General features: G+C 34.2%; 1 protein-coding gene across 1 annotated transcript; it reads left to right on the top strand.

The window, feature by feature from the left end:
* Positions 1-15,700: 15,700 nt before the first annotated feature.
* Positions 15,701-65,418, top strand: LOC141557588 (liver carboxylesterase 1-like). The gene is made up of 15 exons (XM_074293451.1): positions 15,701-15,836; positions 16,967-17,099; positions 33,469-33,673; positions 41,697-41,841; positions 43,124-43,257; positions 47,832-47,985; positions 51,108-51,212; positions 51,504-51,608; positions 52,940-52,978; positions 56,643-56,783; positions 57,924-58,004; positions 59,268-59,415; positions 60,641-60,772; positions 62,854-62,926; positions 64,941-65,418. The coding sequence occupies exons 2-15, from the start codon at positions 17,045-17,047 to the stop codon at positions 65,083-65,085; spliced, it is 1,662 nt and encodes a 553-aa protein (XP_074149552.1). The 5' UTR covers positions 15,701-15,836; positions 16,967-17,044; the 3' UTR covers positions 65,086-65,418.
* Positions 65,419-72,089: the final 6,671 nt, after the last annotated feature.

Raw genomic sequence — 72,089 nt, 5'->3', positions numbered from 1 at the left:
TCTCTTGGAGGCGGAGTTCATTCCAACTTCCACTTTTGTGCTGGAGGGAGACATTGGGAGGACAAGAGGCTGAAGCTAGCTGGAGAGATTTGGAGGGAACTCTTGGAACCAAGGAGAGAGATAGGCCTCAATTAAAGCTAATTGGACCCTGGAAAAATTCAGGACTTTGGAGGACACAATAAAGGATCTGGACTTTAACTCCTGGCTGCATTTGGGATTACTGAAATGAACTGAAACTAAGGTTGCCTCCAGAAGCTTCCCAAGAAACCTGCTCCAAGAGAACAATTATAATTTAGAGAAAAGAACAATACAGAAACAGGTGAATTCCATTTATTCCTAATGAAAAAAACAGAACTAAGCAAAAAATTTGACCTCCAAATATAGGACTCAAGAGCAGCATAAAAGATAAAAAAGAACTCTTTAGAACTGTATTTCTGTTATGAGCATGCATAAAGAACACGTGTATAATTTGATTTTCTGTTATAATATAAAAAAAGAAGTAGAAGTGAAAAGGGAATTGTGTCAGAAAAAGATAAAAATAGGGAAACTACATTCAACGAAGAGGCAAAGGAAGCCTATTTTATCTGAGGGAATTAAGGGAGGGGGAGGAACATTGTGTGAATCTTATTCTCATCAGATTTGGCTCAAAGAATAAATATTAGACATATTTGGTTTACAGAGAAACTTCTTTTACCTTATTAAAAAGTGTGAGAAGAAAAGAGAAAAGAAAAAAAGTAGGCTAAATAGAAAGGAATACAGAAAAAATAAGGGAAAGGTATAGGAAAGGGGAGGGATTCAAAATGAGTGGTAAGGATTCTAAAGAGGGAGAGCTGTGTGAGGCAAATCATGCCCATAAGTTTAATACTGGGGAGGGGAATAAGGAGGGAAAGAAAAAGAAAAGTATAATCTGAGCATAATAAGATGGCAAAAATAAAGAATTAGTAGTTTTAACCATAAATGTGAATGGGATGAACTCTCCCATAAAGTTGGAGGTGGACAGCAGATTGGATCAAAAGTCAGAATCCCACAATATCTTGTTTGCAGGAAACATATTTAAAGCAGGGTGATACATACAGAGCAAAGGTAAAAGGCTGAAGCAGGATCTATTATGGTGAAGTAAAAAAACAAAACAAAACAAAACAAAAAACCAGCAGGGATAGCCATTCTTATCTCAGATCAAGCAAAAACAAAAATTGATCTAATTAAAAGAGATAAGGAAAGAAACTATATCTTGCTAAAGGGTATCACAGACAATGAAGCAATATCAATACAAAACATATATACACCAAATGGTATAGTATCTAAATTCCTAAATGAGAAGTTAAGAGAGTTCTTAACTGAAATTAGAGCATTCTTATATATCAATAACAAAATCCAACAGTTAGAGATACAAAGAGAAATTTCATTTAAAATAACTGCAAATAATACAAAATATATGGGAATCTATCTGCCAAGGAAAAGTCAGGAACCATATGAGCAAAACTACAAAACACTCTCCACAGGAAAAAAGTCAAATATAACCAACTGAAAAAATATTAAATGCTCTTGGATAGGGTGAGCAAATATAACAAAGATGACACCAATACCTAAACTAATCTATTTATTTAGTGCTATAACAATCAGACTACCAAAAAACTATTTTAATGGCCTAGAAAAAATAACAACAAAATTGATCTGGAAGAACAAAAGGTCAAGACTTTCAACAGGACTAATGAAAAAAAAATTAAATGAAGATGGCCTGGCTGTACCAGATCTAAAACTGTATTATAAAGCAGCAGTCACTAAAACCATTTGGTATTGGCTAAGAAATAGACTAGTTGATCAGTGGAATAGGTTAATTTCACAGAAGAAAATAGTCAATAAATTTAATAATCTAGTGTTTGACAAACCCAAAGACACCAGCTTTTGGGATAGGAATTCACGGTTTGACAAAAACTGCTGGGAAAATTGGAAATTAGTATGGCAGAAACTAGGCATTGTTCAAAATGGGTTCATGATCTAGGAATACAAAATGAGATTATAAATAAATTAGAAGAACATAGGATAGTTTATTAATCAGACCTATGGAGGAGGAAGAAATTTGTGACCAAAGAAAAACTAGAGATCATTATTGATTCTAAAGAAGAAAATTTTGATTATATCAAATTAAAAAAAAGCTTTTGTACAAACAAAACTCATGCAGACAAGATTCGAAGGGAAGCAATAAACTTGGAAAACATTTTTTATAGTCAAAGTTCTGATAAAGGCTTCATTTCCAAAATATATGGAGATTTGATTCTAATTTATAAGAAATCAAGCCATTCTCCAATTGATAAACAGTCAAAGGATATAAACAGACAATTTTCCGATGAAGAAATTGAAATTATTTGTAGACATATGAAAAGATGACCAAATCATTATTAATCAGAGAAATGCAAATTCAGACAACTCTCAGATACCACTGCATACCTGTCAGATTGGCTAGGATAATGCTGACTGATGGAGGGATGTGGGAAAACTAGGACATGAATGTATTGTTGATGGAATTATGAATGCATCCAAACATTGTGCAGAGCAATTTGGGAGTATGCTCAGAAATTATCAAACTATACATGCCCTTTAAACCAGCAGTGTTACTATTGAGCTTATATCCCAAAGAGATCTTAAAGAAGGTAAAGATACCTGTATGAACAAAAATGTTTGTGATAGCCCTTTTTGTGGTGGCTAGAAACTGGAAATTGAATGGATGCCCATCAATTGGAGAATGGCTGAATATGTTGTGGTATATGAATGTTATGGAATATTATTTTTCTGTAAGAAATGAACAGCAGGATTATTTCAGAAAGGCCTGGAGTGACTTACATGAACTCATACTGAGTGAAACGAGGAGGAGCAAGAGATCATTATCTACGTCAACAACAATACTATATGATGATCAATTCTGATGGACATGGCTCTCTTCAATGAGATGAACCAAATCAGTTCCATTTGTTCAATAATGAATAGAACCAGCTACACTCAGCAAAAGAACTCTGGGAAATGAGTGTGAACCACTACATAGCATTCCTAATCCCTCTATTTTTGCCTGCCTGCATTTTTTATTTTCTTCACAGATTAATTGTACATTATTTCAAAGAATGATACTTATTGTGCAGCAAAATAACTGGATGGATCTTTATACATATATTGTATTTAACTTACACTGTAACATATTTAACATGTATTGGTCAACCTGCCATCGAGGGGAGAGGGTAGGGGCAAGAAGGGGAAAGTTGGAACAAAAGGTTTTGCAACTGTCAATTCTGAGATATAACCCATGCATATATCTTGTAAATTAAAAGGTATTTAAAAAAAAAGAAATGACCAACAGGATGATTTCAGAAAGGCTTGGAGAGACTTACATGAACTGATGCTGAGTGAAATGAGTGGACCAGGAGATCATTATATACTTCAACAACAATACTATATGATGATCAATACTGATGGACATGATCAATACTGAGAGACATCTTGTCTCTTCAACAAGATGAACCAAATGAGTTCCATTTAGTCAATAATGAAGAGAACCAGCTTCACTCAGCAAAAGAACTATGGGAAATAAGTATGAACCACAACATAGCATTTCCTCCCTCTGTTTTTGACTGCTTGCATTTTTGATTTCCTTCTCAGATTATTTTTACCTTATTTCTAAGTCTGATTTTTCTTGTACAGCAAAATACCTGTATGGATATGCATACATATATTATATTTAACATATTTAACATGTATTGATGTACCTGCCCTCTAGGGGAGAGAGTGGGGGGAAGGAGGGGAAAAGTTGGAACAGAAGGTTTTGCAAGGGTCAATGCTGAAAATTACCCATGAATATATCTTGTAAATAAAAAGGCATAATAAAAAATAGAAAAGGAAAGATCCAAGTGAAATATATTTTCAAAAAATCATTTGGCAAAATGGGAAAGCAACTTGAAAAATAGAATTGTTTAAATGGAAGAAGAGAACTACTCCCTAAAAAAGAAAAAATGGTGAAATGGAAAAAAAAATCTAATAAAGAAGACAACTAATTTAAAAGTTCAATTGACCAAATGCAAAATGAGATTAAAAAAAAAGTAATTGAAGAAAAGAATTCACCAAAAATGAGGAAGTGAATGACTCATTGAGATATCAAGAATCAGTGAAACAAAACCACAAAAGTGAATTAGAAAAAAAAAAGACTGTAAAATACCTCATCAGAAAAACAATTGACTTGGAAAATTGATCCAGGAGAGATAATTTAAGAATTATTGGACTACCTGAAAATCACAATGAAAAAAAGAGGCTAGATAATATCTTTCAAGCAATCTTCTAGGAAAACTGCACTGCTATCCTAAAACAAGAGGGTAAAATAGCCATTAAAAGAATCCACTGATCACTTCTTAAGAGAAACCACGAGGTGAAAACTCCAAACATTTATTAAGATTTACCACATTTCCTGGACACATATACCATTGAAAATATATAGTCCTTTTGTTAGGTAGCAAAGAACTAGAAGCAAATTGTAATATATAATGCAATAGAATATTAACATATTGTAAGAAATAACAAATATGATGAACACAAAGAATTACTTAAACTATTAGAGGATAAAATAAATAGAACCAAAAAAAAAAAAAACAATACATGGAAGGAATATAAATGGAAAAGCAAAAGAAGAAAGAAATACTTGTTCCTGGATTGGGTGTTTGTTTTCTTTTACCTTTAGGAATTCATTTATGTCTTTTTTCACTTTTCAATTACAAAAATATGTTTTCTCTCCTTCCTCCCTTTTCCTCCCCCTGCAAAAAACAAACAAAAAAAAAAATAGCAATACCAGCAACAAAAACACTACCATTACTTCCCCCAAAAAACAAAGCATAATGAAACTCTTAGAATAAATATCCAACTAGAAAACTTAAAAGGAATTTAATCTAAGGAGAATTCCAACCCTTGATGTTCTATTCAGCCTGGTCTTAGCAGAAAAGGACCCTCTTTTGTACAGATTTTCCTAGGCAAATGTAGTCTAGGTAAGAGATAGGTCTTTTTGTATAAGACTGGATGATCAGAGTTGCTTTCTCCAATCCCTCATCAGAATAAATCCACCTCTCATTATGATAATAATTCTTATATTATATCTTGTCAAATTAGGAAAGTAAACTTTTTCAAAAAAAAAAGGATAATAGTATTTTATCTTTCCAATTACATGTAAAGATAGTCTTCAAACATTCATTTTTGTAAGATTTTGATATTTAAATTTTCTCTCCTGTCAATCTTTACCTGCCCCCTCCCCAGAAAGCAATCTGACATAGGTTATACATATATAATCTTTTAAAATATATTTCCACATTAGTCATGCTATGAAAAAAAATCAAGACAAAAGAGAAAAACCACAGGAAAAAAAGCAATCTAACAACAACAACAAAAGTGAAAATAGAATACTTTGATTTACATTCAGTCTCCATAGTTCTGTCTCTGGATGTGAATGGCATTTTCCATCCCCAGTCTATTGGAATTGTTTTGGATTAATGTACTGCTGAGAGGAGCCAAGTCCACCACAGTTGATTGTCAAATAATCTTGCTGTTACTATGTATAATGTTTTCTTGGTTGTGTTTACTTCACTCAGCATCATTTCATGTATATCTTTTCAGGCTTTTCTGAAATCAGCTTGCTCATTATTTCTTATAGAACAATAATATTCTGTTACAATCATATACCTTAACTTCACCCATTCCCAATTGATTGGCATCCATTCAATTTTCAATTTTTTGCCACCACAAAGAGAGCTGCTACAAACATTTTTGCACATGTGAATTATTTTTTCTCTGAGAAAATACACTCTTTCAAGGATGTGTGAGTGTTGAGTGGAAACCATGATGGGTCTTTGGCACTCGAGTGTCGTCAAATCTTTTCATTATTTATTGCTGATATGATTAATTAAATGATTAATCATCTAGAAATTATCTCTCAAACGTTGTATTTATCATGGTATCAAAAGTGTTTCTTGTAAACAAGATATTGCTTTATTTTGCTTCCTAAATCATTCTTCTCTCTTGTTCTCTTATTCTTATTTATGGGTGAATTTGTCACATACACTTAAGATCACTAATTATTCATTTCCTTCAGTCCTATCCTCTTATAATTTTTTTCACCCCTTTGCTTCCTACCTTCTCTTTCCACAGAAGATGGTTTGCTTTAATATTAGGAAAACCCCATAAACATAATCAGTCATATTAATAATAATAAGACACAAATTACATGATTACAAAATATAGAAAAACCTTTGACAAAATGCAATATCCCTGTGTGTTAAAAATTAAAATGATAGAAAAATGAACCATTTTAATATGATAGATAACAGTCATAAAGTTTGAGACAAATTTGGCTTTAAAATTTTTTTTATTTATTAAACTAAAGATAAAAAAAACAATAAAAAAGAGAAAACAAAACAAGACAAAACAAAAGAAAACATTGTGATATGCCCAGCAGATCATCAGGGAATAATTAAAATATATAACAAAAAATTTCCATTTCAAGAAAGTATAGATAATACTAGAAGAAATTATATTCATAAATGTCCACTTTTTTTCCTTCCTTGTAGGTTATTTTTTTGTTCTTTGCTGAGTACCTTTTATTTTATTCTAATTTCTCTTTTTATCACCGGCACCTCCCTCAGGAAGGCTATAATTAAGCAGACACACACACACACAGATCACATATATACCCATATACATTCACAATCACCCACGGACTCACATATATGTATGTGTGTGTATGTGTGGTTGTCTATATACACACATAGATAAATTTACATACATAGGTACCCACAAATATTCAAACACATAAACTGGCATATGCATTTACTCATAAGTAAACATGCATCTAAAACAAAAATAATATGGCTGACATATAATGTAGATTCCTTTTGATTGATTTTTTTTCTTTTTTACTTTTTCTAAAGTCATTGATTACTAGCTCTACATTTCTTTTTCTGGTAAATTTTGCTCTTGATTCTTGTTGTAATGTTTCTATATAGCTCTTATTTCTTATTCCTGATAAACTCTTTTACTTTAGTTCTGCTTCTTAACTTCCTTTGCTATTATTCAACCTACTTCCATCTACAAATCCTTTCCTTATCTTCTCCCCAACCCTTTCCTTTCTTCTTTATCCCATTCTCACTAATTTACACGTTATCCCACTTCTGTCAATCTAAACACCCCATCTTATCTTATATAACCCTTCCTCCCTCTTTTTCCCTTTTCCATTACTCTATTCATTTTATCACACATAAATTTACATACCAAGAAAGAGAAAATAAGGTGATTGAGGCATGTAAGTTATTGTTTTTAAAGGAAAAAAAAAGATAAGAAAAGTCAGAAACAGATTTATGCACAATAATTTTTCTCTTTTCCTATGTATATGCATAGAGACAGTCTATTTGGTGTTGGTAAGTACAGAATAAAATTTGAAAAAAAAGAAATGTGTAAAAAAGGGAAATATGGTGGGCACTGAAGATAAACTTTGTCATTTTGCTCCTTGAATTATTTTAGACATTTTGGGTTAGATTTATTTATTAGCAAAGCTTTTTTTTTAATTTTCAAAACATATGCATAGAAAAGTTTCAAGTCATACTTGCAAAACCTTTTCTTCCCTTCCTCCACCCCCTTCCTAGATGGCATGTAATTCAATAAATGTTAAACATGTGCAATTCTACCATACATATTTCCACAATTATCATGCTTCACAAGAAAAATCAAATCAAAAAGAAAAAAAATAAGAAAGAAAACAGAAAGCAAGCAAACAACAATAAAAAGGTGAAAAGATTATGCTGTGATCCATACTCAGTCCCCATAGTCCTCTCTCTGGGTGCAGATGGCTCTCTTCATAACAAGACCATTTGAATTGGAATGATATGTCATTGTTGAAAAGAGACATGTCAGTCACAATTCATTATTATATAATCTTGCTGTTGGTGTGGACAAAGTTGTCCTGGTCCTAATCACTTAACTTAGCATCAGTTTATGAAATCTCTCCAGACCTCTGAAATCATCCTGCTAATCACTTATTATACAATAATGATAGTCCATGACATTCACATACTGTAATTTATTCAGTCATAATCCAGCTTATGGACATCCACTAAGTTTCCAGTTCCTTGCCATTACAAAAAGGACTGCTATAAACATTTTTGTACACATAGATACTTTTCCCATTTTTATGATCTCTTGGAATACAAGCCCAATAGAGATCAAAGGGTATATACAGTTTGATAGCTTTTTGGGGATAGGTCCATCCTGCTCTCCAGAATGGTTGGATCAGTTCACAATTTCATCAACAATGTATTAGTGTCCCTGTTTTCCCACATTTCTTCCAACATTGATCATTATCTTTTCCTTTCAGACATATTGTATAAAAAGTCACATTCCAATATCTATTATTTTCATTTTAAAGTAATATCCCAGCAAAAGATAAACAACTTAGCAGGATGATGATGAAATATTTGGTCAACTTTGTGCAGAATGGATGAGATTTGAAACAAGGAAGGGTAAACATTTCCAAATCCAGTTGCATCTGTATCTTCATGTCTAATGAGGGGCAACTCATTTATAAATTATTCTAATCAGTGACTTAATGTTTATTTCTTTTTTAAGAACCGTATTTATCTTTCTAGAAGATCCAGTGGAGAAGGGTTAAAAGAATGGTCAATCCCTGATTAGAATGAAGAGAACTTCAAAAGTAACAGTATCTTGAATGAGAACCTTAAGGCTACAGAAATGTGTTTGACTATATTGACGGTGAAGGATCCAGTAAGAGTGAACAGAAAGAACACTAACCATTAAGCTAAAGAATTCCACTTATACTCAAAGAAATTTCAGCATAACAATAGGAGGAGTTTGTTGAACTGGGATATATCTGGCTTTTTGGTGCTGATTCAGTTCAGTCATTTTTCATTTATGCCTGACTTTTTTGACACTATTTTGTGCTTTCTTTGTTTGCTATTTCCTTCTCTAGCACATTTTACAGATGAGGAAATAAAGGCAAACAGGATTAAGTGTCATATAGCGTCATAGTACAGATTCACAATAAGTGTCTAAGGCCAGATATAACTCAGAAAGATGTTTTCCTCACTCTAACCCTGAAACTGTATCCATTGAGCCAACTTGCTGCCTTTCGTGAGGGTAGAATTATTTAATTAAAAAATGGAAAGGACAACTTGTGAGCCAGGGAGAGATGGCACCATTCGTGTATTAGGGCCTGGGATCGAGACATTAAAGCTTCAACACAGTTGAAGGGGATTATTACTAGTCTGTAGGACTTCATTCTTCTCAGAATGCTGCAAAGAACCCCTATTCTGTGAATGAAGCTGGATCTTGGCTGTATTAGACAAAATTTGTTTTCTTTGTGATTCTTGCTATCTAAATTACAATTTCAGTTCTGAAGTGTTGTTTGTCCTTTTTTCCAAGATGCCCAGTGACATCAAGAGGTGATGTCTTGACTTAATTGGGAATGTTTTTTTTTAAATAAGGCAGAGTTGCAAAAAGTTGTAAGACTCACAGGGTCATCAATGTTCAGTGCAAGACAAAAAGTCAAGATGATTGGTGATGGCCCAAGATTCAGTGGATGACCTTGATGTCTCTGATGTCTGACCAAGCTCTAAGATCTCCATTTCACCTGCTTCAGCCCTCTTCATGGATGTTAGAACTAATTATTCTCATCTGCCCATTATGCTAGGGAAAGTCTTCACTTCTTGGAATAGACACTGCTAACTTGCCACTGGGTTTGAGTTACCTTCAACCTGGTTTATTTTGTTTGTGGAGATGATTTAATGTGATGGGACCACTGCACATGCTACAATCTCTTGGAGATACAGGTTACAGGTAAGTGCCAGATAGACATCAAAGGTGGATGAGCAGCCCTGAAAAGGGCTTATTTAGCAAGCCTTCATACCAGACGTGAATACCTTGTACACTAGGGCTAGACATGTAATTTCATTAGTATAGATAATTCTTGCAAGAAGTAACTTTCTTCTAATTCAGGCCAGCTTTTTTCTCCAAAATATAGTCTAGAGTGCTGAAGTCACACAATAAGTCCTGGTCAGAGGTAGTGTAAGAACTTCAACCAAGATTTTCCTCATTTCACTGGCAATTCTCCATCTACTAAGTTTCCTTTAGCGTCAATTATGGAGATAAAAATCTCAACCCAGACAGATGTAAGATTGTTAGCCTTCATATCATATCAGAATTCTAGTCATGGCCCCTATTACATTCCTTACAGATAAGAGTCACAGATGTAATATTTAGATTGTGACTTTCAAACCTGCATATAACACTTTTACTTTCCCAAAGCCCATCTTAATCTAGCAGATAACAGTGCTCTATACTCAATAGGTTTTAATACAAGCAGTTTTAAAAATTTAATATCTTTATTTTTTAAAGTCTTTATAATTATTAACTAATGCAGGTGACATAATAATCAGAGAAATGAGTGAATTAACTCTATGCTTATAACTCAGACCTTTCTAATATCCCCCTCCTCTGTTTTAAGAGGTCTCTCAGAGGAGTACAATAATGCTTTCAATCTCAGCTCCTTTGGGTGTTATTTTAGAGGTTTTTCTATGCTCAATATCTCTCTTTAGACATGCTCTATTCCTTCCTTTCCTTACATGTTAAGTTAATAAGATTTAGAGCTACAAATGACTTTGGAGATCTTACAATTTGCCTTTCCTCATTTGTTTGTGTGTGTATGTCTGTTTTGCATCACTTTTGTTCTGTGTTAAAAGTTAGCAAGCCTGTAAGAGATAAGAATTCAGCTTCTGTGTTACAGGCTTAAAAAATATCAGGCTGAATTGTGGCAACTGGAAATATTAATTCTTTCAGATTAATTTAGAATGTATGGTAATTTGGGAACTAGTTTTGGTCTTCTATAGAAAATCATTTTTTTTTCTTTCTCTCCCTCTGCCTCTGGCAGCAGCTTTACAGAAAGGGGGAGAGATGGAGAAAAAATGAAAACATGGATTGAAAGTTTGGAAAGTTTTGAGAAAATAGAAGAACAGTGGCTATCACTCCTGTAAACAAGGAGTTGTTATCAGAGCTCAGGTAGAGGAAAGGAAAAAAATGTTCAAGGTGATGAAAAAAATTGCTGCTTAACTCTTTCCTGGCTTACTAAAGAAAAGAAGTTTGAATGGAATATCTTGGTAGATTTTAGGAAATTTCACAAACTAAAGTAATGGTTGATTTAAAAATAGCTTTAAATTGGTATGTGTGTTAAGATTGCAATTTTAAGATTGAAAAATAAGAAATTGAAGATATTGGAAGGGAAGAATAAAAATAGAATAAGAGGTAAATAGCTGAACACAGGGGCTCTCTGATCTGTTGGATCTGTGGGAAAACTAGGCATGTTTCTAAAAATGTGCCAGGAGAAGAAAGAAAAATCATTATTAACAAGTTTACTTTCATGGAATTAGGGAACAGAAAGTTTAAGAAAGATAAACTGGGTAATTGTTTGTCTGTAACATTTGATTAAGGATTTTGGGAACTTACTCTATTATAAAGAGGTACTATAATTTTGAAATTGAAATAATTTTGAAATAATTTTACTGTTGCCTTGCACATTAGATTTATTAAGACGATAAAAATCCTAAGAATTGTTTGAATAATGTGGCCTTTACAAATGAAGAGAAAAACTTTTTTTATTATTTGGTTGGACTTCAAATTGAAATATAGGTTATTAAATAAAATGGTAGTAGCTTACCTTGGGGGAGGGTCGTGTTTGTATCTCCCTACTTAAATGGTATGTTGCTTTCTAGAAGTATAGGGTAATTTGTAAACTATATTATAAGTTTTATGAAATTTGGTTCAAAATTAATTGTGAATATTGAAGTTTAAAGTTTTTTTTAAACAGTGATTTAAAGAACAGGGAAAAGAGAGATGGATTTACAAAAGCAATTAACAGTTTAAATGCAGCAACTAGTCAGAAGGATTACAGAGAGATGGGACAGGAAAATGAAGGTGATTTAAGAAGGATTGATTAGTAGAACCAAATAATTTCAAGAAGAAATGGGGGGGGGAGAAGGAATTGGTTGGAAAGGGTAGTCACAGAGAGATGACTGTGAGATGGGATGTATTTCTGCAGGGGGAAGAGCAGCAGAGCAGCGGTGGAAAGGTGTAGCCCCTTTTGGCTGAAGAAAACAAACTGTGTTTAAAGGGACAGGCTGCTCTTACAAGATGTTAATTGATTGAATATTTGTTTCTTTAGATACATAATTATTACAAATATTAAAGAATATGATCAGAAATGTGATCTATAGTTTGAAAGGGTTATTTTAAAAGGTTTAGTTGGTTTTCAAGAACTTTTCAGATTCTTTTATGTGAAAATAAGGAGTTTTAATTAACTGAGTTGATGCTAATTATCTGAAACGGGACTCCATGAATAATAGGTTTTGCCTTTGTCCTTTTGAAAATGTTTTTGTTGTGAACAATATGTAGTTTGGGATTTTTCTGTGCATTTGATATTTTAAAAGCAAAAGCAAAATGATTTGGTATAATATTCAACTTATTCAAGTTTCAACATCTACTTGGGTATGTAAGAATTGTGTGAACTTTCTGGGATAAATTTCTCACTGTTACTGATATAAGGTCATGATAAATAAGTGTTTGGGATTTATCTGAAACTTTGGAGATAAAATTCTTTGGGCTTGTAATTAATGTTATTTAGGAGTTTTAAAGCTCCACTCTCTTATGTTCTGAAGGTTGAGTTTTAACTGCTTATGTTATGTTACTGTCATGCTCTTGAATTTTTTTTTCTTCCTGTGACTAATTTCTATGATCAGAACAATTATTAATAAGAACTGTTAATGCAATTCAAATATGTCATACCTTGTAGTTTCCAATCTGGTTATATGTAATCATTATATTCTAAATACTTAGGCAAATATGTATTTAGCCTGGTCATCTGTCTGTTACTGGATATTTGTGTTTTGTTTTTAAAAAGGTTTCTAAATGATAAGAGGAAAATTAACAATGGTCTGTGAAATCTAACTGCTGTTTTATTTATTGGGAATATAGCTGACAGATGTTTGCCTGCTTGTGAAGCAAATTCAGCTGCTGGTTCTTCACATTTTGTAGAAGTCTGTTGAATCAAGTCTTTCTATCTCAGACTGTTCTAACTTTGTTAGATTGGGTTTTTTGTTGTTCTAGATTTTGGCCAAATTACAGATTATTGAACCTCTTCTGAGATATTGATCAACCCATCTGAAGCTTAGATTGACACCACACTCATATCCCAGCATGGATTGAGAGCCTTTGCACATTTCTCAGCCTGAAGCAGCTAAGATTGAGACCTTCACCCATGCTCCTGATGTAATTTGGACTGATATAGGGGAAGTGGAAAAGTGGTTGATGAAGTATTGTTAAAAGAACAACTATATCACTGTGTATTTAATTGTTAAATTTGTTTAATTGTTAAAGTTGTTAACTGTTGCTGTTAAGGAAGTTATAATATGTTTATAATATTTATGTTCACTTCAGAATATTTAATTGTTTGAGGGATTTTTCTTTTAGGAAACTCCTCCTGTACTAGTCTGTTATGTATAGGAACTTTAATTCACTCTTGTGAATTATGTATATATGGGATGGTTATTTGACTATTTACTTTGTTTTTAGATGATTCCTTTCCATGATGAAAAAAAAAAAAGAAAAAAGAGAGAGGAAGAGATAGGGAACTAGGGAAAGTGGTGGATTTTCCTCAAAATACATTAAAAGAGTGGGAACCATTATGTTTAAGTCATTAAGTAGTCCTTTTTGTTTTTCCTATGTTTTAGCTTTGAAGCCCCTTATTGCCCTGGCAGACTCAGTTTTGGGGACTATTTTGTTTTTAGGAAATCTCCAAAATATACACCTGTGTTGGGACTGGCAGTCACCAGCCCTGCAACCCCAGTTTCTTAATTGATATCTCAGCATTTTTAATGACATTGCAGTTTTTTTTAATTCATTTTTCCAAATTATCCCCTCCCTCCCTCCACTCCCTCCCCCCCCATGACAGGTAATCCTATACATTTTACATGTGTTACAATATTACCTAGATACAATATATGTGTGTAAATACCATTTTCTTGTTGCACATTAATTATTAGCTTCCGAAGGTATAAGTAACCTGGGTAGATAGACAGTAGTGCTAACAATTTACATTCACTTCCCAGTGTTCCTTCTCTGGGTGTAGTTATTTCTGTCCATCATTGATCAACTGGAAGTGAGTTGGATCTTCTTTATGTTGAAGATTTCCACTTCCATCAGAATACATCCTCATACAGTATTGTTGTTGAAGTGTATAGTGATCTTCTGGTTCTGCTCATTTCACTCAGCAACAGTTGATTTAAGTCTCTCCAGGCCTCTCTGTATTCCTCCTGCTGGTCATTCCTTACAGAGCAGACATTGCAGTTTTGAGATCAAGCTTTTAAAGTTCGGGGTTTGCCTGCCTTGATGGTCTAACTGTGCATGATCTGATAGCTCTGCTCAGAAATCTGTATTATAGCCCTCTCTGTTTCTCTGGGTGGAGACAGATGGAGCTACTCCAAGCCTTACCCTTCTCCCCTGGAGTGGGGTGCCCCTCTGAATAGGCAGCCCTGGTACTCCCTATGTAAGCAGAAGCTGAGTTGAGTGCACAAATGACTGCAGACCACCTAACACAGTGAACTGTCCATCTCAAACTGGATTCTCTGGCTGAGAAGAGGGCCTTTCTATGCTAATAACTCTGGGGTTGTCAAGAAGAGACTTGCCCTTGCCATTGTCTTGCATTTTCTAGTTTTATTTTTATTTGCTTCATATTGGGTTGGTCAAAATTATGGCTCTGAGACCTCAGGGGAGGTAATTCAATAATTCAAATCTTCAGAAGGGGAGTGTGTAATGTTGTGCCTCAGTTTCCTTAGATTATCATCTTTGTTAATTTGTCTTTGTATTTTTATGTCTGCCAAATGCCAATCTTTTTTGTGATAACTGCTTCCAAGGCAGTTTGTGGAAGCATTTTTTATGGTATGAACTTATTGCAATCAGTGGTTATATCTTATTGCCACTATGCCTACCCTGTATAATTGTATTAGAAACCAGAATAGTTCAATGATCCCTATCAAAATATTGCATACAAAAGATACTATTAAATTATGATCCTTCAGAGAAAAGGCTGGAATATATTAGAAAGGGATGATCTTGATGGTGAGCTTGATAAGCAATGTATGGATATGTTAACTGATTTTGAGGAGTGTGTAAGTTCTTCATAGAAATATGATAAAATCATTTACATATTAGGAGGGGGAGTTTTGTGGAATAGAGTGAGATAAGGTGAAGAACTTACAAGAATATGTGAATTCTTTTTCTGTATTTTATTTTCATTATTTCTATGTTTCCCCTATGACCTGTATAATATGTGCAGGCCCTTATTTACTTGAGCCTTGGCCAGCTATAGCCATATTTACTTAACCTGAGCTGATGACATTTATCAGTATTTGACATTTATCAATATTTAGTCTATTAGCTAGACCACTATCTGCTTGATTAAGCCTGAAAGCTTGATTTTCTGTTTCCTAGAAATCAGGTGATTTTGGGGAAACAGAAACTTTCCATTCCAATCTCTACAAATAACAACCACCAATTAGATGCCTCCCCCTAACCTTCTCAATTCTCTCTTACTAGTGATGTAATTTTTTGTATAAAAGCTATGTATCTTTACTACTTCTTTAGCCCTCCTACCACAGGCTTTCTCTTTCTTATCTTGCTATGGGACGGCTCATCCTCTAGAGATTTTCAATAAACAACTTTTCTGTCTTCTACTGAATGATCTCTGAGTAGCGTTTTGGGTAAGGGCCTTCCACATCTGTCACATAGTCAATCAAAACAGAATCCCCAAAAATGAAGGTCCTGAAATTATAGTCTAATGAAGCTTTTGACTTTAATTTAGTGGGACTAATGCTAGGAAGAAACTCAGTTAAAGTATAGATCCTCTTTCTTTCTCAGAAACTAAGAAGTAGATGGAGTAGGAAGTATTATCTCTGCAAAGTTTTGAGAGAAATGTTTGCACATAATTGCTGTGCTTTTGAAGTAAACATTCCTTTATAAAAATGATTACAATGTTGAATAGTTAAATGAAATGAAGATGTTAATAATTTGTCTCCTAAAATGGGGAGAGAGGGAAGGGAGCAGAAACTTTCAATGTAATTTGACATAATGTAAGGGAAAAAAGAGAATCTCTGATTTTCCTCAGATTATCAGAGAACTGCCAAGGAAGAAAAATAAATTTGGAGCATGGGTAAAATGTAAAAGATTTATCCATCAGAAAATATAGCCCGATTTAACCATGTTATATCATAATAAAAATATTTTTGAAGAAAAAAATGTAAAGAAATGTGTATTATTGTTTCTTTCATGTTATACTTTTAATGATTTGTTTTATGGATAAGAATGTCTTTCTCCCATAAACTTTACTGCCTTGAGATCAGCTGCATGTTTTTTTTTTTCTTTCCTGTTTCCCCTTACTTTACTCAGTCTATAATCAGTGTTCAGCTTTTCTGAACAAATAAAAGTTTCTCCAAAAGACACTGATTCTCTGATACCTAAAAAATGTCTTTTAAGAGGAAAGAAACCTGAGAAATTAGGACAATTCCTAAGGATCACTTGAACGGGGAATTTGGATGGCATTCCTAAGTCCACATTATGCCTACCAGACCCTGAACTGTGTAACATTCAGATTGAATTCAGGATTAAACAGGGCCTTCTATAACTTTGGTTTTATCTATTGATATGGGTATTGAGTGAGTTTTTAATATGAACATTTTAGAATTAGAGCTATAAAATTATGAGGGTGAGTTATAATGGGCTATAACTTTAAGATACTATCATTGATACCATTCCAAGATTAACATTGGGAGGAGGAAAATTCCTTTCTTGATTTTATGAGATTTAATTTTCTGCTCTTTAATCAATCATTCAGGAAGCTAACCCTTGTGCATTATAAAAGCACCAGCAGCTCTGAAGGACAGTTCAGATTCCTGAACCTGCTTCCAACAAGATGTGGCTACTTTCACTGGTCTTGTGCTTTATCAGCTCCATCACTGCTTTTACAGGTAAGGATGAGGAATTTTATTCCCCTTCCAAAAAAAAGAACTAAGAAGTCATGTGCTAGTTATTATTTGGGAAAATCTAGACAGATAGTAGACTTCTTTTTTGTTATGAACTAAATTTTCAATAAGCAAAAGTATTTCAAAGAATTAAGACAAAAAGATTTTGCATAAAAGTGGGAACTTCTGTTGCATGAGGATTAACTAGGTTTTGTGACAGAATGAATATGTGTGTGTGTGTGTGTGTGTGTGTGTGTGTGTGTGTGTGTGTTAATGCAAGATGAGGAGGAAGTTGACCCTTCCAGACTGATGGATGTACTATTTGAAAAACTCTGAAGTGATTCCGGTTTTGTTTTAATCTACTGAATAGTTTCTTAACCAGAAGTCTGTGAGCTAATTGGTTTTTAAACATATTTCAATAATTACCCTTCAGTAAGTTTGATTTCCTTTGTAATCCTATGCATTTTTTGTATATGCATTTAAAAACATTATTCTGAGAAGAATTTCAGTTTCACCAGATTGCCAAAATAGTGCATGACACAAAACAGGCTAAAATTCCATCAACTAGAAAATACTCTGGGAAATATCACTTAAAATAACTAAGTAATCCCTAATCAACATAAAATCAAAGTGATCCTGATGGCAATGAAGAATGGAACAACTATCTAGTTAATACAAGATAAAAGGAGGAGAAGGAGAAGGAGGAGGAGATTGGTAGGAGGAGGAGGAAAAAAAGAGAAAGAGAAGAAAGTGGGAAAGGAGAGATCAAGAAAGTGAGAGAAAGATGGAAAGGAAATCATTGTCTCCTTAAAATTAGTAAGTTTACACCCCATATATCTTCTTACCAAACCTTACTACCTCACTAATTTTTTTGCCTTCAATCCACTTGATGGAAATACAGAAAATGGATTAGTTCTGGATGGCATAGATTCTATTCCAATGGAGTTCTTCAAGCAGTGGTTGGTTAAATGCTTTTCTGTAAGTTGAGGTGGAAATTCCTTTTAGGGGTAAAAATTGGACTTCATATTTGCTGGAAGTCCTTCAAATATTAAACTAATATGATTTTAGTATTTCTTGGTATCAATCATGAATATGGAGAGAAGAGAAAGAAGAGGGAGGAAAGAATATATGTAAGAGAGATAGTGGTAAAAGTATAATCTTGAAGCATATGTAAATGGAAAGTGATAGTTTGACTTTAGTCTTTCAAATGACCACACCACACTCCTTCTTATCCATGTATGCATCTCTTCCTTGATTCAGTCAATTAACAATCATTTTTAAGGGCTTACTATGTCAGGCACTTTGCTAATTACTGAAGACAAAGAGAAAAGTGAAACAGTCCTTGTACTCAAGAATTCTTCATGTTAGCCTGGGTAGATGAATATATGTATGTAAACATCATACACATGTATGCACATGTGTATGTGAATATATATATACACACACACACAAACACACACACATATACATATATATATATATATATATACATATATATATATATACATATATATATATATATATATATGTATATATATATATATGTATATATATATATATATATATATATATATATACACATATGCATAGCACAATGACCAATATACTAAGTCTGGAGTCAGGAAGACTCATTTTCCTGAGTTCAAATCTGGATTCAGAAACTTACTAGCTGTGTGTCCCTGCACAAGACACAACCCTGTTTGCCTCAGTTTCTTCATCTATAAAATGAACTGGAGAAGACAATGGCAAACCACTCCAGTATCTTTGTCAAAAAAAAAAAATCCAGATGTGTTCAGGAAGAGTCATATATGCCTGAAACAATTGAACAACAGTAATAGCTGTATAGTGGTTGTGGTGGGAAGAGGAAAAGTCTTCATGTACAAGGTGGCACCTGAATAAATTAATGTTTGTTAGAGGCTGAGATTAGGAAGGAGCTCATTCCAATTATGAGAGAAACTGCCAGTGCAAACGAAGATTGACAATCAAAAGAAGAAAACAAATTTGCTTTGACATTAAAATGTGTATATTTTAATGCCTGAAAGTTATGCTTTATATATCAAATAGAGAAATTCCTGTTTAACTATATATGTAATGGTGATTGAATCATTCTTTCAATTCTCAAGTAAATATTAAATGCCAAATATGTACAAGGCACAATTCTAGCTTTTAAAGGCAATAGTCACATAAAGAAGACACTCATGCATTTTTGAGAACTTAGAATCTAGTAGAAGAAAAATAATTCTGTCAAAACCAGAATATAAGAAACACAAAGGAAGGAAACTTAATGATCATAATCCAACTCATAGCTGAAAATGAATCCCTTCAACAAAATACTCAACAATTGGTTAAGAAGTAGAAGAAAGGAGGAATCTTACTAGTTTTAGCCAAATGCCAAATTCATCATTTCATCCACAAATACTGAAATATTTGATAATCTTGTATAATACATACTCTAATATTCCTTGCTCCCCCTCCTTTATTTCCACTCTTTCAGAGTTTTCCCCAAAGTTTTCAAAATTGGAGTCAAGCCCTATTCCAAAGTAATTATTCTTTACCTTACTTGGCCATACCTACTTATGGAATCAGAAGACTTTTGAAAGTTAGGGCTCTGACTCTTCCTTCAGTATTTATTGAATTTCTTTCACTCTTACGGTGCTTTCATTCTCCTATTCAGGAGATCTAATATTGCTTTTCCATTTTATCTTGGAAGAGTATCTCAAATAGGTATTAAGATAGCACCTATTAAAAAAAGATAGTAACAATTTACATAGTTAATTAAATAAGAAAAATTTTTAAACATTAATAAAGCTATGGTTTTAGAAGCTAAACATTCCCTAGTTGATATCATCACATGAGTTGTAGTAATAAGTTATAATCAGAGTTTACACCTATTTCCAAGTTGTGTCTTGAACTTTCCAGAAAGTATCTTAAAGAGGGGAGGTTATTATTGCTCACAAATCAATGATATTTCTAAAGAAATATGACTCATGAAGGGACTTTATGAAAAGTAACATTTGAGAATTATTATTCTTTATGTACTTGTGTTGAAAGACTTGGCTCTTATTCTTGGCTGAAGAAGGGAAATAATTACCAGGATTTTTGTCCTCAATGTGTTATTTGAAAACAGACAATCAAATCAAATCAACAATACAAATGTGCATAGTGGAGGACCTTTTCAGTTTGAGAAAAATGAAATAATTTGAACTAATCTGGAAATAACTGCTGTGGCTAGGGTAATATGACAAAAAAGTAAGCAATAAATTGGTTTCTTATCATAAATCAAAGGGAAATTAACTGTGGGAATCAGAGAAGACAGTACAAGAAAGTTGAGTTTAAAAACATGATCTTAGCATATGTAGCTTTGTATCTTCTGCGAGCAGTTTAGCGAAGTATCTGATTAAAATTATTACCAACTCTCCCTCCTCACTCCTGAACTGAAAAGGCTTACTAACTATAATACCCACAGTGCATGGTCCAGAAGGTTTGGAGACTCAGTTGACACCAATGTGTAAACCACTGTACAGTGATATTAGGAGAATTTATACCAACATTATTGGAAGTTGAATAACTTTAAAAGACTAGAACTCTACTTGACATAGTGACCAACCACAATTCTAGAGCATTTTTGGTGAAACTTGTTGTTCTTTTTTTGACAGAGAGAGATGAACTCAACATATATATGTATATATGTATATATATATATATATATATATATATATATATATATATATATATGAATTACCTTATTGGCCTTAAGTTAAAATATATGTATATATATATATATATATATATATATATATATATATATATATATATATATATATATATATATTTTAACTTAAGGCCAATAAGGTAATTTGCCTATTTCCTCCCCATACACATTTGCAACAGATTTTGTTTTTCTTTCTGTCTCAGTCAGGTAGCAGGAAGAGATGGAGGAAAGAGAAGGCATATTTATGTTCATTTTAAAATTAAAATTTAATTAGAAAAACATTTAATGATTAAGAATATATATTTTTTAAAATTGGTTGACAGAGTTGTGGCCTTCTGGTGTAGTAGTGAGATTCAACCACAGCAATTAAACAACTAAGTATTAAATGACTAAAGTTATCTAGATAAATAAAAACTGGTTGCTGAACAGAACCTACCCTTCATTGGGAAGCAGACTCAACAGAGCAGCGTGGAGACAACAACAAAATCAATAGTAACTTTGTAAATTGCCCCTCTGGGAACTCTTTCTACATGTATTTTCTATGCACAATTCCTACACTTTTCTTGTAGAACAAGTACTTTTTTTTGAGAATGACTTATAGGTTTATGGAAAATATTCTCTTGTTACTTTTATTGTTCTACTGTTTCATTAACCACTTTTACTTTGAATTAAGCATGTTTTCTGGCTGACAAATGAAAGTCATGTGGTATTCTCATGCATAAATACCTAAAGAAGCTTTTGAGGGATTCATGTGTGAGAGGGGCCATCAATCTCATATATGGTACATACACTTAACAGCTTTTTTTTCCCCTTTTAAATAAGAACTTATTTCTGGAGAAGGGCAATAATGCCATTTCCCCTCTATATTGCATTTCTTTTATCTCAGTTGCAAATGTGCTTTCTAGTACACTCTATCTGTACATCATAACTTCTGCATAGCCTTCAATTAAGGTCCTGATAATAAAGATGCCTTAGATCATTAGCTTTATATTTCCTCTCTATTGATTTTATTCAGTTTATTTATCAGTACAGAGCTGATAGGCAGGTTGTCACTTTTATACTCCAGAATTCTGACATAAATGAAAATTATGGTGGAGAAATTGACTCACCAGTCCTTTGGCATTATGGGGAGAACCCTTTGGTTTAGCCAATAACAAAGTGCATAGCTATATCCCATTTCAAAAGACATTAGAAAATAGTGATATCCACATATCACATCCTTTAATTTCCCTAAAATAAAGAAGTGGCATTACTTTTTTGATAGACCAATAAACTCCATTCTTCTTTTATCTTTGATTTGTAGTTCTGGTAGGGACACACTCATGCCTGCATATCCCATAGAGGTACATTCTATCCTGAATACCAGGACTTAGATCTTCTGTCATGTTTCTGTCCATCATTTCTTCCACTATCTTCACAATTACTTGTAATCTATCTTCCAGTCTCACTTTTAAATTGAAACTCCTCTCTCTGGGGTTATAAATTATCCATTAATTGTTAATTTAAAGACCTTTTGTCAGTCTTTAGATTGCTTGGGCTCTCTGCACTTTTAAAATATCAAAACTTTGCTTGTGGACATCTCTTCCCTAGTCTTTTATCACACTCATTTTTCTTGGTTCTCATCATTATCTCTATATTATAACTACAGATCCCCCCAAAAGCCTTGAGTATCCATCAAATAAATGATTGAAATTGCTAAGAATTTTTACAGAAAAATTGATTACCTATTATCACATATTCATAAAAATTTAAGAAGAATATTTTAATAATGTCAGTATATTAAATTTTCATAGCTTCAGAACTATTAAATTTAAAGTTTTCAAAATATAGAAAAGAAATTTATGTACACACACAAATATATGTACACATATTTATGTGTATGTCTGTATCTCTATGCACAAATGAAAAACAAACACACAAAAATGAAGAGAGAATAGAATAAAGTAGATATAATCCCTACCATTCTCTTTGCTATTGGGAGGTATCCCAAAGATGTTTCCAGTGTCCCCCAAGAAGATAAACTTTTATCTCAATCCTTTTATTCAAATACAAAGAAATATTCAGTGTGATCTATCTTTGGGACACTTCTTATAACCTGAGATATATAAGTTAAAGATAAATAATAGCAGGATATCAGCATATCCTATTTAAATCTGAATTTCATTGGAAAAGATGAGAATGATATAATAATTATCTCCATTATTTTGTTACCATTGTAACATGTGTATTATCTTTAAAAATTTGTGAAATGCTTTAAATTATCTCAGTTCTTCTGTCTATTCAGACATTATTTCTTTTTTAAAATTTTTTATTTATAATTTTTTGACAGTATATATGCATGAGTAATTTTTTTATGACATTATCTCTTGTATTCATTTTTCCAAATTATCCTCTCCCTCCTTCTACTCCCTCCCCTGGATGACAGGCAATCCCATACATTTTACATGTGTTACAATATAATCTAGATACAATATATGTGTGTAAATACCATTTTCTTGTTGCACATTAAATATTAGATTCTGAAGGAATAAGTAACCTGGGTAGATAGACAGTAGTGCTAACAATTTACATTCACTTCCCAGTGTTCCTTCTCTGGGTGTAGTTGTTTCTGTCCATCATTGATCAACTGGAACTGAATTAGATCTTCTTTATGTTGAAGATATCCACTTCCATCAGAATATATATTAATATAGTATTGTTGTTGAAGTAGATAATGATCTTCTGGTTCTGCTCATTTCAATCAGCATCAATTCATGTAAGTCTCTGCAAACCTTTCTTTATTCATCCTGCTGGTCATTTCTTACAGAGCAATAATATTCCATAACATTCATATGCCATAATTTACCCAACCATTCTCCAATTGATGGACATCCATTCATCTTCCAGTTTCTAGCTACAACAAAAAGAGCTGCTACAAACATTTTGGCACACAGGTCCCTTTCCCCTCTTTAGTATTTCTTTGGGATATAAGCCCAGTAGTAGCGCTGCTGGATCAAAGGGTATGCACAGTTTGATAACTTTTTGGGCATAATTCCAGATTGCTCTCCAGAATGGTTGGATTCTTTCACAACTCCACCAGCAATGTATTAGTGTCCCAGTTTTCCCACATCCCCTCCAACATTCATCATTATTTGTTCCTGTCATCTTAGTCAATCTGACAGGTGTGTAGTGGTATCTCAGAGTTGTTTTAATTTGCATTTCTCTGATCAGTAGTGATTTGGAACACTCTTTCATATGAGTAGATATAATTTCAATTTCATTATCTGAGAATTGTGTCTTCATATCCTTTGACCATTTATCTATTGGACAATGGTTTGATTTCTTATAAATTAGGGTCAATTCTCTATATATTTTGGAAATGAGACCTTTATCAGAACATTTAACTATAAAAATATTTTCCCAATTTGTTACTTCCTTTCTAATCTTGTTTGCATTAGTGTTGCTTGTACAGAAACGTTTTACTTTGATGTAATTAAAATCTTCTATTTGGTGATCAATAATGATTTCTAGTTCTCCTCTAGTCATAAATTCCTTCCTCCTGCACAGGTCTGAGAGGTAGACTATCCTCTATTCCTTTAATCTATTTATGATCTTATTCTTTATGCCTAAATCATGGACGCATTTTGATCTTATCTTGGTATATGGTGTTAAGTGTGGATCCATATCTAATTTCTGCCATAGTAATTTCCAGTTTTCCCAACAGTTTTTTTCAAATAATGAATTTTTATTCCTAATATTGGTATCTTTGGGTTTATCAAACACTAGATTGCTATAGTTGTACCCTTTTTTGCCCTTTGCACCTAATCTGTTCCACTGATTGACTGGTCTATTTCTTAATCAATACCAAATGGTTTTGGTGACTGCTCCTATATAATATAGCTTTAGATCAGGTATACCTAGACCACCTTTATCTGACTTTTTTTTTTCATTAATTCCATTGAAATTCTAGACCTTTTTGTTCTTCCATATGAACTTTGTTGCTATTTTTCTAGGTCACTAAAATAGTTTCTTGGGAATCTGATTGGTATAGCACTAAACAAATATATTAGTTTGGGGAGTATTGTCATCTTTATTATATTTGCTCGGCCTATCCAAGAGCACTTAATATTTTTCCGATTATTTAAGTCTGAATTTATTTTTGTGGAAAGTGTTTTGTAATTTTGCTCATATAATTCCTGACTTTCCTTTGGTAGATAGATTCCCAAATATGTTATACTATCGACAGTTATTTTGAATGGAATTTCTCTTTGTATCTCTTGCTGTTGGATTTTGCTGGTAATGTATAAAAATGCTGAAGATTTATGTGGATTTATTTTGTACCCAGCAACTAAAGTTGTGAATTATTTCTAATAACTTTTTATTAGAATCTCTGGGGTTTTCTAAGTATACCATCATATCATCTGCAAAGAGTGACAGTTTGATTTCCTCATTATCTACTCTTATTCCTTTAATCTCTTTCTCGACTCTTATTGCCAAGGCTAGTACAATAATAATACAATATTGAATAGTAATGGTGATAATGGACAACATTGTTTCACTCCTGATCTTACTGGGAAAGGTTCCAGTTTATCCCTATTACATATTATGCTTATTGATGGTTTTAAATAGATGCTACTGATTATTTTAAGGAAAAGTCCATTTATTCCTATACTCTCAAGTGTTTTTAGTAGGAATGGATGTTGGGTTTTTATGAAATGCTTTTTCTGCATCCATTGAGATGATCATATGGTTTTTATTACTTTGATTATTAATATGGTCAATTATACTAATAGTTTTCCTAATATTAAATGAGCTCTGCATTCCTGGTATAAATCCTACTTGATCATAGGGCATTATCCTGGGGATGATTTTCTGAAGTCTTTTTGCTAATATCTATTTAAGATTTTAACATCAATATTCAATAAGGAAATGGGTCTATAGTTTTCTTTCTCAGTTTTCGATCTACCTGGTTTAGGTATCAGTACCATATCTGTGTCATAAAAGGAGTTTGGCAGGACTCCTTCATCCCCGATTTTTTCAAATAGTTTATATAACATTGGGGCTAGTTGTTCTTTAAATGTTTGGTAGAATTCACATGTAAATCCATCTGGTCCTGGGGATTTTTTCCTGGGGAGTTGATTAATAGCTTGCTCTATTGTTTTTTCTGAAATGGTACTATTTAAGCAATTTATCTCCTCCTCTGTTAATCTAGGAAGCCTATATTTTTGGAGGAAGTCAGCCATTTCACTTAAGTTATCAAATTTATTGGCATAAAGTTGGGCAAAGTAATTCCTTATTATTTCTCTAATTTCCTCTTCATTGGTAGAAAGATCCCCCTTTTCATTTGTAAGACTAACAATTTGATTTTCCTCTTTCTTTTTTCTGATCAGATTTACCAAAGGTTTGCCTATTATATTGGCTTTTGCATAAAACCAACTCTTTGTTTTATTTATTAATTCAATAGTTTTTTTTACTTTCAATATTATTGATTTCTCCTTTTAATTTTAGTATTTCAAGTTTAGTTTTTGGTTGGGGGGTTTTAATTTGGTCTTTTTCTAGCTTTTTAAGTTGCAGGCCCAATTCATTAATATTCTCTTTCTCTATTTTTTTCAAATAACCCTCTAAAGATATAAAATTTCCCCTTATTACCACTTTAGCGGCATCCCACCAATTTTGGTATGATGTCTCATTGTTATCATTATCTTGGGTGAAATTATTAATTGTTTCTATAATTTGCTGTTTCACCCAGTCATTCTGTAAGATGATATTGTTCAGTTTCCAATTACTTTTTGGTCTATTTACCCCTAACTTCTTATTGAATGTAGTTTTTATTGCATTGTGATCTGAGAAGAAGGCATTTACTATTTCTGCTTTCCTGCATTTAATTTTGAGATCTTTATGGCCTAATATATGGTCAATTTTGTGTATATGTTCCATGAACTGCTGAGAAGAAAGTATCCTTCTTTCTATCACCATTCAGTTTTCTCCAAAGGTCTATCATAGCTAATTTTTCTAATGTTCTATTTACCTATTTAATTTCTCTCTTATTTGTTTTGTGGTTTGATTTGTCTAATTCTGAGAGTGCAAATTTGAGATCTCCCACTATTATAGTTTTGTTGTGTATTTCTTCTTGCAACTCTCTTAACTTTTCCTTTAGGAAGTTAGATGCTATACCACTTGGTGCATATATGTTTAGTATTGATATGGCTTCATTGTCTATGCTAAGTTTTAGTAGGTTATAGTCTCCTTCCTTATCTCTTTTAATTATATCAGTTTCTGCTTTTGCTTATTTGAGATAAGGATGGCAACCCCTGCTTTTTTGGCTTTACCTGAAGCATAATAGATTCTGCTCCAATCTTTTACCTTTACTCTGTATGTATATACTTGCTTTAAGTGTATTTCCTGTAAACAACATATTGTAGAGTTCTGACTTTTGATCCAGTCTGCTATCCACCTCCGTTTAATGGGAGAGTTAATCCCATTCACATTTACAGTTAAAATGACTAATTCTGTATTTCCTGTCATCATATTATCCCCAGATTATGCTTTTTCTTTTCCCTTGACCCCCCTGAACCTCTTCTCCAATATTTAATTTATAGACCACACTTGTGATGCACAGCTTTTTAGTATCCCCTTCCTTTTAAGTCCCTTCCCCTTTCTTGTACCTTTCCCTTATTCCCCTTTTCCTTTTTCCTTTTCCTCTCCCCCATTTTAATGAGGTGAGAGAGGATTCTCTGAAAAACAAATATGTCAGTTTTTTATTCTTTGAGCCTACTCTGATGAGAGTAAGATTCACACAATGTTTCTCCCCCTCTCTAAATTCCCTCAGATGTGGTAGATTTTCTATGCCTCTTCCTGGGATGTAGTTTCCCTCTTTTTTATCTCTCCTTCCCCTTTTTCTGATATTACCCCCTCACCTTTACTACTTCCCTTTTTTATATTATGTCAGTAAAATCAAATTATCCATGCAGACTTTCTGTATATCCACAACAGAGATACAGTTCTCAAGGGTTCTTTTTTACCTTTTTCTGCTTCAATTCAGTCTTGTGCATGTAGATCAATTTTTTTTGTAAAGTCTGGTTTTTTTATTAGAAACAAATGGAATTCCTCTGTTTCATTAAATGACCATCTTCTTCCATGGAAGAAAATGCTAAACTTAGCTGGGTAGTTTATTCTTGGTTGCAATCTTTGCTCTTTTGCCTTTTGGATTATTAGGTTCCAGGCCCTTCAATCCTTTAATGTGGAGGTAGCCAAATCTTGCATGACCCTTATTGTGGCCCCTTGATATTTGAATTGTTTTTTCTTCACTGCTTGCAATATTTTTTCCTTAGTATGGTAGTTCTGCAGCTTAGCCACAATGTTCTGTGGAGTTCTTTTTTTAGTGTCTTTTTCACAAGGTGTTTGATGAATTCTTTCAAAGCCTATTTTCCCTTCTGTTTCTATTATCTCTGGACAGTTCTCTTTGATGATTTCCTGTAAAATAGAATCTAGGCTCTTTTTTTCAACATAGCTTTCAGGAAGCCCAACGATCCTCAGATTATCTCTCCTAGATCTATTTTCCAGATCTATAGATTTTCCCAGTAAATATTTGCCAGCTTTTCATTTTGTTTGTTTGACTTATTCTTGGTTTCTCAATGAATCATTCATTTCTATTTGTTCTGTTTTGATTTTAATAAGTTATTTTCTTCATTCACATTTTTTAGTTCTTTTTGTATATGCCCAATTGAGTTTTTAAATGAATTATTTTACTCTGTTGAATTTTTTTTCCATTTCACTATTTTTAGTGAGTTATTTTCTTTTTCCAATTCAGATATCCTACTTTCCTGTGATTTTTTAACCTTTTCTAATTCACAAATTTTGTTTCTCTGCACCTCCTGTGAATTCTTTATTTTTTCCAACTCAAATTTCAGGACATTGTTATTCTCTCTCTTAACTTCTCTTTCCTTTCTCCATTTTTCTTCAAACTCTCTTAACTTTTTAATAGTCTCTTCTAGGAGCTAGTTATGTGATGGGAGGGGTAGGTATCATTCCCCTTTAGAGTGATATCTGCAGGCTCTCTGCTATTAGCCTCTTTGGGGTTGGATATCCATTCTTCTCTGTATAGAAGGTTTCAATCATTCTCTTCAGCTTCTTAGTCATTGTTAAAAATCTGTTTGGGTTTACCCTTGGGGTAAGAAGTTTATTTATTTATTTACCAGCTTCCTCCCAGAATGGGGAGTGGTAAAATGAAACAACCCTGTGCCAGAGATAAGAGAGAGCTCTTGGAGAGAGCTCCCCTCCCCCTCTCAGGAAAAGCCTCAGAGGTGTTTAGCAAGGCTGTGCTGTGAGGAGTGTCCAGTGAAGGGCCCTGCTGTGTGACCTAGCGACTGCCCTGAGGTTTAAGGCTGAACAGTGAAAGGTCACAAACCCCAGCCAATGCCTCCCTTGGGGCCATGGATATCAGCAGCCGATGTGAAAAGCCCCATGTGCTCAAACTTGATGTGTCTGCCAAGAAACTGAGGTCCCTACTACAAAGGTTCCACTTCTCTGGGAATTCCGCTGCTGCTAGAATTCCACTGCCTTAGGCTGAACCCTGCACTATGTGGATTAGAGGCTGTCTAAGGCTGTGTCCCTGCTGTTCAGGCTCTCAACTACCCCAAGGAGTAGCCCCAGGCAGCAGAAGGCCAGTCTGTGTAGTTGTGAGGAGATCTATTAGGTCACTTCTGGATTAGGGTGGATTTAGGATCTGGCTTTATATTTCAAAGTAGCTTGATTTCTCTTCTGAACTGCTGTTTTATAAGAGAGAAGGGCTTACAGCCTGCGTCAGATTCCTCTATCTCAGTGGCTTCTCTGATCCCAGAGTTCTCCCCAGCCCCATTGACACAGTGTGTTAGCACCCAGTCCAACCCTGTCTGTGCTGGCCTCTTTTTTTTTTTTTCCTCCCCTTGGAACCGATTTTTTCTATTTAAATTCCAGATTCTCTTCAGCTGGTAAGTTGTGCTTCTAATCCTTGTGGTTTTCATCAGTCCAGCGTTATTTTTGAGGCTGATTTAACTAATTGGTAATGAGGGAAGAAGAGAGCTTACAGATTCATGTGTATCTTCTCAGCCATCTTGGCTCCGCCCCTGTTTTGCTAATCCTAATTTCAGTCTGAACATTTATCTTATAATACCAACTATTGTTGGACATTTCTAACTGTCTATCTTATAGGGAGTAATAACTTAACATGCCCTAAATGGCATTGATTATTCCTCTGCAAACATCCCCTATTTCAAAATTTCCTTATTTTTGTTGAGGATCTCAATATCATTTTAGTGAACCCCAACTTGGAACAGTCATTCCATCTACACCTAGAACTGAATGGGCAAAATTTAACAGACCCAAGCTCAAGCCTATTTCTTTGGGTCACAATGCTTAAAATGAAGGAAGGAAAGGTAGCTTTTTCCCTTAACAGATCTATAAATGTAGATGAATTTGAACTTTCACTCTTTCTGAATGCAACTAAAAAGAGACTTAGAGTGTCCCAGAGTGATTGTTTTAAAGTTCTGGAAGCAGAACTAAGATGGTAAAGATAGGGACCCACCCAAGTTCTTCCTTAACCCCTTTGAAATATCTTTAAATAATGACTCTAAAATTGTAGAGCAGTAGAAGCCACAAAAAGTTAACGTGAAACTATTTTGTAGTTCATGACAATTTAGAAAGTAGGCACAGAAGGTCTATTGCACCAGGATGAGAATGGAAAACAGTCCAGCAGCCAGAAAGGAACAATCTAAGCATTAAAAGTCCTAGTCAGGATGACACAAGATTAGCAACTTCTAAATTAAAGGATCAGAGGGTTTGGAATAAAATATTCTGGAGGGCAAAGGAGCTAAGATTACAACCCAAAATCACCTACCCAGCAAAACTGAATATAATCTTTTTGGGGAAAAAAGACATTTAATGAAATTAAAAAAAAAAAAAAAAACAAAACACTTTAAAGCATTCTTTATGAAAAGACCAGAGGCAAATAGATGATTTGACTTTTAAATACAAGACTCTAGAGAAGAATAAAAAAGGTAATCAGTAAAGGGAAAACATAAGAGAATTAATAAGATTAAATTGCTTACATTCCTACAACAAAACATGAATCTTGTCATTTTTAGGGGAGTTAGGACTATAGACAGACAGAGGGCACAGGTATTTGTTTAAAGTGAGGGAATAATACTTGAAAAATACTATTAACAGGTGAGACAGGAATGTACTTGGAGAAAGGGAAAGGGAGAAATAGAACGTGACAAATTATCACACATAAAAGAGGCAAAAAAAAAACTGTTATAGTGCAAATGGAGTTCAAGGAGGAGGGAATGAACCTTACTCTTATCAGAATTGGCTCAAAGAAGCAATAACATATGCATACAAATGTGTATAGAAATCGATCTTATCCTGTAGGACAATAGGAAGGGAATAATAGCCATTTCTCAATGGATAAATGTTTAAAAGACATGAACTGTTTCCAGATGAAATATTCATAATTATCTATAGCCATATGAAAAAAAATGCTCTCACATCAGAGGAAAGCAAATTAAAATAATTCTGAAGTACTGCCACATATCTATTGATTGGCTAATAGGACAGAAGAAGAAAATGACAAATGCTATAGAGGACATGGAAAAAATGAAACATTAATGCACTATTGGTGGAGTTTGTGAATTGACTCAAACATTTTGTAGTATAATCTGGGAATACAATGAAAAGGGTATAAAATTATGCATATATTTGACTTACCAATATCACTACTAGGTCTGTATCCAAAAAGAAATAAAAAACAACAAAAACGTTTATATCTATATTCAGCTGTTTTCTGGGTACAAAGAATTGGAAATTGATGGGATGCCCATAAATTGGAGAAATGGCCAAGTAAAATGTGATATGTGATTAGGATGGAATACTATGGTGTTCTCAGGAGAATCTGGAAAGATTTCCATAAACTGATGCAAAGTAAAATGCACTGTGTACAAAGTAACAATGCAATGATTTATTTAAGAAAAATCTGAAAGACTTATGATGTTTCAGGCAACCTATTTAGGAAAGCTGACCAAAAAAAGTCACAATGATGTCTGGTAGAATTTAAACTGTTTGGTCATGGAATTTTATCTATTATGTACCCAATCCCACTTTAGTTTGAACAAATCTATTACCCAGATGTAGTTTAGTGAAAATTTGCCAACAATGACGGTATCAAATGACCACATATCTGGGGCTCATGCCTCTTAGCTCCATATCACAACATAATTTAAACTTCCTGATTTTGAATTCATAATTCAGCATTCTGAAGCTAGAGAGAAAGCCATCTCTGAGTCTCATTCATCTGACACCCATCAGTGCCAAGCATAGTATACTACTGATAATAGATCTTTGACAAATGACTGCTGACTAAATGAAGAAATCTCTATGTTTTCCACAGAAAAAAAATAGAGACTGTGTTTTACTATTCCACTGTTTTCTTGCAGCACATGTGGGATGTTGTAAAATGTACAGAACTTATTTATATAAGGTATATATCAGTTATTATTGTTTTCTCTTTCTTTCTCAAAGGGTACCATGACATCAGACAGGTGATGCCATAACATGCAAGGAAAATGCTATTAAGTGAGGAAAGACTGTGCAAAGTCACCAGTCTCGCTTTCTCCTCTGAAGCCAATGGCAAGATATAGATCAGGATAACCGATCTATATAGTGAAAGACCTTGGCCCTTTTGCCCAATTCTGTCTCATTTCTTACGTAGCCATAATCACTGATTGGGTATTGTTTCAGAGAATGGCTTTTTTTACCTAGTTGTGTGTGTGTGTGTGTGTGTGTGTGTGTGTGTGTGTGTGTGTGTAAAAAAGCTAAAATTAAAAGATAGCAAACATGGGGGAACATTTTAAGACAAAATTTCTTTGGACAAGTCACTTAACCCTGTTTGCCTTTGTTTCCTCATCTTTACAATGGACTGGAGAAGAAAATGGAAAACTATTCCATTATCTTTCCTAAGAAAACCCAAATAAGGTCATGAAGACTGAAACATAACTGATAATGATTGAACAACAGTCAGTTTATAGAAGTAATAACTGTTATCAATAGACATATAAGAAAATACTCTAAGTCATAAAATTAGAGAAATTCAAATTAAAACAATTCTGAAATAGTGCCTTACAACCGATCTTTTTGAGAAAGATCACTCCCCAAAATGACAAATGCTAGAGAGACTATGGGAAAACAGGTACCCTAATGTTTTGTTGCTAGAGTCGTGAATCAGTCTAACTAATCTGTAAAGAAATTTGAAACTAAGGGATGTTCATACCCTTTGACCCATTTACTCCTATGAGTCGGCATTTATTCATCTATAATATTCAAATAATATCTACTGCTTACTTTAATAAGGACTATTAACATAGAGTCTTGAAAACATAGAAACCTAGAAATACGGTTTGTTTTTATTGTTATATATTCTGAGCATTTTCATACCCATGTTCTCCACTGAAATATGAAACAATCCAGTAGATTGCTCTTATTAACCTTAACTTACAGGTGAGAAATAGGAAGCCTAGAGAACTGTCATCATTTTCTCAAGATTGGCCAGCTAGTTGTTGACAGACCTGCCACGGATTCCTGACTCCTTATGATTCTGCTTAGTTCTGCTGCTTCTCCAGTGAAATTAACTTCCTCTCTCTCATTGTGACACAGAGCAGCAGCCTTCAACATGGGTAGTGGACACCGAATATGGGAAAGTTCAAGGCATTCAAGAAAAATTGCAAGGATTTGACACACCTGTCCATGTTTTCCTGGGTGTTCCCTTTGCCAAACCTCCTCTTGGACCCTTGAGATTTAGTCCACCCCAGCCTCCTGAACCCTGGGACGATGTGAAGAACACCACTACATATCCACCCACGTAAGCAATAATCTTCTACATCTTTTTGGGACTTGAGATATTACAATGGAGAAAAACAGGGAGAATCATGTTCTCATTGTTGGATTACTTTCTAGTCAAACCTTTTGAAAATCCTTCATGTTGCCTCCCCTTTTGAAATATTACTGTTTCTTCTCATTTTTAACCCACTTCCTTAATCCTTATCAGAAGTTGGAGGATTTTTTGGAAAAGAACCTTTAAGGTTTTCATACTAGACTGATCATAAGATATAATGTGATTCACCTAATCAGCAAACTTGAGCCAAAATGAATAAATAATGGACCTACTCCAGTTTCAAACCCAAATAGATGTAGTTTTTCTACTCGTTTATAGTCACATAAAGCCCTGGGCACATATTACCTGGCAGAATGGCAAGCACCCTTTGCTTCCATTAGTTAGTCATGCCAGGTGGCCCTGTCCACCTCTTGTTATAAAGCAGTTTCTTCATTGACCTCAGTGGGTTCAGTGAATATAAAGCAAGCAATTTGGAACAAAATTTCTTAGAGTAAAGATGAGGGTTCTAGCACTGGCTCTATCACTTTGTAGCTGTGACCCAAGGCCAGTGACTCAACCTCTCTGTGTTTTTCACTTCTACATTAAAAATGAGAGCATTACTCCACTTACCCTACACTCATTGTATAAATGAAATGAGGCACTGAGTACAGGGAGTGAATATAGTTAGATACAACTCTAGCGTCCTGATTTGACTGACTGTTCTTGGAGGAGTTACCCTAATGTTTCAAAGAGCAGAATAATTTTTACAGTACCTCCACTTTAATATGAATCTCTTCCTCTTTTTCCAATCTTGTTCTTAACACCAGTTAATATTTTATCCATCGATAAAGTTGAAACAGACATTAGCTATCATGTATTTCAACTTTCTTATTTTGCTAAAGGTAGAACTGAAGCTCAAGGAAATTAAGTGATATGTTCAAAATCCACTAAAAATTTAGTGGGACTTTATATAAATTATTATTTTTTTTTATTATTATATATATATTTTATAATATTATCCCTTGTATTCATTTTTCCAAATTGCCCCCCCTCCCTCTATTCCCTCCCCCCAACGACAGGCAATACCATACATTTTACATGTGTTACAATATAGTCTAGGTACAATACATGTGTGTGAATATCATTTTCTTGTTGCACAATAAACATTAGAATCCGAAGGTACATGCAACCTGGGCAGACAGATATTAGTGCTATCAATTTACATTCGCTTCCCAGTGTTCCTTCTCTGGGTATAGTTATTTCTGTCCATCATTGATCAACTGGAAGTGAGTTGGATCTTCTTTATGTTGAAGATTTCCACTTCCATCAGAATACATCCTCATACAGTATTGTTGTTGAAGTGTACAGTGATCTTCTGGTTCTGCTCATTTCACTCAGCATCAGTTGACCTAAGTCTCTCCAGGCCTCTCTGTATTCCTCCTGCTGGTCATTTCTTACAGAGCAATAATATTCCATAACCTTCATATACCACAATTTACCCAACCATTCTCCAACTGATGGACATCCATTCATCTTCCAGTTTCTAGCTACAACAAAAAGAGCTGCTACAAACATTTTGGCACATATATGTCTCTTTCCGCTCTTTAGTATTTCTTTGGGATATAATCCCAGTAGTAGCGCTGCTGGGTCAAAGGGTATGCACAGTTTGATAACTTTTTGGGCATAATTCCAGATTGCTCTCCAGAATGGCTGGATTCTTTCACAACTCCACCAGCAATGTATCAGTGTCCCAATTTCCCCACATCCCCTCCAACATTTGTCATTATTTGTTCCTGTCATCTTAGCCAATCTGACAGGTGTGTAGTGGTATCTCAGAGTGGTCTTAATTTGCATTTCTCTGATCAGTAGTGATTTGGAACACTCCTTCATGTGAGTGGATATAGTTTCAATTTCTTCCTCTGAGAATTGTCTGTTCATATCCTTTGACCATTTATCAATTGGAGAATGGTTCGGTTTCTTATAAATTATGGTCAGTTCTCTATATATTTTGGAAATGAGACCTTTGTCAGAACCTTTGTTTTTAAAAATATTTTCCCAATTTGTTACTTCCCTTCTAATCTTGTTTGCATTAGTATTATTTGTACAGAAACTTTTTAGTTTGATGTAATCAAAATCTTCTATTTTGTGATCAATAATGATCTCTAGTTCTCCTCTGGTCATAAATTCCTTCCTCCTCCACAAGTCTGAGAGGTAGATTATCCTCTGTTCCTCTAATCTATTTATTATCTCCCTCTTTATGCCTAAATCATGGACCCATTTTGATCTTATCTTGGTATATGGTGTTAAGTGTGGATCCATATCTAATTTCTGCCATACTAATTTCCAGTTTTCCCAACAGTTTTTTCCGAATAATGAATTTTTATCCCTAATGTTGGAATCTTTGGGTTTGTCAAAGATTAGATTGCTATAGATGTACCCTTTTTTGTCCTTTGTATCTAATCTGTTCCACTGATCTACCGGTCTATTTCTTAGCCAATACCAAATGGTTTTGGTGACTGCTGCTATATAATATAGCTTTAGATCAGGTACACTTAGACCACCTTCCTCTGAGTTTTTTTTCATTAGTTCCCTTGCAATTCTTGACCTTTTATTCTTCCATATGAATTTTGTTGTTATTTTTTCTAGGTCATTAAAATAGTTTCTTGGGAGTCTGATTGGTATAGCACTAAATAAATAGATTAGTTTGGGGAGTATTGTCATCTTTATTATATTCGCTCGGCCTATCCAAGAGCACTGAATGTCTTTCCAATTATTTAAATCTGATTTTATTTTTGTGGCAAGTGTTTTGTAATTTTTCTCATATAATTCCTGACTTTTCTTTGGTAGATGGATTCCCAAATATTTTATACTCTCAACATTTGTTTGGAATGGAATTTCTCTTTGTATCTCTTGCTGTTGCATTTTGTTAGTGATATATAAAAATGCCGAGGATTTATGTGGATTTATTTTGTATCCTGCCACTTTGCTGAAATTTTGAATTATTTCTAGTAGCTTTTTAGCAGAGTCTTTGGGGTTCTCTAAGTATACCATCATGTCATCTGCAAAAAGTGATAGTTTAATTTCCTCATTTCCTACTCTAATTCCTTGAATCTCTTTCTCGGCTCTTATTGCCGAGGCTAGCGTTTCTAGTACTATATTGAATAGTAATGGTGATAGTGGGCAACCTTGTTTCACTCCTGATCTTACTGGGAAAGGTTGCAGTTTATTTCTATTGCATATTATGCTTACTGACGGTCTTAAATATATACTCCTGATTATTCTAAGGAATAATCCATTTATTCCTATACTCTCAAGAGTTTTTAGTAGGAATGGATGTTGGATTTTGTCAAATGCTTTTTCTGCATCTATTGAGATGATCATATGGTTCTTATTAATTTGATTATTAATATGGTCAATTATATTAATAGTTTTCCTAATATTAAACCAGCCCTGCATTCCTGGAATAAATCCTACTTCATCATAGTGTATTATCTTGGAGATAATTTTCTGAAGTCTTTTTGCTAATATCTTATTTAAGATTTTAGCATCAATATTCATTAAGGAGATTGGTCTATAATTTTCTTTCTCAGTTTTCGATCTACCAGGTTTAGGTATCAGTACCATGTCTGTGTCATAAAAGGAATTTGGTAGGACTCCTTCATCCCCTATTTTTTCAAATAATTTATATAACATTGGGGCTAATTGTTCTTTAAATGTTTGGTAGAATTCACATGTGAATCCATCTGGCCCTGGGGATTTTTTCCTGGGGAGTTGATTAATAGCTTGTTCTATTTCTTTTTCTGAAATGGGACTATTTAAGCAATTTATCTCCTCCTCTGTTAATCTAGGGAGCCTATATTTTTGGAGGAAGTCATCCATTTCACTTAAGTTATCAAATTTATTGGCATAAAGTTGGGCAAAGTAACTCCTTATTATTTCTCTAATTTCCTCTTCATTGGTGGAAAGATCCCCCTTTTCATTTGTAAGACTATCAATTTGATTTTCGTCTTTCTTTTTTTTGATCAAATTTACCAAAGGTTTATCTATTTTATTGGCTTTTTCATAAAACCAACTCTTGGTTTTATTTATTAATTCAATAGTTTTTTTACTTTCAATTTTATTGATTTCTCCTTTTAATTTTTGTATTTCGAGTTTAATTTTTGGTTGGGGGTTTACAATTTGGTCTTTTTCTAGCCTTTTAAGTTGTAAGCCTAATTCGTTAATCTTCTCTTTCTCAATTTTCTTCAAATAAGCCTCTAAAGATATAAAATTTCCCCTTATTACTGCTTTAGCTGCATCCCAAAGATTTTGATATGATGTCTCATCATTATCATTATCTTGGGTGAAATTATTAATTGTTTCTATAATTTGCTCTTTCACCCAGTCATTCTTTAAGATGAGATTATTCAGTTTCCAATTACTTTTTGGTCTATTTACCCCTAACTTTTTACTGAATGTAGCTTTTATTGCATTGTGATCTGAGAAGAAGGCATTTATTATTTCTGCCTTCCTACATTTAATTTTGAGATCTTTATGTCCTAGTATATGGTCAATTTTTGTATAGGATCCATGAACTGCTGAGAAGAAAGTATATTCCTTCCTATTGCCATTCAGTTTTCTCCAAAGGTCTATCATACCTAGTTTTTCTAATGTTCTATTTACTTTTTTAATTTCTTTCTTGTTTGTTTTGTGGTTTGATTTGTCTAAATCTGAGAGTGCAAGGTTGAGATCTCCCACTATTATAGTTTTACTGTCTATTTCTTCTTGCAGTTCTCCTAACTTTTCCTTTAGAAAGTTAGATGCTATACCACTTGGTGCATATATGTTTAGTATTGATATGGCTTCATTATTTATGCTACCTTTCAGCAGGATATAATTTCCTTCCTTATATTTTTTAACAAGATCTACTTCTGCTTTTGCTTGATCTGAGATAAGGATAGCTACCCCTGCTTTTTTGGCTTTACCTGAAGCATAATAGGCTCTGTTCCAACCTTTTACCTTTACTCTGTATGTATCTCCCTGCTTTAAGTGTGTTTCCTGTAGGCAACATATTGTAGGGTTCTGCTTTTTGATCCAATCTACTATCCGTCTCCGTTTGATGGGATCGTTCATCCCATTTACATTTACAGTTAAAATTATTAATTCTGTATTTCCTGCCATCGTATTATCCCCAGCTTATGCTTTTTTCCCTTGACCCCCCTGATCCCCCTCCCCGATATTTAATTTACAGACCCCCCTTGTGCCGCACAACCCTCCCTCTTTTTTTTTTTTGGATCCCTCCCCCCTCCCTCCAAGTCCTTTCACTTATTCTCCTTTTCCTTTTCCCTTTTCCTCTCCCCCCTTTTAATGAGGTGAGAGAAAATTCTCTGAAAAACAAATATGTTAATTATTTACTCTTTGAGCCTCTTCTGATGAGAGTAAGATTCACACAATGATTCTCCCCCTCACTAAGTTCCCTCAGATATGGTGTATTTTCTATGTCTCTTCCTGGGATGTAGTTTCCCTCTTTTTATCACTCCTTCCCCTTTTTCTGAACCGACCTCCTTCCCTTTACTACACCCCCCTTTTTTTCTTTTATATCAGTAAAATCAAATTATCCCTGAGTATTTTTTATATACCCACAACAGAGTTACAGTTCTCAAGGGTTCTGTGTACCTTTTTCTGTTTCTCTTCAGTCTTGTGGATGTAGATCGAATTTTTTGTTTAAGTCTGGTTTTTTTCTTAGAAACATATAGAATTCCTCTGTTTCATTGAATGACCATCTTCTTCCATGGAAAAAGATGCTAAACTTAGCTGGGTAGTTCATTCTCGGTTGCAGTCCTTGATCTTTTGCCTTTCGGAATATCAGGTTCCAGGCCCTTCTATCTTTTAATGTGGAGGCAGCCAGATCTTGGGTGACCCTTATTGTGGCACCTTGGTATTTAAATTGTTTTTTTCTAGCTGCTTGCAGGATTTTCTCCTTTGTGTGGTAATTCTGCAGCTTAGCCACAATATTCCGTGGTGTTCTTTTTTTAGGGTCTATTTCAGAAGGAGTTCGATGAATTCTTTCCACATCTACTTTCCCTTCTGTTTCTATTATCTCTGGACAGTTCTCTTTGATAATTTCCTGTAAAATAGAATCTAGGCTCTTTTTTTGGTCATAGTTTTCTGGAAGTCCAATAATCCGCAGATTATCTCTCCTAGATCTATTTTCCAGGTCTATAGATTTTCCCAGTAAGTATTTGACGTTGTTCTCCAGCTTCTCATTTTTTTTGTTTTGTTTGACTGATTCTTGGGTTCTCTGTGAATCATTCATTTCTATTTGTTCCATCCTGACTTTTAAGGAGTTATTTTCTTCTTTCACAGTTTTTAGTTCTTTTTGTAAATGCCCAATTTCGTTTTTAAATGAGTTATTTTGCTCTATTGAGTTTTTTTCCATTTCCCTAATTTTTTTTTTTTGAGAATTATTTTCTTTTTCCAATTCAGAAATTCTATTTTCTTGAGACTTTTTTATCTTTTCCAATTCAGAAATCCTACTTTCCTGTGTTTTTTTTAACCTTTTCTAATTCACTAATTTTGTTTCCCTGCATCTCCTGTGAATTCTTTATTTTTTCCAACTCCAATTTCAGGACATTGTTATTCTCTATCATAACTTCTCTTTCCTTTCCCCATTTTTCTTCGATCTCCCTCAATTTCTTAAGAGCTTCTTCTAGGAGAGAGTTATGTGATGGGGGGCAGGAATCGTTCCCCTTTAGGTTGTTATCTTCTGAATCTTTGCTGTTAACTTCCTCGGGGTTGGATACCCGCTCTTTCTCTGTATAGAAGGAATCTATAGTTTTTCTAGCTTTTTTGCTCATACTTAAAAAATGTTTTGGGGTCTGTCCTGGGGTAGGAAATTATTTACTTCTTTACCAGCTTCCTCCCAGACCGGATGGATGCAGCGGCCCCTGCGCCCTCGCTAAGAGAGAGCTCTGGGAGAGAGTTCCCCACCCCCTCCCTGGAAGTGCCTCAGAGGTGATTAGCACTGCTGTGCTTTGAGGGCGTAGAATAGTGAAGACAGCAAGAAGCTCAGCCTATGTGTCCGGGTGGGGAGTGGGTGTCTGCAGCAGGTGACGTGAGAAGCCCCTGCGCTCAAACTGGAAGTGTCTGCCAGAAACCGCGGTCCCTAGTTCAAAGGTTCCGCTTCTCTGGGACTTCCTGGAGCTGAGTTCCACTCCCTCCAGCTAAGCTAGGCAGTGTGTGTTGCCTTGGGCCGTATCCACCCACTTGTCAGTCTCTTAACTATTCTCAGGAGGGAGCTGAGGCCACACCCCCTGGTGCCGATTCTCTGCTGAGTCACCCCCAGTGTGTGTGTGGGGGGGAATCTAATCTGAGGTTTAAAATATTTTGGCTTTCTCTTCTGAACTGCTAAATAATTAGCAGAGAAGAGCTAACAGCCTGTGCCAGATTCCTTTACTTCAGTGGCTTCTCTGATCCCAGAGCCCCTCCCAGCGCAATGGGCGCAGTGTGCCCCTACCCCACCGTCTGTGCTGGTCTTTCTTATTCCTCCCCTGAGAACTGACCTTTCCTGTTGAAACTCCAGATTCTCTTCAGCTGGTAAGTCGTGCTTCCAGTCCTTGTGGTATCTATCAGTCCTGAGCTAATTTTGAGACTTAATTTATCTAATTGGTTGTGAGGGAGTGAGGACGTTCACTGAGTCGTGTGTTTCTTCTCCGCCATCTTGGCTCCGCCCCTCACTTTATATAAATTATAAGAAAACTAAAAGATTCAGTAAATTTGTCAAATCTTCAGTACTTTTGAGGGGAAGTCAGGGTAGAGTGATGATCTGAGTCATCTTCTTGTTTCCCTTATTTATTTCCAATATGACCTTGGACAACACACTTTTCTTCTCTGAGTCTCAGTTTCCTCATTTGTAAAGTAAGGATTTGATTAGTGGCCTCCAAACTTCACAACCTCAGCCAAATTATTTTATGACTCCAAATATTGAGATGTTGCTGAAAAGAAATGATTTTTTTTATGCTTCATTGAATAGGTGTCTCCAGAACCCCAATACAACCACATTCTTTAGGGAAATTTTCTCCATGCGGAATAACAGCATCCCATCGAATTTTTCTGAAGATTGTCTGTACCTAAATATTTACACGCCAGCTAACCTGACAAAGGAATCCAAGTTACCGGTAAGAAGGCTAAGGAAGGAGTGGGCTATCATCTGGAAACAGTAAATGACTTTTAGTTATCTCAGCACAGCAGGAAACAGCCCTTGGTCTGGAGGGAGTAGCAATAGATTGAGATCTCCCAAGCCCAATGGTCAGGCCTTGGTAAGGTCATTTTATTTTCCTTGCTTCACTTCAGTTTCACTAAGCCATAGCTTAGGACAGAAGTGGGAGCAAACATGTATCTGGGAGCAAACAACAGCAAAATAATGAGCAAAATCCAAAAGTCTTTTAATTTGTTTTTCTACTTCAGGTCTCTCCCTTCTCCAGTCCTTCCACCACATACAGATAAAGGCAACATATTCCTAAAACTCAGATGTGAGCTCATCACTTCCTTGTTATTATTATTAGCACTAATAATAATAATAACATCAACCTCATAGAGCTTTGAGCATCAAATAAGTAATACTTGTAAATCTATCTTTCCAGGCTTATTTTAAATGATTTTCATTCAGGTACTTTTCAGATCAGGAAAAGTAACCTTTGAATTTTTCCTTGAACATGAACTTCCATCTCACTCAAAGATTGGTACTTTTGCACAGGCTTTCCGTGAATGCCTAGAATACTTTACTTTCCCCACTTCTACCTCTTAGAATCCCTTCAAAGCTCCACTAAAATGCCACTTATTCCCATATGAGGTCTTTCCTGAGTTCCCCACATTGTAGTTTCCTTCCCTCCCCCCAAATTGTCTTCCATTTATCTTATAAATCTTTGTATAAATCTATACTTAATACATATACATTGAGAATGTGAGCTTGATTGGAGGAAAAACTGGTTTTGACCTTATTTCCCCACTATAAGGGATAGTGTTTGATATATAGTGTCGGCTTAATAATTATTTGATGATTGATTGAATTATATTCGCAACTTACCTTCATCAAAAGCCTTTCATTTATTAAATGAATGAATGAAAGTATGTAAGAAAAAACATTTCAGTGGAGTAACATGGGATCAAAATGGTAGAACTAGAGGAAAGTTGGAGAATTACAGTCATTGTATTTATGGAAAAATTAGGATTTAGAAAAGAGAAATAATTTGCCTTGGGTCACAGAGAAAGATTGTGATACAGTCAAACTTAGAATACAGGATACCTATTGCAGGGACCTTTCCACTATATCTATATACTTCTTTCCTGAAGTAAAGTATCATAGAGATCATAGAATCTGGGAAATTTAGAGATTCACTTTCTGAAGTTCCTTTCAATTCTGGCCACATTGATCCAAACTTTTTCCTTCTGATTTCCTAGGTCATGGTGTGGATTCATGGAGGGGGGCTGCTACTGAATAGTGCTTCAACTTATGATGGAGTGGCCCTCTCATCTTTCGAGTATGTGGTGGTGGTGACCATTCAATATCGCTTGGGAATCCTTGGGTTTTTTAGGTAAGATCTGGAGGGCAGGAATTAAAATGACACCTCATAAGAAATGGGAGTCTGCCTCTGGGGCTACAGTTCTGCCCTTGGTACTGTCCTTCTCTGAAATCCTGATTCTTCCAGAAACTGATTTTTCAAAAGTATGAATATAGTGCATTCACCCTGAAAGGGAATATTTCTATTTCTTGCATATATAGCCCTATTGTATTGCTTCGATGATGTAATTTCCATGAGGTCATAGAGCTTATGGCAAGTCTTGTGCCTTTTGCTGTGAGCATACAATTATTGCCAATGTCACTGCAATGTTGCCATCTATAGTCAGGGTTATTAGTTGATATCTGTCCAATCAAAGATGGATTGAAGACCCTTTAGGTATTTTCTTCTTCCATCTGTACACATTGATCACCTCTTATGCAAACCATACACTTTAGTTTGACAAACATTTATTAAAAATGCCTGAAATGTTCATGATTCAGAATGGGGTGGGGGCAAAAGCTAGGCATGGCAATAATCTTGCTTTCAAGTATCTTACAGTCTAAAGAGAGAAAGGCTAAGTTACTTATATAAACAAGGGAGAGTGAGGCAAATATAGAGGGAAGGTATGAACAATTGGAGCAAGGAAAGTCCCTTTTCATCTAATAGGGAAAAATGCCCAGGGAAGGCATGGAAGAAGCAGCACCTATTCTGACCTTTAAAGGAAAAGAAAGTTGGAGAAAAGTTTAAGGGGAGGGAAGAGACAAATTACTGGCATGGGGCATGTGTGAAACATGATAAGCCAGGATGAGAAAGTGGGGTATAGTAAAATCAAATTAGACTGAATCAGTGAGTATGTGACGGGGAACAATTTGAGAAAAACCTAGCCAGATAGGCTGGAATCAACTGATTTAGAATCTTGAATGTCAGGGTCAAGAGTTAATTTGTTAGGAAAAAAGGAGTCATTAAATAATTTTTGGTAAAAAAAAGGAAAACATTAAGAGGAGCATTAGATTTAGCTTGCACTGATGTGGGAGGTGGATGAGAAAGAAGATAGATTAGAGTTAAGAATATTTTTGTCCTTCACAAAATGGCCTATGTAAAAAATCATTGAATATTTTTTTTAAACTGAATGCTAGTGGAGCACAAGGTCTGACATTTTTGACTAAGAAAGAAAGGCTTTGGAGAAACTTAAATGAACTAATGCTGAGTGAAATGCATAGAGCCAGGAGATCGTTGTGTACTTCAACAACAATACAATATGATAATCAATTCTGATGGATGTGGACATTTTCTTTTTTTTATTAATTTTATAATTATAACATTTTTGACAGTACAAATGCATGGGTAATTTTTTACAACATTATCCATTGCACTCCCTTCTGTTCCGAATTTTTCCCTCCTTCCCTCTACTCCTTCCCCTAGACGGCAGGTATTCCCATACATATTAAATATGTTGTAATACATCCTAGATATAATATATGTGTGCAGAATCGAATTTTGTTGTTGTTGTTGTTTTTGTTGCACTGGAAGAATTGGATTCAGAGGGCAAAAATAACCTGGGAAGAATAACAAAAATGCAAACAGTTTATACTCATTTCCCAGTGTTCCTTCTCTGGGTATAGCTGATTCTGTCCATCATTCATCAATTGGAATGGAATTAGATCTTTTTGTTGAAGATATCCACTTCCATCAGAATACATCCTCATAAAGTATTGTTGTTGAAGTGTATAATGATCTCCTGGTTCTGCTCATTTCACTCAGCATCAGTTCATGTAAGTCTCTCTAATCCTCTCTGTATTCATCCTGCTGGTCATTTCTTATAGAAATATAATATTCCATAACATTCATATACCATAATTTACCCAACCATTCTCCAATTGATGGGCAACCATTCATTTTCAGTTTCTAGCCACTACAAAAAAGGGCTGCCACAAACATTTTGGCACATGCAGGTCCCTTTCGCTTCTTTATTATTTCTTTGGGATATAAGCCAAGTAGTAGCACTGCTGGATCAAAGGAAATGCACAGTTTGATAACTTTTGGGGCATAATTGCAGATTGCTCTCCAGAATGGTTCGATTCTTTCACAGCTCCACCAACAATGCATCAGTGTCCCAGTTTTCCCACATCCCCTCCAACATTCATCATTATTTTTTCCTGTTATCTTAGCCAATCTGACAGGTGTATAGTGGTATCTCAGAGTTGTCTTAATTGCATTTCTCTGATCAATAGTGCTTTGAAACATTCTTTCATATGAGTGGAAATAGTTTCAATTTCATCATCTGAAAATTGTCTGTTCATATCCTTTGACCATTTATCAATTGGAGAATGGCTTGATTTCTTTTACATTAGAGTCAATTCTCTGTATAATTTGGAGATGAGGCATTTATCAGAAACTTTAACTGTAAAATGTTTTCCCAATTTGTTACTTCCCTTCTAATCTTGTTTGCATTACTTTTGTTTGTACAAAAGCTTCTTAATTTGATGTAATCAAAGTTTTCTATTTTGTGATCAATAATGATCTCTAGTTCTGCTTTGGTCACAAATTCCTTCCTCCTCTACAGGTCTGAGCTATAAACTATCCTATGTTCCTCTAATTTATTTATGATCTCATTCTTTATGCCTAATTCATGGACCCATTTTGATCTTATCTTAGTATGTGGCATTAAATGTGGGTCCATGTGTAGTTTCTGCCATACTAATTTCCAGTTTTCCCAGCAGTTTTTGTCAAATAATGAATTCTTACCCCAAAAGTTGGGATCTTTGGGTTTGTCAAAGTCTAGATTGCTATATTTATTCACTATCTTGTCCGTGAACCTACTCTATTCCATTGATCATTTAGTCTATTTCTTAGCCAATACCAAATGGTTTTGGTGACTGCTGCTTTATAATATAGTTTTAGATCAGGTATAGCTAAACTACCTTCATTTGAGTTTTTTTTTTTTTTTTTCATTAATTCCCTTGAACTTCTTGACCTTTTGTCCTTCCATATGAATTTTGTTGTTATTTTTTCTAGGTCATTAAAATATTTTCTTGGAAGTCTGATTGGTATAGCACTAAATAAATAGATTAGTTTAGGAAATATTGTCATCTTTATTATTTTCGCTCACCCTATCCAAGAGCACTTAATATTTTTCCAATTATTTAAATCTGACTTTATTTTTGTGGCAAGTGTTTTGTAATTTTGCTCATGTAATTTCTTACTTTCCTTTGGTAGATAGATTCCCAAATATTTTATACTATCGACAGTTATTTTGAATGGAATTTCTCTTTGTATCTCTTGCTGTTGGATTTTGTTGGTAATGTTGGTGATATATAAAAATGCTGAGGATTTATTTGGATTTATTTTGTATCCTGCAACTTTGCTAAAGTTGTGGATTATTTCTAATAATTAAGTATACCATCATATCATGTGCAAAGAGTGATAGTTTGGTTTCCTCATTACCTACTCGAATTCACAGGCTAATTGTACGCTATTTCAAAGTCTGATTCTTTTTGTACAGCAAAACAACTGTTTGGACATGCATGCATAAATTGCATTTAATTTATACTTTAAAATATTTAACATGTATTGTTCAACCTGCCTTCTGGGGGAAGGGGAAGGAGGGGAAAATTAGAACAAAAGGTTTGGCAATTGTCCATATTGTAAAATTACCCATGAATATATCTGGTAAATAAAAACTATTAAAAAAAAAAAGCAAGAAAGAAAGGCTTTAATTATATGCCCAAATGTGTTTCCTTTCCTACATGGTCCAGCCCAGCTAAATTTGCATAGGCTAATCAACAGATTGTTGGCCAGCTGGGGAACTATAGTTCAGAGAGCTTAAAATCCATGTTTATGAAAAATATAACCACACCTTTGGAAGTCATGGCTCTTCTGAAATGTGGCTCCTCAGAGTATCACATATCTAGAATTTGAGCTGCTCTAATGAAATCTACTCCAAATTCAATATTGGAAAAGCAGTTGCCATAGAGAGTGAAATTTATTTGTATTTCAAACTATTTTTTGCATTCAGATATGAACATTCACTTACTTCTGTGTTTCTTCAGGTGTAAAGTGAGGAGGTTAAACTAATGAGCTTTGAGGCTGTTTCTAATTTAAATCCTTGAAGTTAGTGTCAAGAAATGAGAGGTAGTACAGTAAAAAGGAAGATCTGATCACTGTTCTCATTATATATAATGTAAAAAAGAGGACTTTTCTATATAAACAACATAAAAATGACAATATTGAAAACTGAATTGGATTTAGATAAGAAGTCCCCTTATCATTACTCCCAGTTTCCCCATGTAACTAGCTATTCTCGATAGAAATGCCAATATTTTTAATGTTTTATTTGTTATCAAAATTGTATTTTACCTACCTTTAGGGAAGTGCTATTAAGTAAATTGTGCATGATCACATAGTTAAGTATCAAATGCCATACTTGAAATAAAGTTTCTCCTGTAAGTTAATTTTCTTTCTACTGCACTACCTCTCATTTCTTGACACTAGCTTTTGTTAGAAGATTCACCTTTTGATAACCATTCCCCTTTTTTCCATCCATCCATCCATCCATTCATCAAACACATATCTCTCCATTCTTCTATCTCCTCTTCTCTCCTTTGCAGCACTGGAGATGAATATGCTTTGGGAAACTGGGGTTCCTTGGACCAAGTGGCAGCACTTCAATGGGTCCAAAAGAATATTGCCAATTTTGGAGGAGACCCAAGCTTGGTGACCATCTTCGGTGAAGATGCGGGAAGTTTTAGTGCTTCGGCACTGGTGAGATTTCAGAATCTTGAGTCAAAGGGTTGTGCCAGTGTTTCTGAGCTCAGGGTGGGAGCACTGGAAACTCAGAGATTTCTGGTATAAAAAGAGACTTATTCTTTCATCAGTATGAAATGACCACAATGGTTCAAAACAGTCTGTTTCATTATGTTCTGGATAGTAGAATGTTAATGATTTAAATACAGAATTGGCCATGCCCTAAGACCAATTTTAAACAGCTACTAATAAAGAATGTTTAATTTTTCAAAATGATATTCTTTTATAATAACAATAGCAACAACTTATATTTACATAGCATTTAAAAACCATTTTCCTCATAGACACTATATAAAGTAGGCAATGTAAGATTATTGCTCTTATTTTGAAAATGAAAAAACCTGTGGCTCAGATAAATGTAGTAGCTCTATTCTCAGTGTCATGGATTATACGATCTGATATTCAAATCCATATATCTAGATTTTAAATCCAGTGTCTTTTACATGTACACAAAGAAATTCAGAGAACCATAAAAATCTATATCATTTCCCCTTAAGATCATTCAAATAAATTTTATGAAGCTACCATATTCTTGACTACATTTTACTTGACACCCCCCAAGGTATATAATTAGGACTTTATACTTCCTGTCAGAAAGTGACTAATTTCATAGAATTTCTAGTGTTGTAGCAGTAGAATTTCATTGCCTTAAAGTTTGTCCTCTACTTTGTTCCCTACTAAGTTTATTCCCAATTTCCTTTGCAAGGGTAGGTAGCATATTAAATCTGAAACTTTCATATGATTATATTTCTCACGTATTTTTCTAAGAAGAGATTTTGAGAAGGAGAAAAAACATAGTGAGAAACATAGATTTTGGAAGAAAAAAACAAGAATGGAAGTCAATGAATGAAAAGAAAAGGCATAAACAGAATGCCTAAAACTCTAAGGGGGAAAAAATGACTATAAAATTTTGCCCAGGATTTTTTTATAAACCAGTCTGCTACATATTTCTTATTCAAGTAACTCATTCTTTCTTATATTAATAATTTCAATTTTTACAGTTTTTCATTGAAAATGTAAGTACTAGATTTATAAATCAACATTAGAAACATAATGTCCCAAGCCCTAAGAAGAAAAATCAATCTTAAATTCATTTATTATAGCCCTGGTCCAATAAGATGGTCCTCCATAGTATTTCTTGATATATACTTTGACCTATATAACCAGGGCTCTTAATTCACTAAAGAACAGTTTTGGCATCCAGAACAAATAACATGAAACAAAAAACATAAAACATTAAACAATATTTTAAGACAAACTAGAGAGAAGGGAAAACCCTGAGAACAAAAAACTGTGAAAAGAAAGCTTCTAGTACACTTATGTCTTTATGTTACACCCTTTTATTAAATTTAGCCTATGTACAAGACCTTGTGCTAAGCTCTATGATGTAAAGATGAAAAGAAAGCCCCTGCCTTCAAGAGGTTTCTGTTGTACTGGAGAGAAACAAAATGAATACAGGTTACTTAGAGGCACTGCTGGGAATGCTTCCATTCCATCAAGTAGAGAACATGGAGAAGCTAAATTACAGCATAGCAGCCAAAAGAGGAAGTGTGCCCACTGCTGGCTTCTTCTTTTAACTATTTTTTAGGTAGATTTCAGGCAGAGTTCTGTCATAAGAATTCTTGATGAGAAAAAAAAAAAAAATGTGAATCAGTAGTAGGTTTGTAACTTAAAAGTCTTTGAGAACTCCCTCAGGGTAAAGATACCATGAGATAAGGATGCCCTATTCAGTTTCTTGTCTAAGTTCACATAGCTGCTGAGTGTCAAGGGAAGAATTTGAATCCAGGTTTCTAAATTGCATAACTGGCCTTCCATGTACCAGGGCTTCTTAAACTTTTTCTACCGATGACCCCTTTTTCCCTGACAAAATTTGAGTATCCCTAGATATATAAGATTTAAAAATAGGTATATCAAACATTTAACTGATAATAAATTATAATTTCGTGACTCCAAATTCAATTGCAGGGTCTTATATGAAGTTGCAACTCACAGTTAAGGATCTTTTCCATATACTACACCAGACCCTGTTTTTCTATTTTATTTTATTGTTTAGGCAGTTTGAGTTAAGTGATTTGCCTAAAGGCACACAGGTGGTAAGTATTAAGTATCTGAAGTCAAATTTGAACTCATTTTCTTCAAATACTAGGCTGGATGCTCTGTCCACTATGCTATTTTTGTTGCCCCTCTCTGTACTTATTTTATTTTTACTTCTTAGTAGCCTTTTTTTTTTCAATAAATGCAAAGATAGTTTTCAACATTCACCATTGCAAAACACTGTGTTTCAAATTTTTCCTCCTTCCCTACCTCCCCTCTCTTTTGCGTAATAAGTGATCTAATATAGATTAAATATGTGAAATTCTTCTAAACATATTTCCACATTGATCATGGTATGCAAGAAAAATCAGATCAAAAAGGAAAAAATGAGAAACAAAAGAAAAAAAAAAACAAGGAAGTTAGCACAACAACAACAACTAAAAGGTGAAAATTCTATATTGTGAATTGCTTTCATTTCCCATAGTGCTCTCTCTGGATGTGGATAGCTCTCTCCCCAGAAGACTATTGGAACTGGCCTGAATCACCTCATTGTTGAAAAGACCCAAGTCCATCATAGTTGATAATCACACAATCTTCTTATTGTTGTGTATAATGTTCTCTTGGTTATGATCACTTCACTTAGCGTAAGCTCATATCTTTTACAACAATAATATTCAATTACATTCATATACCATAAATTATTCAACCATTCCTTAACATTATCCAACTTATTCCCCATTTCCCAAGGTATCCACTTAGTTTCCTGTTCCTAGCCATTACAAAAAGGGCTGATGCAAACATTATTGTACACATGGGACCTTTTCCTTTTTTGTGTGTGACCTCTTTGGTATACAGACCCAGTAAGAGTTTGTCTCTATTTTGACTAATTATTTTAGGAACTAAGTGCTATATTCAGTATTTTTTTAAAAATTCAGGTAAAGGAAGATAGTTTTGTCAGCATTGTATACCCCAGAGTAAAGAAAACCATGATTACCCTACCATAGTAACAGTTTTCCTTTTGAATAATAATTTCATTCTCTACTTAGGTTCTGTCTCCTTTGACCAAGGATCTCTTCCAACGAGTCATTTTGCAGAGTGGAGTTGTCCTTCAAAAAGCTCTCTTCAGACATAACATCAAACCACTTACTAAGGTAGGATCCTTATAGTATATCCCATTTCAAAAACTTGACTGGATTCATACATTTTAAATGGCCAAAGCAGGAAGTGACAAAAAGTCATCTAGTTTAATTACTTCATTTTACTTAAGAATGGTGGCCCTGAGTGGATTGAAAGCAAGGATTTGAACACAAATTTTGTGACTTCAAATTCAGCAATTTTTCTCTATAACATGTTGTCACGAATTTAGGTCCAAGGTGGTTTGGGTATAATTATTTTACCTGATGGACAATAAGAAAAATGTCTCTTGTTGCATTTTGTTATAGAAAATTGCAGCTGTGGCTGGATGTGAAACAACCACATCTGACACTCTAGTTCAATGTATGAGACAGAAGACAGAGGATGAAATCCTTCACATAACTGACGAGTTGGTAGGTGATCTAAGAGTCCTTAATTTTTGTCACTTTAACAACTTTGTATATGGGCACTTCAGCCTCTCAAGTTCTTCCAGGCAGCCTGGCAGGTTTCCCATGGCCAATTTGTTCTAATTTCCAGAATGATAAATTTTTCAAACAATTTTTTTTATGCACCATAGATGCATTGTTAAGAGCAAATGCCATGGTTGGTAAGAAAACCATGAAAGAATTCCCCTTTTATACTGCATCTATCATCCCATCCGGAATCCTTCTATTTTTGGATTGTGTTTTTGCTGAAGATTCAAAGAACTATCAGTAGTTTCAATTTTCACAAAGGTCCCTCCAACCAGCCCTAGTTGATAATTACCTAAATCATTATTTTGGAAATGGATTTTGGGGTTTAATTTCTGATGTCCACATGTGTGAGTATAACTTTAAGTTCCTTCCTGCTCAAATCAAGTACCTTGGAGAATCTATTCCTTTAAAGAGGTCCAAGACATGGGGACTGGGCCTCTGTATTCTGGAGCTATAGAGAACCAGATAGGCTTAGACCTTCCCTGAACAGAAGGATATTTAGCATATGATCTCTTTGCCTTCTCAGTGTAGTCCACCTGACCCTGGACTAATATTGCATCCACACATGAGGGGCAAATGTGGACTTGGAATGATAATTTAGATCCACTCAATCCCCTCCAAAATTGGAGGGATAAATCAGACAAATGAAGACAAAGTAATTTCTTGGAACTAAATTGATTTGTATATTCACTACAATTCTCTGCTTCGGTACCAGTCTATCAGCAATGGCTAAGGAATCTTGGGAGAATCTCAAAATTGTAATATATAGCGAACAAGAGCCAGGTCCTTTTGGCATAAATACAATAATGGAACTCTTTCTGCATGAATTTCAGCAACATTGGTATAGTTTGCACCAAATGCAATCCTTATTTTAGGCTTAAAATGGAGGCCAAGTAGTATAGGGCGGTGATGGGTTATGAAACATTAGACTTATCAACAAATTGAGAAAAAAAGTGCCACTACTCATTTTGAGATAGTTTATCTCAGCCGTATTTTCTTCCAAAGGCCTATGAACAATGAGGAATAATTAGTAGGGGGAAGCACTTGAGGTGAGGGCTCCAAGTGTAATTTCTTAGACACCTGGTTACTTCTTTTGTGACCCTTATTACTTGATTTGCTAAGAAGTATGGGAGACCAGATGCCCTGTGTTCTTCTCTGAGACTTTCTGAAACCAATATGAAAATGAACTTGACTGTCAAATCAAGGTGAGCTTGATGAGCTCTTTTTGGGAAATTTCTTTGTCCATTCTTTTTTTTTTTTTCCCTTCACAGAAATTATACCACTTGGAGTTCACAGGAGATCCCACAAAGGTACATTATCTTTCTTATTTTGATTTTACCTCTTGGCTCCTTTAAGTTACTCAATGAAACAAGTAATGAATATTCATGAAGCACCTACTATGTATGAGGCAATGTCAAGTGGTAGAATTCTTGCTACTATGTTCTAGTTAACTATAGAAAAAGTAGCCATCTCTGAATGAAATCATTCAACATCATAACCTTTAAAAATACCCCATTATATTTTTGGGACACAATGAACCATAACAGAAATTTCCTTTTCAAGAGTGTTACTAACCTTTTCAGTTTCAGAGTAGCTTCTAGACCAAGGATTCTGTGTGTGTGTGTGTGTGTGTGTGTGTGTGTGTGTGTGTGTGTGTGCATGCGTGTGTATGTGTGTGCGTGTGTGTGTGTGTCCTTTTGTTTTATTCAAAGGGATTTTGATTCTTTAAAATTATAAAATACTATATATACAATTACAGAAGAAATCAATCATGTTGAAAAATAATTTTGATTTTTTAAAATATACCTTCAGTTCATAAATATCAGATTAAGAAATGCTAATAAGGCTTTATATAATTTTCCCCTACCATCCTAAAACCTCTTTGAAAAGAGGTCACTAGGGCCACCTAGGTGGTACAGTGGATAAAGCACCAGCCCTGAAGTCAGGAGGACCTGAGTTCAAATATGGCCTTAAATACTTAAATACTCCTAGCTGTGTGACCCTGAGCAAATCCCTTAACTCCAATTGCCTCAGCTTAAAAAAAGAAAAAAAAATTAAAATCGTTCTGTAGGTAAGGATGTGGAGAGTAAACCTTTTTATTCCTGTCAGAAAATTTGAAGTAAAAATACACAACATTATAGAATGATAAACCATTTTAGGTGAGTCAATGATTCTTTACATTAGTCTCAGAGATAAAACCAAAGTTCCAGGCAATTCAAGATTTTTTTTTACTAATCCTTATACTCCTAGTAAAACTCTATGAAAACAGCTTTAATTGTAATGGGAGATTTTTGATCTGGACTAATTATTAAGTGGAAAATATATGAAGTAGACTGATCATTTGACACTTCAAATCTTGTTCACTCATTTCAGGAGTAATCTATCTACCTTTCTCATCACCTTTGCTATAAAATTAGTAGGTTAGAATATGTAGAAGTTACTGAAACTTCAAGCTTTTTGAAAGATATTTAACTAAAATTCCATATATGAAAAGAAATGCTCTTGAATTAAGCAGAAAAGATATTATGATAAATTCTCTCCAATCCCACTGTCTTCATGGATGACCTTGTGAATCTTTCCAGTTCCTTGCCCCATGACTGTATTTAAACTCTGGTTTGTGTATGATGTAAATATTTTCTTTCTTCTTTCAGCCATGCTATTCCATTGATAGTCTATCTCTGTAGTTTGGTTTGCATTCATGGTAGTATGCTATAGAGGAAAGCATCTTGGATTAGAAATTACACTATGACTCTAGACATTGCTCTTCTGTTTTCAGAGTCTCAATTATATTTGGAAAAGAATGAGATGTAGAATGTTGTTTTGTTTGTCTTTTGTTCTAGAAAAGAACCATGGAATCAGGAAGATGATACCATGATATCCAAGTGATTTGGGTTTAAGATACAAGAGGTGGTGCAAAGTTATGAGTCTCCCTTTTCTCCACTGGAGCCATTTGTGTCCAGTGGCAAGATTTTAAAAATTTAAACATAAAAAGGCCAAGATCTTTCTCTCCATCCAGACTTTCTTACTTTATAGATAACCAAAAAAGTTCCTCAGGAAGAGGGACTATTTTGATCAAATCTGCAATCCATATATCACTGTCATATAATTATAGAGATATCCATAGAATAGAATGTTTGTTGAATAAGAAGGTTCAATTAAGTGATTCCCAGGCCCAACTAATTCTGTGTCTATGATCCAACATTTCCCTTGAAACTCAGTTTTCTTATTTGTATAATAATCTAGTACAATAGTCATTTCACTTCCTACCCAATGAGAATGTCAGAACCAAATGAGAAAATAGGTGTCTATCTGAATTATAAATGAGAAACTGCTCCTTTTCTCCATTGAACAATTTTATTGAGATTCATGGAATCATAGAATTTAAACATGGAAAGGACCCTAGTATTTGTTTAAGTCCACCCATACCTGAAAGGAATCTCCACCACAGCATACCTGACAAGTGATCATCTAACCACTTCTTGAGGATCTTTACTAAAAGGTAAATCACTACCACCCAAGGAAGTCCAGTCCAATTTTTGTTATTGTTGCTGTTCAGTTTTTTCTGTAGTATTCAACTCTTTGTGACCACTTTTGGGGATTTTCTTGGCAAAAAAATATTGGAGTGGTATGTGATTTCTTTCTCTAGCTCATTATATTGATGAGGAAATTGAGGCAAATAGGGTTAAGTGACTTGTCCAGAGTCACATAGTCAGTGTGAGTATAGTGAGTGAGTACAGATTTGATGTCAGGTTTTCCTGTTTCCCAGTCTAGTGCTCTATCTACTGTGCCATCTCTCTGCACATATTACAGTTTTGGACAGATTTTAATTAAGAAGTTTTTTCCTGACATAAAGCCTAAATGAGTTCTTTGCAACTTCTATTCATTGCTTCTGATTTTACCTTCCTGCACAATTTCCAAACCTCTTCTATTTGACAATAATTCACATTCTTGTACATGGATGACATCTTGCCCTTTCCCCTCCCATCTTATGTTTCGTAGTATTTTCAAAAAATATTTTTCATGCATTTAAATGCCTTCAGCATTTTTGTCTATACTCTTCTCAGTGCCCTTTAATTCACCAATATTCTTTGGAATGTAAAATATCCCTAGAGGAGCAAAACACTTAGTATGGTATCTATCTATTGAAGAACTATTATCTTCTTATTCCTTCAGTCCTCTCTTAATGCAAATGAAGATTGTTAGTTTTTGTTTTTGGTTTTTTTTTTCCCTCTACATTCTACTATTGACTCATATTGGCTTTGTAAAATGTCTCCAGATTTTTCTTTCAGACAAATTGCTAACTACATTTTCCCTATATTTTATTTATGGAATTTATTTTTTAATTCAAGTGTAAGATATAGCATTTATTCCCACTAGATGTGACTTCCTCAGATTCACCCCAATGATCTTTTAAGATATTTTTTAATCCTAACTCTCATTCAGCTTATTAGCTTGCCCTTTTAAAGTTGGGGGATGTGCAAATTTGATATTCATATATGTTCTCATCAAAAATCAGTGATAAAAAGCTTAAATAGCATAAACCCAGTTATTAGAGTAGGTTTCCAGATTGTTTCCAATAATTGTTTGCAGGGACTCAGACTCTCTCAATGCCATTCTTCACTACCAAATACCTGAGAATTTTATTCAGCTCCCATCAGTAATACCTTCCTACATTTCTGACTATGCAACAATTTTTTTGATGTTCTAATTTACTGAACTGAAATCATTTTCAATAAATCCAAATGTAATTGATTCATAAGTAATCAATTCATTGGTGAGATAAAAACAATGCCTACAATTGTCTTTGCAATTCAGTCACTCACAGTAAAATTTCAGGTCCTTTCCCCTCCTGACTTTAACAGAGCATAAGGAGATTATGTCCGTCCTCTATCAAGTATAGAGAAAGGACATACAAATGAATTTATTTTGTTTTGAGGGGAAAATACAGCTATAGTACTATTTTCTTTCTTTCAGGATGATGTGTTCATACCTATAGTTGTGGATGGAGTATTTTGGCCCAAAAGTCCTGAAGAACTCTTGGCTGAAAAACAATTTGCTGACATTCAGGTCATGATGGGAATCACCAATGATGAATTTGGCTTCCTTTTACCAAATGTAAGAGCACTATATTTCTCCTGGAATTTTGTATTCATCTCTTTTTCTCTCTAGGACCAGAAATTCCCCATTGGTTAATCTGAGAAAAGGCTTCACTCAGTATGCTGGATGCGCCTCTACTGCTGATTCTGAGCTAACAACCTATACTTCTGTTGCCTAACACAAAACACCATTTCTAAGGATTCACTTTAGGCAATTGTTAAGTTGTCTGGGTGAAGTTTGTGTCTAGCTCTTTCCCACTCAAAGAATCTTAGTACATTGGAGCTTTAAGGCACAGAGTCCAAATCTCTCATTTCATAGATGAAAAAAAAAACTAATTTCCATAAAATGCAAGAGATTGCTTTGTCAGTATAAGGATTAGAGTCCATTTTTTTCCCACATTTTGTGTTGTGCCCCATGATCCATAAAATATATAACATCCTTGTTCTCACTTGGGATTCCTTCCTATTAAAATTGAAAAGGTTTTGCATGAAATCATGGGCTTGATCCTTTCTGTCTTCTTCAATGTGGAAACAATATAATACTGCTGGAAGAGCAGTAAGCTGCAGATATGAATTCTAATTCTGATTCTGTTACTAGTTTGCATGGGACCTTCTGTAAATCACTTGATACCCTTCTTTGAATTATAGCCTCCTTATCTGTGAAATGAATTGGTTGGACTGGATCAAGGAGCTATTTAACTCTAAATCCCATGATGAATTAAGTCACTTGAATACAAAGAGTAATTATTCTTGTGTAAATGGTTCAAAGTTACCTCTACCAGGGGCATCTATATTCTAAAAGTTAACATCATAATAAACTAGGGAAATATGGTTCTAGTATCAGTTAAGCTCCCTTCAGACTTCCTTACTATGTCAGTAGTAGCTAGAAACTTCTCATTGATCAACCTTCTGGGCACTGTGAGATTCCCCATTCTGCCTTTTCAAAAGAAATGAGAAAATGCTTTACTCATCTTTTTACTTAAGTGGTTTTCTGGAATATTTAGAGAACTATTTTAATTTATTAAACTAACCTTACTACCCTACTCATCAGAGAAGTTTCCTTCCAATTTGAAGATAAAATCATCTTCCTCATTTGTGTTACATAATTTCTTTTATTTTAGATCAATGCTTTTTGTAAAACTTGGTTCTTTTTTTTCAGGCATTAGGATATCCTCTGTCAGAGAATGGATTGGACCAAGAAACAGCATCAACACTGTTATGGGATTCATATCCACTTGTTGTAAGGAAATTTAGAGATTTAAAATATAAGATTTGGGAGGCAAGTTAAAGCATAGATAGCCAAAGTTAGATAAAAAAGCTTAGAACACTGAATATTAAAACTCAAGAGAACCCAATGCTCATCTTGCTCAAAGCCCTCATTTGGGAATGGGGAAAGCTGTGGCACAGAGAAGGGATGCAGTTTCTCAAAGGTCACACATACCCATCTATTGCAATTTCCATTGATTTATTATTCTTTCCATTTCAGGGCAGACCCCAAGTACTCAAAGAACAAAGTAATTTAAATGGTCTCTTTGTGTTAGAAAACAGAAACCTTTGAGTTTTGTTTTGTATTTTTAAAGCAAAATTTAACAATTGAATATTCTAGATCATAAGTGTCACAAAACAAAATGTTTTAAGCAATAATATTCAAAAAACTAAATTGATTACCCATACAGATTGTTCAGGGTACCAAAAAAAGTGGTATGACATGTAAAGTAAAATCAGTGAGACAATACATGTATTCAATACATTATATCTTCTCTAACTGATACCCCACTCATTTTGGTAGTAATTTTGCCCATTTTGGATGCAGTGGAATAACATATTGTTTATACCTGCTTTAGGCACTTATCCAAATATACTTTATGTTATACTTTTTTGTTATTGTTTTAGCTCCCTCTTTTAGTTGGGCAAGATTGGGGTAGAACTTGACTTGTAATTTTATTGGAAATTTCTCATGAGAAAAATTATTTTGCTAATTATGCTTGGCAACTTCTTAGCTATTTATAGTTTTAAAGAAGAGTCTTTAGCATAAAAACACTAAGAAACTTATCCAGCATCACATAGTATGTTTCCAGAAACAAAATTAACCCCAAGTCAACTCCCTCTCTACTATATCATGCCGTAAGAAATCTGTCTTTGTCATCTCTGTTTTCTGCTAATTATCTAGCACAGGAACCAAACACAAAATAGTAGACGTTAAAATAGGCATTTTACTTCTAATGTCAATAACGTATTTCACAAAAACAATATTTTAGAAGACACTATATTTTAAGTTAAAAATAGAAAATGTTATAAACAGATTATTTACTTGAATAATTTATAGCAGGATTTCATAATATTATGATGAGACCTTTTATAATGTATTCACAGGGTTGTGTAAGATGTTAAGTTGGAGTAACTTTAAGTAAGACATCACATTTATTGAAAGATAAAATGAAGTATGGGTGGAAATGAATGAATGTGACTATTTTTTCACTCCTTGCTTCATTGACTATTTTAGGAGATCCCTCAAAACCTTGTACCTGTGATAACTCAGGAGTATCTTGGAGTGACAGATGATCCTGTCGAAAAGAAAAGGCTTTTTCTGGACATGCTAGGAGACTTGACATTTGGAATCCCAACTGTGATTTTGGCTCGGAATTTCAGGGGTAAATTTCTGAGGACTATGAGATGCGGAAATGATGATACAGCATGGTATATGCCTTACAACTTTTAGTCAAAGATATTAGCTTACTCCATAGCTTCTTGGGATAGACCCTACCCAGATGCTTTGTAGACACTTGCCTATATAATGAAAATATTTCTGGAATTTGAAGACCTGAATTGCAATTCTCAATTGAATATTTCCTTGATGGAAAGGACATGAAGTTTCTTATGTTGATTGTGAAAGAGGAGCATTGCTGAATTTAGATTAGGGACATTGGTCATCTTGGGAGGAGCAGCACTTTGGAGAGTACCCCAAACTTAATTATGATTGCTAAATATTGATTATATGATATATAGTTATTCCTTCCATATTGAAATGTTCTCATCCTAGTTTCAATATGACAGGGATTGGCAAAAGAAAATAGATGGAAAATTTGAGGGGAGTTTTGTAGAAGCTGCAGATGACACACAATTGCCATCAGAAGACAGAAGTTTAGAAACTCAGAAATGCAAAAAATACAAGCTTATTTTTATATAATATCAATCTAAATTTTATAAGGTACTATGAACCCCAAATAAAATAAAAAGAAGAAATTTAGACTTTTCTATTACAAAGGAAGAGCAACAATTTTTATGTGGATTTTCTAAATTGCAGCAGCATCATGTTCCTAACTCCCATGATATCAAAGGGATAATGGTATAAGATTTTATAACTAGTAGGACTCATCTAATTGAGTCCTTTTTTTTTTTTTTTTTTTACATTTTAAGAAGCTGAGAGCTAAGAGGAAGACTACATAACCTTTCCAACATTATACCTATGTGTAAAAAACTAAATCAGCTTCCCTTATCAAACTGGCTAGATGACTGTGTTTGTATGATACCAATGGGATTTTAATAGGATATAAAAGTCTAAATAAGACTCTATGCTCATAGTGAAATCTAAACTTTTATATGAGTAAGGCAGGACTCTGGTTTTTAATGAACATCTCTGGGCTAAATAACAACTTTTGACATAACTTCCTTTATTCAATGTGGGCCATTATAATTCATGCTTCCATTGACACCTTCAGTTGTATCATATCCCCTAGATTTAGGCTTTTCAATCACTTAAAATGATTAAATATGATAGAGAACAAGCCTTTTATTATTTAAATTTCCCGAAGAGAGTCAGAAGTTCTAAATCTGATAAAAGATTCTAGAATTTTTCTCTACTTTCTTTTCTTTCAGATTCAGGTGTACCTACCTACCTATATGAATTTCAGCATGAGGCCAGTATTTGGGGAAATATAAAACCAGCAACAGTCAAGGCAGACCATGGGGATGATCTCTTTTTTATGTTCGGTTCTCCATTTTTAAAAGGTAATAGATCTTTATTTTCTACATAAACTTTATAAAAATGTTACCTAATCTCCTTTTCTAAAAAAATAACTATTAGTCCTTATGTGCATTTAATCCCTTTACATAACCAAAGTACCTTCCTATCTCTTATCTCATTTGGCATTTACAACACCCCTGTGAAGTAGAAAGGGTGATTTATTATTTTCAAATTATAGATGAGAAAATGAAGGTCAGAGAGTGAACTGGCTTGTTAGAACTGGAACTTGAACAAACATCTTTGATTCTTCACCAAAAGTCTTTAAGCAGAGACTAGACCACCACTTGTTAGGAATGGAGACAGTATTAAAGTTCTGGGAAGGTTGAATTAGAAGATATCTGAAGTCCCTTCTGGATCCGAGATTCTCTGATTTTGAGCAGTGGTTCAACTCTTTTCCAGGAGTCTGATTTCCTTTAATTATTGCCATACCTTAGAAAATACTCATAATGAAGATAGGAGAGCAGAGTCTCCTTCAAAGTAAGAGTGCCCATTAGTGCACTTGAAGTTCAGTCTATGGCCAGGTGGCTTCAGCTTTGTTCATTTTTTTTTCTTTCTTACTTTTTTTTTTTTCCCTGAGGGAATTAGGGTTTAGTGACTAGCCCAGGGTCACACAGCCAGTGTTAAATGTCTGAGGTCAGATTTGAGCTCAGGTCCTCCTGACTTCAAGGCTAGTGCTCTATCCACTGCATCACCTACCTGCCCTACCTTTGTTCATTTTAAAGCTTTGACCTCTATACTTATCTCCAATTTTCTCTCTGCCTTGTTCTAACTGGCTACATGGGACTCCTTAGGGATCCCTAAGCATTACCCACTAAGAAAAAGTATCTGAATCCATTCTTTTTATGAATTTACTTTTCTATTGTCAGTATCATGAATATCCTTTAGGTAAAATGTTAACACTATAGCTGCCCAGGTTTGACTGAAACTTAGTATAATAGTAAAAACAATGTATCTGAAGTCTAAGAATTCGCTTTCAAATCTTAGTTCTGTTACTTATATGATATTGGCAGGCCATGCCACCTCCTCTTTCGTTCTCAGGTTCTCAGCTGGTAAAGGGAATGGGCTCAATTAGATGAGTTCTCCAAGCTGTTAAAGCTCATACGTTATATAATTTGTAAAACATGGTTAAGATTAAGTTGATGTTATGTTACTACTGAGCTTATATCCAAAGATATATTAAGAAGGGAAAGGGACCTGTATGTACAAAAATGTTTGTGGCAGGCCTCTTTGTAGGGACCCAAAACTGGAAACTGGGTGGATGCCCATCAATTGGAGAATGGCGGAATAAATTGTGGAATATTATTATTCTGTAAGACCAACAGGATGATTTCAGAAAGGCCTGGGGAGACTTATATGAACTGATGCTGAGTGAAATGAGCAGAACCAGGAGATCATTATACTCTTCAACAACAATACTGTATGAGGATCAGTTCTGATGGTCATGGCTCTCTTCAACGAGAGGATCCAAATCATGTCCAATTGATCAGTAATGAACAGAACCAGTTACACCCAGTGAAAGAACATTGGGAAATGAGTATGGACCATAACATATGATTTCCACTTTTTCTGTTATTGTTTGCTTGCATTTTTGTTTTTCTTCTCAGATTATTTTTACCTTCTTTCTAAATCTGATTTTTCTTGTGCAGCAAGATAACTGTATAAATATGTATACATATATTGTATTTAACATATGCTTTAACATATTTAACATGTATGAAACTACCTGCCATCTAGGGAAGGAAGTGGGGGGAAGGAGGGGAAATTTGAAATAGAAGTTTTTGCAAGGGTCAATTTTGAAAAAATTACCCATATGTTTTGTCAATAAAAATCTATAATTAAAAAAATCTAGACTGAAAAAAAAAGATTAGGTTGCTGCCCAAAAAGAGCACCCAAAATAGAAATAACATATAAAAGAGAGATCCAGAAGTTTGAGAGGAGGAGAGAGTGTCCAAGAGGGAGTGAGATATAAAAGCAAAGAACATAGAATAGGCACTGAAGAGAACTTTGCAATTTTGCTCATTTACAGTTTATATTCACATTGTAATATCTATATTCTTATTTTCAGATGGTTTCTCAGAAGAAGAGAAGCAATTTAGCAGGAGGATGATGAAATATTGGGCCAACTTTGCTAGGAATGGGTGAGAGTCATAACATAAAAAAGAGAAACAGTTAACAAACAATTTTTATTGATAGTTTTAGTTTTTATATGCCTTATTATTTTTTTAAAATTAACCAACTTAGGAACTACATCTCAAATTAGATAAGGAAATGCTAACTTATGGAACCCTCCCTTGTTTTGCAAAATAAGAAGGGAGGATACATTCTCATATCTCTTCTTTGAATCCAAGCTTGGCCATTAAAAATATCACAGCATTCATTTTTGTGAATCATTACCATATTTTATTTACATTTTGCAGTCATTGTATTTTTTTCAAGGTTCTACATATTTCTGTCTACCTCTCATATTCCTTATTTCTTATAGCTCAATACTCTCATTACATCCATCTAGCACAACATATTTAGCCATTCTTCAATTCATGTTTATCCACCATTTTTTTTGCTACTACAACCTTTGCTGCTTTAGTGTTACTATAAACATTTCTGTACTTTTTGGATCTTTATTTTTCTCATTAATCTACTTGAGGCAAATGACTAGCAATGGGCTTTTGGGTGATATAGAATATCAATATTTTGGTCACTTTATTTGTGTAATTCCAAATTGTTTTCCATAATGGTTAGAGCAACCCATAGTATGTTAGTTTGTCTGTCCTTCTGCAAACTCTCTCACATTGACAAATTTTCCCTTTTGTGATATTTGCCAATTTTATAGGTTAGCAATTCATCAGAATTTCTTGGATTTGTATTTCTTTTATTATAAATGATTTATACTTCTTTCATCTGATTGTTTATATTTTGCATCCTTTTTTGATCAACAATTCATATTCTTTGAATACTTATATGTCAGATAATACTTTTAATCTAATGTAATTGTCCTAGATCCTGCTGCATCAAACACTTAGATATATTTTGATAAAGAAAGAATTATTTCCATATATTTGTGTTATGTTCTCTCATAAATGCACATGACATTTAAATGGAGAATCAGCCCAAATTTAGAATTTGATGGTAGAAAATTAGGGAAATATTTGGTCAAGGCTAATCATTATATCAGTATTGTTAGTCTTTAAATGTAATTTCTCTTATTTGAAGTCTTCATAAGTTTTCCACACTACGCACTGAATCTCTGCTGGATATATTGCTGAATTGGGATTCCAAAGTGAACTATTCCCTGCTGAATAATTCTTGATTGCCCATGCTAAGTTCTCTCTTGAATCTATAGATAGTTCTTTTTCTTCCTCTAAGAGGTACTTCCACATGAGTGATTGTCTCCCTGAATCTGCTTACATCTGGAGGTTGTTTTTATTTGCTACCTCCATTGGGCCTCAAACTCTTTTCAAGTAACTCTACAACTCTTATATTGGTTTCTACTTCTGAGCAAGTAGCCTTCCTATTAAGTACCATGTCCAAAAGGAGAAGAAGAGAGAAATCTCTTTCTGTCTCTAGTCATACTTGCTAAGGGTTAGAGTCTCTCTAGAGGACTGCAGTTAGTCCCTTAACCTTTAAATGGCCCTAAATATATTGCTTCCAAAAAAGATTGCTTCTTCCAACTCAAAGACTGATATTCACCCTTTGGAAAGGTATCACCAGGTTGTTCCCATTTTATTAAATGTCCTGAAGTTGTCAACTGTGATTACATCTTCTTGAGTTATCTGAAGTGGAGATTAGAGAAAAAGTCAGCTCCCTTTCCACTATCCCACTGCATCAAATAGGGAATTTTTAACCAAATAATTGGGGTTCTTGAATTTATCAAATATTGAGCTACTGGGTTTATTTGCTTATAATTCTTCTTTACCTAGTCTATTTCACTGATTTATTTTTTGGTTTTTAATCAATACAAATAGTTTTGATAATATTACTTTATTGTATTATATGAAGTCAAAGTGCTGTGGGAAGGGGAAACTAAATAATGCCCAAATGCTAGAAAAATGTTATCTGCATATTTAGTGGATTGTCCAATTCTTCCTCCCTTTTAGCACTACAACCACTAGTAATTAAATGATCATTTCTGAAAAACATTTGTTACATTTCCAGAAACCCCAATGGTGGAAGTTTGCTGACATGGCCTCAGTATGAGATAGATGAAAAATACCTGCAAATGAAGATTGACTCCAAAATAGCTGAAAAGCTGAAGGACAAGGAAGTGGAATTTTACACTAACCTGTGGGAAAAGAAATAATGTAAATGATGAATAGTAAAAAGATCATAATTAGATATTGTCTAGATAAGTCAATTACCTATCCTTCAAAAGAAACCTCAGTGTATCTGGAAGAAAAAACATTTTTGCTTTAATATGGGTGTCTAGATCAGGTAGTAGGGCAGCTTCTCAACAAAAAGATGGAAGGGTAAAATGTAAACAGCCATATGTTAACCCCATGTGTATGAGGGTGTGGGGCCCTGCACTTTGACACCTGGTAATGAGAAATCCAGAGTCAGTAATATTTTCTTCTTTCAATGAATATAGTTGGCTTGTGTTCTATTAAATAAAATCATTTGTGATTTTTGTTACTTATACCAGAGTTTTAGTCTTTTGTTTGGGGAAAAATCAACCTTTGAAATCAACACTTTTAGCTCTTGCATTTGAGTTACATAACAGTTTTTCTCTGTAATATTTCCTGTTTGGGCCATGGTACAAAATGTGATTCCCAAGTATTACATCCAAGAAACATTTTTTTCCCATATGTGACTCTGCTTATCCAAAAGAGCAGGAAATCCCATTTGCTTATAATCTAAATGAAACCTTCAGAGGCCATGTAATAACTCTTACACTCCCTTCTCCACCTCTTCCTCCTTTTCCTCCTCCTCCTCCTTTTCCTCCTCCTCCTCCTCCTCTTCTTCTTCTTCTTTTTCTTCTTCTTCTTCTTCTTCTTCTTCTTCTTCTTCTTCTTCTTCTTCTTCTTCTTCTTCTTCTTCTTCTTCTTCTTCTTCTTCTTTTTCTTCTTCTTCTTCTTCTTCTTCTTCTTCATCTTCTTCTTGTTCGTCATCATCTTCTTCTTGTTCCTCTTCTTGTTCTTGTTCTTCTTCATCTTCTTTCTTGTTCTTCATCTTCATGTCCTTCATCTGCTTTGTCTTTGTCTTCTTCATCTTCTTTTTTGTCTTTGTCTTCTCATTCTTCTCCTGCTTCTTCTTCTACTCCTCCTTCTTCTTTTCTCCCTCTTCCTCCTGTCTTTTTTCGTAATTTTTCTTTATGCTTTCTGCATATATTCTTCTTCCTCTGCTTATGGAGAGCAAAGAAAAAAATTCTGGCTGGGCTAAAGTATAAAAGAAAGAACATGATAATCCAGCTAGGAAGACAGTTTAGGGCCAGGTTGTTGGGTTTTTTATTTAAATAATATTTTATTGATCCAAATACCTGCAATGATAGCTTTCAACATTTACTTTTGCAAAACTTTGTGTTCCAAAATTTTCTCCTTTTTCCCTGCTTCTTCATCTCCAGGACAGCAAGCAAAGTGATAAAGGTTAAACATGTATAATTCTTCAAAACATATTTCCATATTTGTCATTCTGTGTAAGATCTATTCAGATCACAAAGAAAAAAAAACACCAGAAAGAACAAAAAATAACAAGCAAACAAACAATAACAAAAAGATGAAAAGTTGACAAAAAAGGAATCCTTGAATGTGGGGAGATTAAGTGATAGTAAGACAAATTAAGGATCATAATTAAAGTAGAAGAATTAGTTGGAATAGGAAATAATAGATAAACACAAACACCAAAAAAAAAGAAGTAGAATTTACTACGAAAAAAAGGTACAGCTAGTAACTATTGATATTAGATAAATTCAAACTTAAAGATTCAATCAAGAAAGAAATCTACATTATCTGTCAGCCATATTAATACTGTTTTAGCTGCATGTTTAAATATGGATAAATTCATATGTGTGTATAAGTATATATGTGTGTGTAGATGTCTATGTGTGTATATATGTGTATGTGTTTATGTGATTCTATGGGTCTGTGCATGACTGTGAATGTGCATGTAAGTACATATGCATTCATATATACATGTATGTATATATGTGTGTATATGTGTGTATACACATACATCTATATGTATCTATAACTATATCTGTGCTTAACTATACACTGCTTCAGGGAGGTGGTGGGAGTGAAAGGTAAAAAAAAATAAAGTAAAAAAAGTCTGCAGCACAGAACAACCTATATGGAAGCAAAGAAAAAATGGACACTCATGTATATAATTTCTTCTAGTATTATATATACTTTCTTGAAATGGTAACTTATTTTAATGTATTTTTAATCCTCTCTGAAGTTCTCCTGGGCACATTTTATCAATGTTCTGTTTTGTTTGGTTATTTTATTTTTCTGTATTTTTTTCTATTGGATTTTTTCTTATTTAATGAAATAAGTGGAATAAAAAAAATAAAAAAAACTAAAAAGTCACTCTCAAAATAATAGTTATCTTAGGCCAAGGGAATAGAAAGATATAGGTTAGCACTCTCTTGTATACTTTTGCCCCCAGGAGGCTATTTCCAGTTCTTATATATGTGTCCATGCTTTCCTTCCCCTAGTCCTAGTCCTATTCTGCAGTATTCTGACTTGTTTTCTGAACAGGAAAAACTCAACAGAAATTCTCAATAGACTAAGATGGTCTGTCATTTGACTTTTATAGGCCTTCCAGAAAATATAAATCCCCTGACAAGAGTCCATTTTCCTGAGTCCTAACACATCAATTACTTTGAGGGCATTCATATTCACTGAACACATGACAATATTAAAAATAATTTTCTTCTTTCTTTTTCTAGTATTTTTCTTATTTTGCATTTAAGTTTTAAATAAATAAATACATGAAAAAAAAAGAAACAATAAGAATTTTCACTATCTTCATGAAGAGACCATTTTATGTCTCCAGACAAATATGCTCTGCAAATCATCAAACTGACCTGATCAACCCTCTTGAAATGGAGAGGAGGTAACAGGTAGTGAAAACAAGTAACTAAACTCTGAAACTAGAAGCAAAGGCTAGTAAAGAATTTCAGTGTTTCAACAGAGAGGGACTGTCTAATAGGCCTAGTGTGGACATTAGGAATCAAGAGGATTAAGGAACCTTAAACAAAATGCTAAATGTCATGGTAAGGCTCACAGGTATTGTAATGATATAAGGTGTTGTTGAGGAGGTCAATGAATGAGGTCATTCATTCATTGATTCTAGGGAAATAGGGTCACAAACTCTTAGCTCCTGTCTATAGCCATGAATTTGTTCATAATGAGGATTGTGGACATTCTTGTTTCACAGTTTATCACCATTACATATGATGTTTGCTGATGATTTTAAATAGATGCTACTGATTACTTTAAGGAAAAGTCCATTTATTCCTATATGCTCCAGTATTTTTAATAGGAATGGGTATTGGATTTTATCAAATGCTTTTTCTGCATCTATTGAGATAATCATAAGGTTTTTGTTAATTTGGTTATTGATATAGTCAATAATGCTCATAGTTTTCCTAATATTGAACCAGCCCTGCATTCCTGATATAAATTCTTTTTGTACAGAAAAATAACTGTATGGATAGGTATACATATATTGTATTTAACTTATACTTTAACATATTTAACATGCATTGGTCTTCCTGACATCTGGGGGAGGGGGTGGGGGGAAGGAGGGAAAAGCTGGAACAAAAAGTTTTGCAACTGTCAATGCTGAAAAATTACCCATGCATATGTCTTGTAAATAAAAAGCTATAAGTAAAAAAAAATCATTTATTATGATACTGATCCAGTAAGATGGTCATCTCATGGTATTTCCTGGGTATATATCTTGACCCATATAACCAGGGGTCTTAAACCATTCATTAAAGAACCATTTTGGCATCTGAGGAAAGTAATATAAAACATGTTTTTAATCAATATTTTAAGACAAGGTGGGGAGAAGACAGAACCCTAGGGACAAAAAAAATTCTATTTTAAGGAAAACATCCTAGTTCACTTATGTCTTCATGTTTCAGACATTAATTAAATTTATCTTACATACAAGACCTTGTGCTAAGCTCTGAGAAAAGATAAAAAGAAAGTCCCTGTCTTCAAGAAGTTTCTATTCAACTGGAGGGAAACAAAACGAATACGGTTGTGTCAGAGAAACTGCTGGGAAAGCTTCCATCCAAAAAAGAAAGCATAGAGAAGCTAAAATGTATCATGGCAGCAAGAGGAGGAAGTGTGTCCTCTGCTGGTTTCTTATTTTATTTTTTTTTAAGGTTCATTCAAGGAAAAGTTCAAAACCATGAGAATTCCAGATGAGAAGAAAAATGCAAATCACCTAATTGTTCTGTAATTTAAGTTGTTGAAACGTCCCTGAGCATATTGAAAAGTTAATTTTCTTGTCCTAGGTTACATAGCTGTTGAGTGTCAAGAGAAGAACTTGTTATCTTCAGGTTTGTGATCTTCAGGGCTGGCCTTCTATACACCAGAGCTTCTTAAATTTTTGTACTTGCAACCTTTTTTTACCTGTAAAAATTTGTATGTGTCCTTGGGCATATAGGCATATAAAATATGTATACAAATCAAACATTTACTGATAAAAAGTTATGATTTCAAGTATACTATGGAATACCCGCAGTTTAAGAAGCTTTGCTGTATACTAATTATTTTAGTAACTAAGTCCTACATTCAGGTTTGGGAGTTGTTGTTGTTTTTTTCATTCTAGTGAAGGAAGACAGGTTTATCAGCATTCTCTAAATTTCATTCCCCATTGTAAAACCATGATTGTCCTACATACCTACATACAAAGCTTTACTTTTGAATCATAATTTCATCTCCTATTGTTCTCTCAGGTTCTGTCTCCTTTGACCAAGGATCTCTTCCATGGCATCATTTTCCAGAGTGTATTTGTCCTTCAAAAAACTCTGTTCAGTCACAACATCAAGCCACTTACAAGGATAGGCTTCCTGTATTATATCCCATTCCAAAAACCTTCACTAAATTCATATAATAAAGTGGTCAAACCTGGAAGTAACATGAGAAGTCATCTATTTTAGCTGCTTCATTTTCCTTAAAATGGTGGCCCTAAATGAAGAAGTGACTTACCCATGTCACATAGGAAGCAAGGGGGAGAGCAGGATTTGAACACAAGTCTTCTGGCTTCAGATTCAGTACAATCTCCTCTATACCATGTTGTCACAAATCCAGGCACAAGGTGGTTTGGATATAAGTACTTTTACCTGATGGTAATATCATAGGGAAAATTTATGTTATATTTTGTTAGAGAAAATTGCAGCTTTGGCTTGATGTGTTAGCTATCATGGTTCAGTGTTTGAATCATGTCTGAAGCTGAAGACAGAAGATAAAATCTTGAAAATCTGAAGCGTTGATAGGGGACCTTAGAGTCCTTAGCTCTTGCCTCTTTAACAACTTTTATTGCAAAAGAACACTTTAGTCTCTTAAGTTGTTCCTTGCTTAATGAATGGTTCCCTGTGGCAAATGTGCTCTAATTTCTGGAATGGCAAATAGTCACCTTTTCAGGAAAATAATTTTTTTTTGCCAGTCATAGCTTCATTGTTGGGAGCAGATGCCATGAATGGGAAGAAGGCCATGAAATAATGTCCCTTTTATACCACAACTATCATCCTACCTGGGAGCTTTCTATTTTTGGATTGGTTCCTTATTGAGGATTCAAAGACATATAGATAGTACACATTTTCACAAAGGTCCCTCCAACAGGTCCTACATGACTTGATAATTGCCTAAGTCAGTATTTAGGAAGTGGCTTTCTGGGTTTCATTTCAGATGTTCACAGTTGTGAGTATGAGGTTCTAGACCAGAAAGACATTTGAAGTTCCTCTCTACTCAAATCAAGTATCTTGAAGAATCTATTTCTTAAAAGACATATAAGCCATTTGTATAAGACAGAGCAGCCTGTACATTCTGGAGCTATGGACTACCTGAAGTGTTGAGACTTTATTTGAAAAGAGGGATATTTAGCATACGATCTCCTTGTTTTTTATTTGTAGTCAAACTAACCCTGGAATGAGATTGCATGCACACAAGAGGAGCAAAATGTAGCCTTGGGATGGCCATTTAGATCCCTTCCAGCCCCCAAAGTTGGGATGATAAGACACAAATGAAGTCAAAGTAGTTTGATGGGACTAAATTGACTTGCATATTCACTACAATTCTCTTCTTTGTAGATGTGGTACCAGCTTATCAGTGATGACTGAGGAATCTTGGAAGAATCCTAAAATTGTAGAGATATAGAGAATTAGGGTCAGGCCCTTCTGGAATGCTCAAAATGCAATGATGGGATTCTTCCTGTATGAATTTCAGCAATATTGGTACAGTTTGCACTAAGTGTAATCTTTATTTTGTTTTTTTTTTTTCAAAACAATTTCTATTTAAAAAGTTAAAAGAAGGAAAAAATGCAGCACAAAATGGAACTAGAAATAAATGAAGGAAATGCATCCATATATGCTGTGTTATTTACTCCAACACTTTTTCACACTCTGCTTCAATTGTATATATGTCCTGTAATGAAATAGAATCAGAGTCTGAGTAGGAAGCTTTTACAATTCATCCCATGGAGTTTCATTTTTTATGAGAATAATCCAATACAACAGAAAATGGATCAGCTAGAAGCCTACTTCACTATCACAGAATGTAGAATCTCATACAAAACATTTCAATATTTCCAGTTGACTCTGGGATTGTGAACATGTCTGTTCTATTCTGCTTTCTTTTTTTTTAATTTTATTTATAAATTTTTTTGATATTATACATGCATGAGTAATTTTTTTATAACATTATCCCTTGTATTCATTTTTCCAAATTATCCCCTCCCTCCCTCTACTCCCTTCCCTTGATGACAGGCGATCCCATACATTTTACATATGTTACAGTATAACCTAGATACAATATGTGTGTGTAAATACGATTTTCTTATTGCACATTAAGTATAAGTAACCTGGGTAAATAGACAGTAGTGCTAACAATTTACATTCACTTCCCAGTGTTCCTTCTCTGGGTGTAGTTGTTTCTGTCCATCATTGATCAATTGGAAGTGAGTTGGATCTTCTTTATGTTGAAGATATCCACTTCTATCAGAATACCTCTTCATACAACATTGAAGTGTACAGCGATCTTCTGGTTCTATTCATTTCACTCAGCATCAGTTGATGTAAGTCTCTCCAAGCCTCTCTGTATTCCTCCTGCTGGTCATTTCTTTTTCTGTTTCTCT

Source organism: Sminthopsis crassicaudata, chromosome 2 (genome assembly GCF_048593235.1).
Source record: "Sminthopsis crassicaudata isolate SCR6 chromosome 2, ASM4859323v1, whole genome shotgun sequence".
Classification (NCBI taxonomy): Eukaryota; Metazoa; Chordata; class Mammalia; order Dasyuromorphia; family Dasyuridae; genus Sminthopsis; species Sminthopsis crassicaudata.
This window is presented reverse-complemented; position numbering and strand designations above follow the sequence as displayed.

Coding starts and splice junctions, on each gene's coding strand:
- LOC141557588 (XM_074293451.1), top strand. CDS start 17,045: ATGTGGCTACTTTCACTGGTCTTGTGCTTTATCAGCTCCATCACTGCT. Junction 58,005..59,267: donor GGGATTCATATCCACTTGTT/GTAAGGAAATTT, acceptor TGACTATTTTAG/GAGATCCCTCAAAACCTTGT. Junction 59,416..60,640: donor TTTGGCTCGGAATTTCAGGG/GTAAATTTCTGA, acceptor CTTTTCTTTCAG/ATTCAGGTGTACCTACCTAC.